This window comes from Anolis sagrei, chromosome 2, assembly GCF_037176765.1.
Source record: "Anolis sagrei isolate rAnoSag1 chromosome 2, rAnoSag1.mat, whole genome shotgun sequence".
In the NCBI taxonomy this organism is placed as follows: Eukaryota; Metazoa; Chordata; class Lepidosauria; order Squamata; family Dactyloidae; genus Anolis; species Anolis sagrei.
Window position 1 is genome coordinate 161,029,164 of NC_090022.1, and position 62,718 is coordinate 161,091,881.

General features: G+C 42.7%; 2 protein-coding genes across 4 annotated transcripts; one reads left to right on the forward strand and one right to left on the reverse strand.

Moving 5' to 3' along the window:
- The first annotated feature begins 18,386 nt into the window (after positions 1-18,386).
- On the forward strand, positions 18,387-30,753 carry SPC24 (SPC24 component of NDC80 kinetochore complex). 3 transcript variants are annotated; one of them, XM_060763620.2, is made up of 6 exons: positions 18,387-18,488; positions 23,665-23,847; positions 24,867-25,011; positions 27,957-28,049; positions 30,333-30,409; positions 30,498-30,753. In XM_060763620.2, the coding sequence occupies exons 2-6, from the start codon at positions 23,676-23,678 to the stop codon at positions 30,611-30,613; spliced, it is 603 nt and encodes a 200-aa protein (XP_060619603.1). In that variant the 5' UTR covers positions 18,387-18,488; positions 23,665-23,675; the 3' UTR covers positions 30,614-30,753. The 3 variants fall into 3 exon arrangements, with proteins under 3 accessions (XP_060619603.1, XP_067320108.1, XP_067320109.1); XM_067464007.1 differs by lacking the exon at positions 18,387-18,488 and adding an exon at positions 18,495-18,583; XM_067464008.1 differs by lacking the exon at positions 18,387-18,488 and adding an exon at positions 18,590-18,612.
- Positions 30,749-60,201, reverse strand: KEAP1 (kelch like ECH associated protein 1). Its single transcript, XM_067464006.1, has 6 exons — positions 60,047-60,201; positions 43,271-43,941; positions 40,227-40,912; positions 37,637-37,842; positions 35,594-35,770; positions 30,749-31,675 (listed from the first exon to the last, which is right to left on the reverse strand). The coding sequence occupies exons 2-6, from the start codon at positions 43,811-43,813 to the stop codon at positions 31,509-31,511; spliced, it is 1,779 nt and encodes a 592-aa protein (XP_067320107.1). The 5' UTR covers positions 43,814-43,941; positions 60,047-60,201; the 3' UTR covers positions 30,749-31,508.
- Positions 60,202-62,718: the final 2,517 nt, after the last annotated feature.

Consider the following 62,718-nt stretch of genomic DNA (forward strand, 5'->3'; position numbering starts at 1 on the left):
TTTCACATTGAGATGACTGCCTCAAGTCACAAATGTTGAAGATTGGGGAGTTGGCAGAGCTATGTGTGCCAAGCAATTTTGTGCCAATGCACTTGAGCCAGCCCTCAAGTGCATTGGAGGATGTTATCTTGTTTTCAATGCTGAAATAAGACTCACCTACCCATTTGGTTAACTTTTGTGTTTGGAAGGGAAGGAGGGAGAATAGGTGCCATCTTGTTTTCCTTTTCAGACAGGGGGAAAGGAGAGGGGGAGATCTTGGCTTCCCAATCTTTTTCTCCGCGTTATTGTCCATGTTGATCAATATGATTTCTTCGTTAATCCCAACGGCTTTGGTTTCTAAGTATTTGTTTCGTTTTCTTCTCCCGCATATGTCCCTAGTTTGTATTTAGTATCAGGTTTTTCATAAATTCTTCGAACTTCTGCCAATCAGTTTTTCTTATAGGTATTCCTGTGTAGTCTTTCAGATAGAAAGTCAATTTATCCATATCTTTTATTTCCCATATTTTATTTAGCCATTCCTCTTCAGTCGCCACATCTTTTAATTTCCATTTCCTGGCATACGTTATTCTGGCCACAGTCGTCAAATATGTAAACAAAATATCTTCGTTTTCTGCAAGCTTCAAATCTTCATCAAAGCTTCAAATCTTCAGGGAGAAAAGAAGTACCCAATAGAGTTTTCCCTGATTTTCCAATAAAAAGTCTCACCAAGTTGAAGAAAATGCCACCGAGTTGCCTTTATTTCATCCCAGCTGGTATGGATATCAATCTGCAATCCTTTGCCAAAAAGTTATATTTTTGCAAGGCAGAAAGTACATTTTTATAGATAAAACAGTACTGTAAGGTTCAAACCTCCCGCCCCCACCCCCTCTTGCTGGCTTCACACTGATTGGTGGGTGTAATCAGCTGGAGGGGAGGGGCGGCTGGCTTTGCTGCATCTCGGCCAATCAAGGAACCAGCACCGCTTTTACCTTTCGGTCAATGAAGTATGAAGAGGCGGTCCAGGCGGGAAACAAAGAACCGGGATGAAAGAGATGAGTGGATTTAAATGGCTTAATGGTTGTCCAATTGCTGGCGATAACTCCAAGAGTCCTCAAGCTAGCCTTTTGTATTGTTCCAAGTTTATGAAATAAACATCTTGGTCTGGTGTGGATGCCAGACCCCGACAATCCTTAGTCCTGGATATGGAATCAATTGATGATATCTTGTCTCTAGTTTCAGCCAAGGGGATGAAGACAATGGGTGAGGCAGTTGGGGCCCCCAAATCGTAAGGCAGGATGTCCCCTTTGTGAAGAATGATTATATCACCATGGGGCACATCCTTCAAGTGGCCATGCTCCGAAGCCTGAAGGTGTGTGCCTATTTTATTGTCCATGCAAGAGGTTTCTGTTGAGTCCTTTCAGATCATTATCTATCCCAGGAAATGAGAAGATTTTCATGAGATCTTTGGTGTGCTGGGGTGACGAAGAGGTGGCATTTCATATTTAATACAGACACATATATGGGGTTCATAAGGCATACATTCATAAAGAGGGGGAAAGAAATCATATCAACCCTCCCCACCCCCACCCAGAGTCCATCTCATAAAGTATGGAGAGCATAATGTTTTTCTTGGCTAACCTTTAGCCTGGCTATGTAAATGTTTCTCAGCTCAAAAGGGAGTCTCTTTTGTTTGTGAGTAGTTGACTAAGATGGGAAACCAATTGGAGAGCCATTAATTCTCTAGCCCAGTTGTGTCTCAGATGGAAAAAGTCAAATAACTTTTGTGGCATGGTTTTCAGTAATAAATGTGTTACCTTCTGCTATATATGAAATATAGGGCAAAAACCTTGATTAAATATACACACTATCTGACATGGGAAGGGTCCCTGTTGTTGTTGTTAGTGTCTTTGCAAATTGGCCAAGACTTGATCCCTATTATCCAGCCTGATGTCCTTGTCCTTAGCAAAACTATAAGTTTCTATCTCGGGGGGGGGGGGGTCATGTTCGACTTCAGTGTCAAACTGCATTAATTCTATAGTGTAGATGTACCATATCCTGTGTGTGAGAGAAAAGCAAATCCCTCTTTTAATTGAAGCAATAGAGATACATATGCTCCAAAAGGAAACTATGCTTTCTTTCAGTAAAACGATTGCTTCCACCTGTGGAAGTTTAACTGATTAATCAATTCATTCTTCATGCAAAAGTCCTAATTAAAAATGTTTGTTGAATGTTCCTAATCTAGTGACAACTTTGGTAAAAATTTCTTTCAGGTGTAATATTAGAAATTGCAGAAAAGTATTGTAATTTCCAGTGGGATCTGGAGCTTAATTTCCCTTGGCAACCTGACTTCCCACTGTGCCCTTGCAGCCAAGGAAACAAAGGTTTGTGATCACAGGCCATTAGGGATCAAAGACTGAGAGCCACATAAACAGGCCACAGACTGGGCCTCTGGCAAAGGGTACAGTGAGGGCCGGCAGCATCTACTCTCTTTCAAAAGCCAGAGCCAGGAGATAGCCAAGATCAATATATTGAATGGGAATTACAAGGGTGAGAAGAGCAAGCCTAATGCAGGGTATTTAAGAAAATCAATTGGTATTGATGGGTCCAAGAAGCACAGCCAGCTCTGGCTCAGCTGCCATAAGCAATTCCCCAGCAATACAGGCTCAGCATGGACACAGGGGATAAGCCAAACCTTTGTGGCAGTGTATTGTAACAAGGTTAGCATGCCCCTGAGGCTGTGTGTACTTTCTGTCCCTCCGCTGTGCTGGAGATTATTCTGTACATGAGTGACACATTAATACTTATATAGAGAGCTTGACAAAGTTACTTCTCCCAGAACCCCAATGTACTAGTGGAATTGTGTGAGTTATAATCTAAAAATTAATTTTCTTAGGTTTTATCAAAATGATCATCCTTTGTGCAAATATGTCTGCCTGGAGGGACAGGCCATCTAGTATATTATGCATATCATAATAGAACAGTGTTTTTGTTGTGTGCCTTCAGGTCAATCTAGGCCAACCATAAAGGGAACATATTACTTGGTTTTCTTGGGAAATTGTTGTTCGGAAGTTTGCCATTGCCTTCATCTGAAGCTAAGAGGGTGTGACTTGTCGCAGGTGGTAGCCAGTCTTTTTTTCTTGGCCAGCATGTTATAATCTTGAGGACCTAAGCACCTTAATGGCACTAGATCCTGAAAGTTAAGCAAGGTCAGCCCTGGTTAGTACTTGAATGGTAGACCACCAATGAATGTTGGAAGCTATGTTGCTACATCGAAGAAATGAGAAAAAACACTTCTGTTACTTGTCTAAGGTGGGATCTACACTGGCCTAAATCCCAGGATTTGATCCCAGATTATCTGTTTTGAACTGGATTATATGAGTCTACACTGCCATATAATCTGGGCTAAGGAGATAATTCTTTATTATGTTTATTTAGGCTAACCCCTACTTTACTTTATTCATAAGTGATATTATTTGATTTCAAGTTTTGCTTTGATTGTTGTTTATGTGTTTATTGGCATTGAAAACAGGTGAAAACTTGGCTCTGGAAACTGGCATTTGAAGAATGAGTCAAGTCCTGTGATATGGGTGGATGTCGACGAATTATGACTTTATGATGACGACTGACCATTGTAATTATATGATTGTATTTGTTTTTAATGTTTTAGTGTAATCTGGAATACTATGTTTTTAATGATTGTTGTAATATTGTTGTTGGAAACCGGCCTGAGTCCCTCGATGGAGGTGGGAAGACCGGAATACAAAACTGCTAAATAAAAAATAAATATAAATAAATAAATAATGTTTGCTATTGTTATTTCTGTAATGTCCTGTGTCCCTTTGGGGAGAAAGGGTGGGTTATAAATACATTATTATTGTTGTTATTATTATTATTCTGACACAAAAACACAGTATGTCACAGCAAATGAGATATATATGCTGGGTTTCGTATCACAAAATCACAAGTCGAACACTTCCCAAGCGTCTAGGACAATATGATGTATTTTCGAATGATGAGCGCAGATCCTTTTGCTGTTAACAGATTGTGATTTTGTCAATGTTTATTGTTTCCAAATGCCGGCTGAGATCTTTTGGCAGGCCACCCAGTGTGCTGATGACCACTGGGACCACCTAGACTGGTTTATGCCAGAGCCTTTGCAGTTCAATTTTGAGTCTTGATAACGGCTGAGTTTTTCCTGTTGTTTTTCCTCAATGCGGCTGTCACCTGTTATGGCAACATCAATAATCCAAACTTGTTTTTTTCCCCACAATCGTGATGTGTGATGTATTGTGTTCCAAAGCTTTGTCAGTCTGGATTCGAAAGTCCCACAGTATTTTTGCATGTTCATTTTCCACTACCTTTGCAGGTTTCTGATCCCACCAGTTCTTTACTACTGGCAGGTGGTACTTGTCATTATTATTATTATTATTATTATTATTATTATTATTATTATTTGAAACACAACAAGATAAGTCTACATCAGACAAGATCACTCTGCTGGCGGTTGTATTGGATCACATATTGGACACTGGGTGCAGTGCCTAAAGACTTTGGCCTGTACTTAAACACAATCGGCGCTGACAAAATTACCATCTGCCAGCTGCAGAAGGCAACCTTACTGGGATCTGCATGCATTATTCGCCGATACATCACACAGTCCTAGACACATGGGAAGTGTCTGACGTGTGATCCAATTCAACAGCCAGCAGAGTGTCTGCTGTGGACTCATCTTGTTGTATTTCAAATTATTATTATTATTATTATTATTAGGGATTGGATCCTGGGATATAGGGCAGCGTATATCCAGCCTAAGAAAGCCCTGTGAAATTAATAGAATTGTCACACATCAAAAAGTGACTTCAAGGCACATACATTCACACATTCACACGTTATAATCCAAACTGTTGTGAGGCAGTAGCATGTGACCATCTGACAGATTTACTGAGGCCTCTTTTACACTGCTCTATAACCCAGGATCTGATCCCAAATTATCTGATTTAAATTAGATTATATGAGGACCCCTCCAGACAGGCCCTATATTCCAGGATCTGATCCCAGGTTTTCTGCTTTAAAATGGATTATACGATTCCACATTGCCAGATAACCTGAGATAAGAAGATAATCTGGGATCAGATCCTGGGGTATAGGGGCAGTGTGGAAGGGGCCTTACACTGCTATATATAATTCAGATTATCTGTTTCGAACTGGATTATATGGAAGTGTAAACTCCTATAATCCAGTTCAAAGCAGATAATGTGGATAATGTTGATAATCAGGATTATATGGCAGTGTAGAAGGGGCCTGAGTATATACAGCCAGCCTCTATACAGCTACCAAAAGCAGGGTATAAATCCAATATTGGATTTACACCCTGCTTTTGGTTGCTGTATAAAAAGTAGCTGTATATAAGTTGCATTCTGATCTTGATCTCCCAGTTCTAACCAGGACATTCTGGCCACCATCTTCTGGCCCTGTTGAAGTTTGAAGACAAGAGGATCAAAACATTTATAGCAGGGATATCAAACTCATTTTCATGGAGGGCCACATTAGCCTTGGGGTTGCCTTCAAAGGGCTACTGAATCCATGGATGGATAATCTGTGGACACAGAGGGCCAACTATACAGTAGATATGTACTTTACATGGTGGTCAGTGCTCTTAACTTTTTATTCAGATGTTACTAAACAGGAGCCCCTGGTGGCGCAGTGGGTTAAACTCCTGTGCCGGCAGGACTGAAGACCGACAGGTCGCAGGTTCGTATCTGGGGAGAGGCGGATGAGCTCCTTCTATCAGCTCCAGCTCTTCATGCAGGGACATGAGAGAAGCATCCCACAAGGATGATAAAAACATCCAATCATCTGGGCGTCCCCTGGGCAACGTCCTTGCAGACGGCCAATTCTCTCACACCAGAAGTGACTTGCAGTTTCTCAAGTCGCTCCTGACACGACAACCCCCCCCCCCCCCACTAAACAACAACTCATCGCTTTTGATTATCCGCCATATGGACTGGGGATAATAGGAATTGCAACCCAACAGCACTTGTGACTCTGAGGTTGAGTAAAGCTTAAAGGATGTTTTAAAGTCAGGCATCATATCCACAAGCCTTGTATCTAAATCCAAACCCCACTATCCTGTTAAACAGATAACACTGCAGCCTTCTAGAAGTTACTGTACTATGAATCCCATCAGCTCTAGTCATGATGTATAATGATGAGGAATACAGAAGTTGTAGTCCAGCATCTGGAGGACTACATAAAATGACATGGCAGGCCAGATTCAACAGGCAGCCCTTGAGTTTGTCACATGAGATTTATAGGAACAGGAATGCGCATCTATGCATCCCCACAAAGACAGTTGCATAAATCGTTATGTCCCAAAGCATTTTGTGGAAGACAGCTTTGTGATCAATAGATTTCCTCCATTGCCTTTTGGAAGAGTGCTCGCAGCTCTTTGTCTTTTAAAAAACCCTGACAAATTGTGTTCAAGGCCAGGTCCACACGGAATACAATGCAATGCTTGCCAACCTGAAGCTGTTTAAAGACTGCAGAAATCAGGCTAGGTTTGATTTCTCCAGTGAGGCTCTATGTGCACGCAGGTTGCTTGTTGATTTATGGCAACCCCATGGATTTTATATGGGTTTTTTTTTTCAGGCAAGGAGTACTCAGGCCCCTTCTCTGCTGTCTTTATATCCCAGGATCTGATCCCAGGTTTACTGATTTGCAGTGGATTATTATTATTATTATTATTATTATTATTATTATTATTATCAGGGCCTCAAAATTGAACTGCAAAGGCTCTGGCATAAACCAGTACAGGTGATCCCAGTGGTCATTGGCACACTGGGTGCTGTTCCAAAAGATTTTAGCCGGCATTTGGAAACAATAAACATCAACAAAATCACAATCTGTCAACTGCAAAAGGCCACCTAACTTGTATCTGCGCACATCATTCGGAAATACATCACACAGTCCTAGACGCTTGGGAAGTGTTCGACTTGTGATTTTGTGATACGAAATCCAGCATATAGATCTCATTTGCTGTGACATACTGTGTTTTTGTGTCAGAATAATAATAATAATAATAATAGAAAATGGCTATACAGCCCGAAAAACCTACAACAACCCAATAATAATACTTTATTTATATTCCGCCCTATCTTCCCAAGGGGACTCAGGGCAGATTCCAAGCAAATAAAAAAGCAAACATTAAATGCCTCAGTAGTACGGTACCAGATAAAACATAATACTCCAAAGCAATCCCACTTATAAAAAACAAGTTATAATACAAGTTATAATACTTACTGGACTGACCTTGAAGGAGCTGGGGGTGGTGACAGCCGACAGGGAACTCTGGCGTGGGCTGGTCCATGAGGTCACGAAGAGTTGGAGACGACTGAACGAATGAACAACAACATAATACTTACAGATTAAATCAAGCATAACCTTGATTTAGATAGGGGACCAGGGTATAGTTCCATCTTGTCTCCTGTGCTATTCTAAATCTATAATATAATGTAATATAATATAATATAATATAATATAATATAATATATTGTATATACATATAATATTTATAATATTATAATGTAATGCAATATAATACTACTACTAATATGTCATTGTAATTATATATTTATATTATATGTAATATTACTAATAATATCACAATATAATGGTATAGTACAATATATGTAATATTTAATTCTGATATTGTACTATGCTGATAATATAATATATTGTATGTAGGTATATATCTTGTAAGCCGCTCTGAGTCCCCTTCGGGGTGAGAAGGGCGGCATATAAATGTCCTAAATAAATAAATAAATAAATACAGATTAAATCAAGCATAACCTAACAAAAATTATCTCCAAATAAGAAACCTAAACATAAAACATTCACATTCAATTACACCCCCCCCCAAACAAAAATTACATTTTTATTTATATAGATCTCTATATTTACTGGAAGGAAAAAGGCCTTTAATTTAATGGAAGGAAAAAGGAAGAGAGGCCGACCAAGGGCAAGGTGGATGGATGGCATACTTGAAGTGACTGGATTTACCTTGAAGGAGCTGTGGGTGGTGATGGCCTGGGCTGGTACATGAGGTCTGGCATGGGAGCTCTGGCATGGGCTGGTACATGAGGTCACGAAGAGTCGGAAATGACTGAATGAATGAACAACAACAAAACAACAACAACAATATTTACTGAGCGTGCATTCACTTTTTAAAAATGAGTCCCACTTATACCCTTAATGAACACAGTTCATAGTAGACTGAAGAGTCTTCATCTCAGTGCCGCTTATGAAAGGGCCCCAGATGATAGATTTTGTTTGACGCAGTTCTGTTCAATCTGACTGGGCAGACCAATGCCAGTTTGATTTGCTTCAGAGCACTGCAGATGCAAACCCACAGGGCCTGTAATCCCAGGAGGACATCCTCGTATGGAAATGCGGAGAGAGGAGAGAAGGAGCAAAATCAGACCCAGCTCTGGCCTAACCTTAGTCGCTGTCCATGGTGGAGACTTTGTTCACCCCAAGGAGTTTTCTCCAGTGAGATGGAACAATTTGTTTGCATGGCGTTGCTTGTGTTTGCTGCGTTTCTCTTGTCTCTACATGAAGACATGTTGAGCGGGTGGGAAGGGATCCTTGCTGGGAATCTACAGGAAGTCTGATGTTAGCTGCCTGATTCAGGGAGAGCTAGAGAAGTGTTGTAAGGTGGAAGACTCGGGGTACAGAGCAGAGATTCCTTTGATTTCTTCTGTGGTTGCATTTATGCTTCTTATTAGTATTCGCAGTTGTACAAATGCCTAGCAGTTCCACACAGGCAGGAAGCAACAGATGCTGGGATTTTTTGCTAAACTGCCACTCCACTTTGAAAGCACGGTTTGAAATGTAATAAGCAGGTTTCAGGATACACTTTAGAATTAATGCATTTCAACACCACTTAGAATCCTAGAGTTGGAAGAGACCTCCTGGGCCATCCAGTCCAACCACTGCCAAGAAGCAGGAAAATTGCATTCAAAGCATCCCTGACAGATGGCCATCCAATGTCTGTTTAAAAGCTTCCGAAGAAGGAGCCTCCATCACACTCTGGGGCAGAGAGTTCCACTGCTGAATGGCTCTCACAGTCAAGAAGTTCTTCCTCATGTTCAGATGGAATCTCCTTTCTTGTAGTTTGAAGCCATTGTTCCGCGTCCTAGTCTCCAGGGCAGCAGAAAACAAGCTTGCTCCCTCCTCCCTGTGACTTAATAATAATAATAATAATAATAATAATAATAATAAACCTTTATTTGTACCCCACTCCCATCTCCCGAAGGACTCGGTGCGGCTTACAAGAGGCCGAGCCCAAATATAATAGTAAAAACAACAGCAACAACAAACAGCAAAATAACTAAAAAAACAAAGCAATAACATTGACAACACACAATAACACAATTGTCATTGGCTCTTTAAGCCGCTCTTCATAGGGCTTGCTCTCCAGACCCTTGATCATTTTAGTCGCCCTCCTCTGGACACATTCCAGCTTGTCAATATCTCTCTTCAATTGTGGTGCCCAGAATTGGACACAATATTCCAGGTGTGGTCTAACCAAGGCAGAATAGAGGGGTAGCATGACTTCCCTGGATCTCAACACTATGCTCCTATTGATGCAGGCCAAAATCCCATTGGCTTTTTTGCCGCCACATGACATTGTTGTCTCATGTTTAACTTTCTGTCCACAAGGACTCCAAGATCTTTTTCACATGTACTGCTCTCGAGCCAGACTCATTGGTCAATGCTATGGAATCATGGGAATTGTAGCTTTAAAAGGTATTTAACCCTCTATCAGAGAATGCTGGTGCCATGACATTCAAAGGAGTGTCAAACTGTGTTAGCTCTACAGTGCAGATGCTCAGTCACACACAAATATGCTCTACCTGGTTCAGTTTTCTAATGAATAGGATATAGAGGGTTTGGATTTGTGTTGTCCAGGCTTTCATGGCTGGAATCACTAGGTTGCTGTGAGGTTTCCGGGCTGTAATGCTATATTCCGGAAGCATTCTCTCCTGATGTTTTGTCCACATCTATGGCAAGCATCCTCAGAGGTTGTGAGGTCTGGTGGAAACTACGCAAGTGGGGTATATATATCTGTGGAATGTTTGGGATGGGAGAAAGAACTCTTGTCAGATTGAGGCAAGTGTGAATGTTGCAATTGACTACCTTGATTAGCACTGAATGGCATTGCAGCTTCAAAGCCTGTCTGCTTCCTGCCTGGAAGACTCCTTTGTCCATAAATTACAACTTGTCCAACGGTCAGCAGCCAGATGGGGAAACTTACAGGGAGTGGTAAACCCCCCCCCCCCCCCCCGTTTAAGGAGCTCCATTGGCTGCTGTTCATTTTCTAGTCCCAATTCAAGGTGCAGGTTCTGACCTATAAAGCCCTAAACCAGTGTTTCTCAACCTGGGGGTCGGGACCCCTGAAGGGGTCACAAGGGGGTATCAGAGGGGTCACCAAAGACCAGCAGAAAACACAGTATTGTCTATTGATCATGTGAGGTTCTGTGTGGGAAGTTTGGTCCAATTCTATCATTGGTGGGGTTCAGAATGTTCTTTGATTGTGAGTGAACTATAAATCCCAGCAACAACAACTCCCAAATGTCAAGGTCTATTTTCCCCAAACTTCACCAGGGTTCACATTTGGGCATACTGAGCATTCATTCCAAGTTTGGTCCATCATTGTTTGAGTCCACAGTGCTCTCTGGATGTAGGTGAACTACAACTCCAAAACTCAAGATCAGTGCCCACCAAACACTTCCAGTGTTTTCTGTGTGCCAAGTTTGGTTCAATTCCATTGTTGGTGGAGTTCGGAATGCTCTTTGATTGTAGGTGAACTATAAACCCCAACAACTGCAACTCTCAAATGACAAAATCAATCCCCCTTCAACCCCATCAGTACTCAAATTTGAGCGTATTTGTGCCAAATTTGGTCCAGTCAATGAAAATATATCCTGCATATCAAGTATTTAAATTACGATTCATAATAGTAGTAGTTGTGAAGTAGCAACAAAAATAATAATAGCTTGGGGGTCAACACAATATGAGGAACTGTATTAAGGGATCGAGGCATTAGGAGCAGGCATGTAGCCGGGGGGGGGGGGGCTCGGGGGGCTTCAGCCCCCCCCCCCCGAAATTTTCATGGTGGTTCGCGAAAAGGCCTTATTGGTGCATTATTTAAACTGTTATGTTTATTCATATCATGATCTGATCACCATACTCAATATATCCCATATGCATGGGGGTATTGGGGTAATGATACAAAAGGTTTGCTAGGCTAGACCCTCTTTCACTCAGACTCAGCCCCCCCCCCCCCCCGAAACGAAATCCTGGCTACGGGCCTGATTAGGAGGGTTGAGAACCACTGCCCTAAACGGTTTGGGACCCGTCTACCTTCGTAATCGTATCTCTCTCCATGAACCAGCCCGAACTCTTCGATCTTCGGTGAGGCCCTCCTTTCGCCCTTGCCAGTTTCTCAGACTCGCTTTGTGGGTATAAGGGAGAGAGCTTTCTCCTCTGTCCCCCCCCCCCCCCCCCCGACTCTGGAACTCATTGCCCGGAGAGATTAGGAAAGCCCCTACCTTAGAAACCTTTACAAAGAATCTCAAGACCTGGCTCTGCCGTTGCGCTTTTGGAGAGTAGTTACCTATTCTTAATCAATTGCTCCCCTCAATGTCTTTGTCCTAGAAATACACACACACACACACGCCTTGTACGAAGGTCAGTCTATTACCCTGTCTCTCTACAAGTTCTCACTCACAAATAATTCTGCCCCTTTATCTCACCCTGAGTTTTTAAATCATTTTATGTACATGCGGCCCGCTCACTGTCATTATGCTTGGTTTACTGCTTTTTTTTTTATTGTAGTCATATGTTCTGTATTTTTCTGCGATGTTGTTTATTTTATTGTAACTTGTTTCTTATTTTATTATAATTTGTTGTATGGGCTTGGCCTCATGCAAGCCGCCCCAAGTCCCAGTTGGGGAGATGGTGGCGGGGTATAAATAAAGTTTATTATTATTATATTATTTGCTGGGAGGTGTCTGCTGGCCCTGATTGTTTGGATTTCTCATTTGGCAAGACACAGAGAGAGAGCTTCCTTCTCCCCACTAGAATACCATTCGGTCCATCTCTTAGGTTGGATTTACACAGCATATAATCCACTTCCAGAATACAGATTAACGGTATTGAACTGGATTATCTGGTGTAGTGAATCTTACTTAGTAGGCCTGGATAACAGTATGGCAAACCTCCATTTTGTGAGTGGATGCCAGGGAGGCAGCCATCTTGAGTGAGGATAGTTAGAAGAGGGGAGGAGTTTGGAAGTCTCCTAGGATTAGCCAGAGCAGTTGGGAGGAGCCAAGTCTTGGGAAGGAAAAGATTTCAGCTTCAGTGTGAGTTGAGAACTGGGAGCTGGTGTGTGAAGAAGTGTTTTTGAAACTGGGTTTTCAGCGAGAGAGTGTCTGTGTTAGACAGTGCTGTGTGCTGGCAGGAAAAAGGTCAGACAGCAACCTGATTTCTTGTGAGGGTTAGCACAAGAGATTATCTCTCTAGGCTGGGTTAATTAGCAGGAAGAACTCTAGGGAAGAGTTTGTTAATAACCCGGGGACAACCTAGGATAGGTTAGTCAGAACTCATTACTATTTCTCTGAAGTAGAGTGAGGGTTTTTTGGTACTAACAGTCAGAATCTGTTTGGTTAGATCTGTCTGTAATTAAGTGAAGAGAACTATTTCAAGCAACCATCAAGCTGAAGTACTTTTGTAACAAGTCACGCTTTTTGTACCTCTCAGAAGTAGTTTGTTGTCTGTTTTTATAAATAAATCTTGTTCTATTTAACTTTCAAAAGATCTCTGCTGTGCATCATTCAATCATCAAACCCTTGTGATAGTTCCAGCAGTTTTAACATCCTGATACTACAGAAAAGTCTCTTAACAAACAGTTATTTTTGGAATCCAAGGGGAAAAACAGAGTTGGCAGGAGGGGGAAAAGTTTACCTCAAATAGTCATTTTAAAAATCCTAAAACTACTTAGGTTGGTGGCAGCTTTAATCCGCAAGAGAGTTTAAAGACAAGCAGTGTTCACTCTACCATAACACTTATCCATCATCGTCTCGCTACTATATTGGTGACATTAATGTGGGATATATTATATATTCCTTTATAGTGGTGTCCAGTGGCGTGATATTTGGTGATATATTATATGTGATCATTTATATCTGGCAGTGTCGTCTCGTGTAATTCAGTTGAATGCAGTTAACCTGCTTCCCGAAACTGGATTATATGGCCTGAATAAGGAAATTATTTATCATTATCTTCTTAGGTCACTTTCTGCCATTCTTTCTGCATTTGTATTCCATGTAGTACCTCAAGCCTATTTGTTAAATGTGAAGTTCACCCAATCTTCTCCTTTTGGGCTCCTTCTTCAACTTTTAAAAAACCTAGGCTAAATCATTCATCTCATGTTTATATTGCTAGTCATATTCTTGAACTGCCTCTTGTTTCTGCTTATCCAGAACACAGCTTTCACCGTAATCTTCATAATTTCACATCTTTATTTTAATTTACACATCTGCCTCTTCTTTTTCTTTCTCTTTTGTGTCTCCCTTTCTTTACACTCCTTCTGCTGATTTTTGTTTGTTATTTGCAATTCATTTCAGTCCTTGGCTTAAGATGTGAGCTGATTTGGGTTCCATATGTTAGAAAAGTAGATTATTAAGCAAACAGACAAGTGGTTTGCACCAAGTTCTCCCTTGATATTTTCTTGATACTGTTTTTTACTTCTTTTGTCTCAGCTCCCCATACAATAACTTTGACCATCTTGCTCCAATGCTTTTGCATAAACAGCACATTCCAGTCAGAGCTGATGCTTTTGTTACTGATGTCACTGTGCTTGGTGGCTGAATCACATATGCACAATGTGCTGATGTAATCCAAATAAGAATGTTAGTGGTGCGTGAATCACAATTACCAGGATATCTCCATCCAGGAGGGACAGCTGTCTGTCAGCTGGTGAAAAGTGCTTCAGGACAACCAGAGCTTCTTAAACTTTTCCTGCTTTCCACTCAATAAATTGTTGTACAACCCCAGTATAGGCATTCCCCAAGTTACAAACATCTGACTCACAAATGACTCATTGTTACAAACAGGGTGAGACAACAGATAGTGAGAGAAATCTACCCCTAGGAAGAGAAATTAACTCCTGGAAGAGTTATCATGGGAAAAAGGTATCTCTACTGAAGGTTTATCACCAATCCTTGTTTCCACAACAAACCAATTTATCTCATAATCCAATGATCACAGGGAGAGAAAGTGAGGGGGAATTTTCTCACTAGGAGCACAGACAGCAAAACAAACACCACAGGGTTTAATAATATGTATATCTGGCTGGAGTTACACTTAAAAATGTACCTGTTCTGACTTACATACAAATTCAACTTAAGAACAACCCTACAGAACCTATCTTGTTCATAACTTGAGGACTGCCTCTATATAGATATATAAAAAAGGTATAAAGAGCAAATATTTACTGACAAGGAAACTTTCATAAAATCATAGTTTGAAGAGACCTTGTGGACCATCTAGTCCAACTCCCTGCCAAGAAGAAGGCTGGAGGCGGGCTACAGAATAATTAAAAAACATAAACATTTAAAAAATACCACAAATACACATATTAAAATGTATTTCCAAAAATATACATATTAAAATGTATTTCTATATGTACACGTTCATATAAGGAATGCTCAAGTAGTATATAGCCCTTTAACTTAAGTACTTTAATATATGCCACTTTGTTTAGAACTAATGTTGTTTTATGCAAATTTATCTTTGATTTCTTACTGACGAATATGCAATACAATACTGGACAGAAGAGAGAGACAGACAGTCACTGATGAAAAATAACACAATTTTTGTTCCTGGGTTATAAATGTAACACAATTTTTGTTCCTGGATTATAAATGTCATTTCCTAACTACAACTACCATATGGAAGTCCCATTGTCCATGGTCCATCCTCCTCCAAACTGCACCAGGATGTAGGGAGGGTCATGGGGGCTCTGTGTGACACATTGGTGTGGGCCACATTGGTCTCAGGAAGTGAATCAAGGCACTGCAAGTTCCATCATCCATGGTCCATCATTCCACAAACCACACCAGGATGTAAAGTGTTTCAGAGGAGCTCTATATGCCAAGTTCGATCTTGATCAGTCATTGGTGTGGGTCGCAATGGTCTCTAGAAGTGAATGAAGACACTGCAATTCCCATCATCCATGGTCCAAAGTCTTCCAAACCACACCAGAATGTAGAGTGGGCCACAGGGGCTCTGTGTGCCAAGTTCAATCTTGATCTTTCATTGTTGAGGGTCATAGTGGTCTCAGGAAGTGAGTGAAGATACTGTAAGTCCTATCATCCGTGGTCCATCATCCTCCAAACTGCACCAGGATGTAGAGTAGGTCATGGAGGTCATGTGTGTCAAGTTTGGTCCAGGTCCGTCATTCATGCTAGTCCCAGTGGTCTCACAAAGTGAGTGAAGATACTGCAAGTCCCATCATCCATGGTCCACCCTCCTCTAAATTCTACCAGGATGTAGAGTGGGCCATGAGGGTTCTGTGTGCAAAGTTTGGTCTTGATCAGTCATTGGATGAGGGTTGCAGTGGTCTCAAGAAGTGAGTGAAGGTACTGCAAGTCCCATCATCCGTGGTCCATCCTCCCCCAAACATCATCAGGGCGTGAAGTGGGTCATGGAGGTTATGTGTGTCAAGTTTGGTCCAGGTCCGTCATTCATGCAGGTCCCAGTGGTCTCACAAAGTGAGTGAAGATACTGCATGTCCCATCATCCATGGTCCATCCTCCTCCAAACCACACCAGGATGTAGAGTGGGCCATGGGGGATCTGTGTGCCAAGTTTGGTCTTGATCAGTCATTGGATGAGGATTGCAGTGGTCTCAGGAAGTGAGTGAAGGTACTGCAAGTCCCATCTATGGGAGCCGAAGTGAATGAAAGTACTGCATATCCCATCATCCGTGGTCCATCCTTCCTCAGACCACACCAGGACGTAAAGTGGGTTATAGGGGTTATGTGTGCCAAGTTTAGTCCAGGTCCATCCCTCGTGCGGGTCACAGTGGCCCGTGGAAGCGAAAGCCAATCAGATATAGATTGGGCAAAAGAGAGAAATGAGCCCCATTATTTGGACACTTAGGGATGCTCTGGTGCTGCGAAATTGCGCCCTCTGGCGTACATTCGCAGTCAGAGCAGCCACTCTTTTAAAAAGGAGAGTGAAATTTCCTCTCCTCAAAGCGTCCCAAAGGGTCAGCGCATGCGCAGAACCACAAAACTGGGACTGGGAAATAGGCAGATGGGCTGGCTCTCTAGTTGAAAACAATCGGTAACGGTCGGCGCATGCGTAGTAAGGGACCACGCCTGTGGCTATTTGTGAAAGAGCTCATAGATATATGAAATAGTAGAGTGAAACGGAAGGTAAAAGAACAATTGAAAGCCTCCTTTAGTGACAATTCTGCCCAGGCGGCGTGGGGCAATGATTTAGACCAGGGGTCCCCAAACTTTTTAAACAGAGGGCCAGGTCATAGTCCCTCAATCAGGGCCTTGCAGCTTCAAAGCCTGGCTGCTTCCTGCCTGGGAGACTCCTTTGTAAGGAGGTGTCAGCTGGCCCTGATTGTTTGGATTTCTCATTTGACAATGACACATACAGAGAGCTTCTTTCTCTTTCTGTGGGCGAGTAGATGGCGACCAGAATTTACTTGAAGTTCCCAATTTTAGGACCTTTCATCTGATGTCTACTTGGTCGTAGAGCATTTACGGTGGTGGCTCCTTACCTGTGGAATGCCTTGCCTGTGGGGACACGAGCTCTCCGAGATTTACTATCCTTTCATAGAGCTTGTAAAACTTATTTATTTAGGCTGGCATTTGAACCTTGCTGATCGAATTTTTCCTTGATTTTAATGTTATGTATTACATGTGTATCTTGTGAACCGCTCCAAGCCTTCGAGGAGTGGCGGTATATAAAATTGATAAATAAATAAATATGTTCTGAATCAGAAACTAGAGCTGATGTAGTCTATCCAATGCAATTTTCTGAATCAGCACCCCAAATTGCCAAACCAAATCTAAAGTTGATCAAAAACTGATCCGTAACCCTTTTGGTATTAATGTTGGAGCATAGTTACTGGTCAATATATAACCACAGATCTAGAAGAATCCTCCACCTTGTGCAATTGTGGAGCAGAACAAAAAACTCAGTGTCTGTATGCTTGTCCATAATGCCTTGCCTCATGTACAGAAGAAGAACTGTTTAAAGCCACAGACAATGCGGTCTGGAGAACAAGCCCTGTGAGGAGCGGCTTAAACAGCTGGGCATGTTTATTTATTTATTACTGTATTTGTATACTGCCTTTCTCAGCCCGTAGGCGACTCAAGGCGGTTAAGAGGGTAAAATTCAATGCTTACAATATCATAAATATAATTAAAAACATAAAATATAATAAAAAGTAAACAAATCAATAAAATATAAATTCATAGTGTCTCCTTGTTAGTGTCTCCTTGTCCAGTCTCATTGTCGTCATTCCATTTTTCTATGTCAGTTAGTTGGCATTTGGAAATGTTTGTTCAAAAAGCCATGCCTTGAATTTTTTCTGGAGGTGGCCTATCTAATATCTATAGGGAGGGCGTTCTGAGGGGCCACCACCGAGAAGGCTCTGTCTCTCATCTCAGCCAAACATACTTGTGACAAAGGCGGTAACGAGAGCAGGGCCTCCCCAGATGATCTTAAGGCCCTAGATGTTTAGCCTGAACAAGAGAAAGGTGAGAGGAGATATGACAGCCATGTATAAATATGTGAGAGGAAGTCCTAGGGAGGAGGGAGCAAGCTTTTTTTTCTGCTTCCCTGGAGACTAGGATGCAGAACAATGGCTTCAAACTACAAGGAAGGAGGTTCCATCTGAACATGAGGAAGAACTTCCTGAGTGTGAGAGCCGTTCAGCAGTGGAACTCTCTGCCCCGGAGTGTGGTGGAGGCTCCTTCTTTGGAAGCTTTTAAGCAGAGGTTGGATGGCCATCTGTCGGGAGTGCTTTAATTGCAATTCTCCTGCTTCTTGGCAGGAAAATTGTACTGGATGGCCCATGAGGTCTCTTCCAACTCTATGATTCTATGTTGCCCGTTTTTGGTCTACAATTATTTAGCTGCTTGTGCAACTTTAATTCTATGTGTTTACTTATTTATTTGTGCAATGCGTTTGACACGAAATAAATAAAAGTACTGGGGTGTGACTCTATCCCTTTTCATAGTCTACGGTTGGCAACAGGGGGCGAAGAGTCGGCGCGCGCCGTTCAGCCGGCCACCGCGTGACTATGGCCAACCAATCAGCGTCTAGGAAGACTCGAATCGCCCAATGAGGCGACGGGTTTAAGTGGCGCCTCGTTGGAATTCTTATTGTTGGGGGAAAGTGGCGCTTGGCCTAGGGTCGCAGGTAAGGCTGCTCGGAAGGGAGGAGTGAGGGAGAGAGAGAGCGAGATTTCAGCTTCGGTACTCTCTCCCTGGTAGACTAAGGCTCAGCTCTTGAAGGTACAAGAGTGCTCTAGAACATGTGCAGAGTGCGTGCAGTCCACCCCCCTGTATTTGGGGTGGTGGTTTGTTGTTATATTTATTTGTTTACTAGCTGTACCCGCCACGCGTTGCTGTGGCCAACCTTCCCTCCCTCTTTCTCTCCTTTCCCTCCCTCTTTCCTTCCTTACATTTTCTTCTTTACTTCTCTCCTTCCTCCCTTTTTCTTTTCCTTCCCCTTTTCTCCTTTCTTCCTTTGCTACCTCTTTCCTTCCTTCGCTTTCTCCTTCCATCCTTCCTTCTGTCTTTCCTTCTTTCCTTCCTTCTTTCCCTCTTTCTCATTCTTCCTTCTCTACCTCTTTCCTTCCTTCACTTTCTCCCTCCATCCTTCTTTCTGTCTTTCCTTCTTTCTTCCCTCCCTCTTTCACTCCTTTCTTCCTTCTCCATCTCTTTCCCTTCTTCCTTTCTCCCCCTTCCCTTCCTTTTTTCTTTCCTTCCTTCCTTCTCTACCCCTTTCTTTCCTCCCCTTTTATTTTCCTCTTTCCTTCCTTTCTTTACTCTTTGCTTCCTTCTTTCTTTCCTTCCTTTCATCTTTCTCCCCTTCCTTCCCTCCCTCTTCCTTCCCCTTTTTTCTGTATTGTCATTTAGCTTTTTATTTATTTATTTACTTTATTTATATACAGCTTTTCTCAGCCCTCAGGCGACTCAAAGCGGTTAACAACATCAATACAAAACATCACAAGACAAGTATATAGCAGTTAAAAACAATTGTAACATAAACAATTAAACATCAGTATAACAATCATTAGCGCCTCAACAGATATACACTATGATGGTAGTTTCTCCTTAGTTGGTTTTGCAGTTCTACTATTAATTTAGTTTCCTAATGCAATTATAAGAATTTACCCAGACCTATGTATGACTGCAGCCCCTTTGAATGATTTGAAAACAATGGCCCGTCTCAATTTGGCGTAATGGCACACAGTATTATAACAGTTTCTCAGTTATGTGGATTTACAAGATCTTATGATTGCACCCCTTCAGAATAATTTGAAATCGGAATTTCTGCACTTTCTGAAAGTTACAATAATAGACTGGCCGCCGTCTTCAGCAGAACAACTCAGTAGAAAACTTTGATTGCTTCTGCAACCATTTTCTCATCCACGGGTGGTTTTCTTGGACTACCAGGCTGAAGAAATTTCTTAATGTTAGGAATGTTGCTCATTCTTGTTTTAAAAGCCTTTTGGGGGGTTTAAGTCCTTTGGTTTTTTTTGGGGGGGGGGGTTATGAGTGATGGTCACTCGTTGGTGTAGTGTCCAAATTTTGGGTCAATTTGTCCAGTGGTTTTGAGTCATGTCAATCCCACAAACAAACATTACATTTTTTATTTATATAGATACTAGCCATCCCCTGCCACATGTTGCTGTGACCCAGTCTGTGTATATGTGTTTGTGTGTGTGTGTGTATATTTGCATATATGTGTGTTTGTGTATATGTGTGGTTTTGCTTGTGTGTTGTAATGTTGGTTTATTTTGTTTTTGGCTTTTTAAGTCCCTTCTGCGTTTTCCAGTGTTTTTATGAGTGATGGTCACAGATTGGCCTGATAGTTGTATTGTGTCCAAATTTGGTGTCAATTCGTCCAGTGGTTTTTGAGTTACGTTAATCCCACAAACGAACATTATATTTTTATTTATATAGATATCCCACTCCAATTTCTTAAGAGAGTCAAAGTAGCTTGACGTTTGGGAAATGTTGTTATACGGGGTGAGCATCCCTTATCCCAGCGTTTCTCAACCTGGGGGTCGGGACCCAATTTGTATAAATAGGATATTTCCTCCTTTTGTGCAAAGCACCAGCACTCCATCTGTGCCCATTGGTACAGGTTTCTTTCCATGAAATTCTGAATGGTATAAATTACAAAATTTTGGATTAAGTTACAACACTGTGCATATCTGATAGATTATGGAAGCACTACCCATCTCCACACTGAGTATCTGCTGGGGTTTTGGTTCCAGGATCCCCTGTGGCATGCTCTGTGAATGCTCAATTTCCATTATATAAAATGATGTCATAAAATTATGCCTTTTGTACAAAATGGAAAAATCAGTTTCCTTTTTGGATTAAAAAAACATAATTTCAAATTTTGGAAAAACATTTGGTTGGGCTTGAGCACTAGAAAAAAATGTCTAGGGAACCTAGAGGAACTGGCACGAGGATTGGTAAATTTATGGTGTAGACTACATGTAGTCTTCCCAGTTCTCCTCTGAACTGGCTTACATTTATTATCCAAATTATTTCCATAGCACTCTCTCCAGCTTTCTTCATTTATCTCTATGAGTCAATTGAGGAGTAGTGCAAAGGCTGGGAGGTAAGGTTTCAGCTTCTTCTGTTTCCCGGGAGAAACAGAGATAAACATGTGTTCCTATTGGTTATATTGAGGCCGTTTTGAGTTATTAATTACAGTATATGCCAGAAGCTGAAACTGCGGTGGAAATATAACCCTAACTCGAACCATTCATTTTTTTTTTGTTTTTTAAAAATATATATTTAATATATTTTATTGATTTTCTCCCCCCCCCTTTTTTTATATATATATAGTTTTTATTAAGCAGTTTAAACATCAACACAGGGAAAGAGGGGAACATTACCAAAGAAGACAGAAAAGTAGGAAACCCAATCACCATTAAGAAAGGAAGAAAAAAGAAAAAGCCAAAAAAGTCCAGAAAAATAAAAAAAACCCCAAAAAACCACACACAAAAAATTCTAAAATGACTTAGAATACATTAATACTCTTATATTCCATCCTCAATTGATTATCATAGAATCATAGAATCAAAGATTACATCAAATAGAAGTGTTTATATATCTTGTATACTTGTTTTTTCACCTCTGTTCCCCCCCCCCCCCTCCGAGTCACTTCAGTTTACATTCTCTTTCCAAACTATCATTTCTTCTTGTGGAGGCAATTTCCCATCTACTTCTTTTAAACCGTTCTCAATATATTTTCCCCAAACTTCATCAAAGTCGTTTTCCTTCCATACCCCTTTCCTAACTCTTAACCTACATGTCAATTTATCATTTATTGCTATTTATTGCTATTTTCCATAGTTCTTTATGTTTGTTTGTTCAGTCGTCTTCGACTCTTCGTGACCTCATAGACCAGCCCACGCCAGAGCTCCCTGTCGGCCGTCACCACCCCCAGCTCCTTCAAGGTCAGTCCAGTCACTTCAAGGATGCCGTCCATCCATTTTGCCCTTGGTCGGCCCCTCTTCCTTTTGCCTTCCACTTTCCCCAGCATAATTGTCTTCTCTAGGCTTTTCTGTCTCCTCATGATGTGGCCAAAGTACTTCAACTTTGTCTCTAGTATCCTTCCCTCCAATGAGCAGTCGGGCTTTGTTTCCTGGAGGATGGACTGGTTGGATCTTCTCGCAGTCCAAGGCACTCTCAGAACTTTCCTCCAACACCACAGCTCAAAAGCATCGATCTTCCTTCGCTCAGCCTTCCCTAAGGTCCAGCTCTCACATCCGTAGGTTACTACAGGGAATACCATGGCTTTGACTAGGCGGATCTTTGTTGCCAGTGTGATGTCTCTACTCTTTACTATTTTATCGAGATTGGACATTGCTCTCCTCCCAAGAAGTAAACGTCTTCTGATTTCCTGGCTACAGTCTGTATCTGCAGTAATCTTTTCACCTAGCAATACAAAGTCTGTCACGGCCTCCACATTTTCTCCCTCTATTTTCCAGTTGTCAATCATTCTTGTTGCCATAATCTTGGTTTTTTTGATGTTTAGCTGCAACCCGGCTTTTGCGCTTTCTTCTTTCACCTTGATTAGAAGGCTCCTCAGCTCCTCCTCGCTTACGGCCATCAGAGTGGTGTCATCTGCATATCTGAGGTTGTTAATGTTTCTTCCAGCAATTTTCACCCCAGCTTTGCATTCATCAAGCTCCGCACATCGCATGATGCATTCTGCATACAAGTTGAATAGGTTGGGTGAGAGTATGCAGCCTTGCCATACGCCTTTCCCAATCTTGAAACAGTCTGTTGTTCCGTGGTCAGTTCTTACTGTTGCTACTTGGTCCTTGTACAGATTCCTCAGGAAACAGACAAGGTGGCTTGGTATGCCCATCCCACCAAGAACTTGCCACAATTTATTATGATTCACACAGTCAAAGGCTTTAGAATAGTCAATGAAGCAGAAATAGATGTTTTTCTGAAACTCCCTGCTAAACTAAATAGTTCTTCAATTGATATATTTATTTTACCTTTCCAATTCTTCGCTATCAGTAATCTTGCTGCAGTTAACATGTTATCTATTGCATCTGTATCTGTTTTTTTCAATTTCTTAATGTTATATAGTGACAACAGTGCAATGCTTGCACTTTTCCCTATCTCCTTTTCCACCTGCAGGCTCCTTTAAATCGGGAGTGGGGAAATTGTGGGATGTTTGCAACTCTCCCCTCTTCTTTGCACCCCTAAAGTCTCCAAGGCCCTATTTTAAAAAAGAAATAGGTATATATGAAATTCCTAGGTGTCTCTAGGGCAGTGATTCTCAATCTGTGGGTGCCCAGGTGTTTTGGCCTACAACTCCTGGAAATCCCAGCCAGTTTACCAGCTGTTAGGATTTCTTGGAGTTGAAGACCAAAATATCTGGGGACCCACAGGTTGAGAACCATTGCTCCTAGATACACTTTCCGCAGAGAAACCCAGCATGGGAGGGAAGCTGATGGCGGCTACAGGTTGGCATATGTTCTGTATCAGAACCTAGAGCTGATGTGGTCTATCCATTGCAATTTTCTGAATCAGCACCCCAAATAACCAAACCAAATCTAAAGTTGATCAAAAACTAATTTTCTAACCCTTTTGGTAGTGATGTTGGGAGAGTGTTTATTGGTAAAAAAAAAAAAAAAGGGGGGGGGGGACCACTGATCTAGATTCAGTGGGCTGCAGGTCTATAAACTGCCTTCTCGGGGAATGCCCTGAATATTGCTGGACTGAGGCTGGAGCCTGGGCAACACTTCACCCACCCCTGGTAACTGATGGAGACTGTATAACAAAGAAGCCCCAAAATGGTTCAAATTCTTCTCCTTTAACTTTGGCAGATCAACCTGCAATGGCTGGCTTTAGTGAGCGAATACAAGACATAGATCAGATGAGCAAGGAGCTGGTGAAACTGATAGCAGAAGGCAAGTCAGTGGAGATGCTGAAGGAGAACTTCTCCATACGGGAGAAGATGGTTGACAAACTACTGGATACTCAGAAGAACACAAAACAGCTTATCAAAGGTACAGCTCACACTGTACTTCCTTAGAAAACAGCAATATACAGGGCCTTTGGGCAGACTTGTCTCCTAAATAATAATAATAATAATAACACTTTATTTATACCCCACTACCATCTCCCCAAGGGACTCGGTGCGGCTTACATGAGGCCGAGCCCAAATACAACAGTACAAGCAATAATAACAACAACAACAACAGTACAAGCAATTAAATAAAAACATAGACAATAAAATATATAACATTAGCAATAAGACAACACACAATTAAAAACAGTGGGAAGGCCAAATGTAAAGTTAAAATGGGGAATAGTGCTGAGGCATGGACGAAAAGGTGATAGTGGCGTTTGTGGAAGGGCATACGAGCAGACCTAAAAATATAAAGTGTCTGATATCTTTAGGTAGAGAGTTCCAGAGTCGAGGGGCCACCATCGAAAAGGCCCTCTCTCTTGTTCCCACCAATCGTGCCTGCGAGGCTGGTGGGATCGAGGGCAGGGCCTCTCTGGATGATCGAAGGGATCATGTGGGTTCGTATACAGAGATGCGATCACACAGGTAGGCGGGTCCCAAACTGTTCAGGGCTTTAAAATAATACAATAAATAAAATGAAGAACAATTTTAACAAATATAAACTATCTCTGATCAGATAGGATTGTTGTGTGCTTTCAAGTAATTTCAGACTTAGGTTGACCCTGAGCAAGGGCCAGGTAAATGACCTTGGAGAGCCGCATCCGGCCCCCGGGCCTTACTTTGAGGACCCCTGCTCTAAATAGATGCATCCAATGCTCATAAACCATTGAACAACCTAGTTAGTGTCATTGATAAGGCAGGAATTAGGGGTATTTGGTATTGCTAGGAGTGGGAGGGCACCCATGTTGGTGTCTTGGTCAGCAATTTGAGTGAAGCCCCCATGGGTGATGGGATTGGCTGACTTGTCCCAATGGATGAAATGAAAAAAACAAACCAACTCATAAACAATACATCATTGTACCATCTTGATAAAACACATTTAGTTGTTCCCTGCAGATCTCATAGCTGCTGAGGAAAAGGCAGTCCAGAAACTTCATGAAAGGGAGCAAGAACTGAATGCAAGTCTCCAAAAGCTGCAGAAAATTGAAGATGAATTGTGTCAGAAAAACGAGAAGGATGCCATACTGAGAACCAGCACCCAATATCCTTCCATGTGTCCGATACCAAATCGAATATTTTCCTGGTGAGAGTTCAGCCTCTGTTTATCCCATCATGGTATTGGGGCTCTTTGGTAACTGGGAGGGCAAAGTTTCCATTCCCAAATGCCATGTTGGTATGGTAGGGATGCTACTACCTGCATCTAGCTGTACTAGGCGAATTAGCCTGGAGGCTTTAATGGTTGGTTCATTCAATAGGATTCACTTTGCCATCCCAAGATTTTCCCCTTTAAATAAGGACATCCAAGGCGTCTTTCATTTCTATGGTTATTCCAGTAGTTATTAGTCTTTTCAGAACAAGGAAGCAAAACAATTTTGATTGTTTTCACAGGTGCTTGGGCTTCTCTTACTATCCTCCTTTAATAGAAAGGGCTGGATTTCCATGTGAAGTTGATACTTATTTATTTATTTATAACTTTTGAATCCCGTTGTTTTCTACCTCTGTGGAGGGACTCAGAGCAGCTAACAGCAAAATTCAATGCTATACAATAAATAGTATCATAAAACAACATACAATAAATAAATTGGGAATTCCCAGTGTCAAGACCTTGTGTCTAACAGCAACCAGATGCAGAGCCTTTACAGCAGTGGCACCATCACTCTGGAATACTCTGCCACCTGAAGTCCATTCCTTGCGGGACTTATCAGCTTTTCACAGGGCATGTAAGACATATCTGTTTCGACGGGCCTTTGATCTCTGATATTGCTGTTTTTAAATTGTTTTAAATTGTTTTTAAATTGTGTTTGATTTTAGCCTGTCCTTGTAAGCCGCTCCGAGCCCCAGGGGAGTGGCGGCATATAAGTTCGAACAATAAATAAATAAATGAGTTCTGAAATACATACAAAACAATTCATCACATTAAAACAACATTCAACTCAGTGCAAAATGTTGTGGCCAAATAACTCGTACTCTGTATCGAATCATCCGTCAATCTGCAAATGCCTGACTCCAAAACCAGGATTTTAGTTGCTTCCTGAATGACAGGAGAGAGGGCCAGACATAATCTCACCGGGGAGAGAGTTCCATAACCGGGGGGCCAGCACAGAGAAGGCCCTGTCTCTCATCCCCACCAAACGCCTGCGAAGATGGTGGGACCGAGAGCAAGGCCTCTCCAGAAGATCTTAAAGTCCTCGGTGATTTATAGGGGAAGATATGTACTTTGAGCACATAAGGTCCCATGGGATCTTGGAGAGCTTGGCTGGGAAATGCTTCCTTAGACAATACTGGCCATAGAATCATAGAATCAAAGTTGGAAGAGACCTCTTGGAGCAATTCTTTATACAGATTTTCTTTTTATATAGCAGCTCAAAATATATAAGTATCACTGGCAGTTGGTGACCTTTATGTCAGAGCTAGAGTGAATTTGTTCTGGCTTTTATTCAAAGGAACACTCCTTGGTGATCACTCTGATGTTCTACCATCACTTGTGTGTGTATGTTCCTTCAATTTCATAGGATTGTTTTAGGCAAATAAAACGCAGGTGGTTTTGCTAGAGTTTATCTCTGAAATATCACCATGGTGGACCTTCATCGAATGTCAGATGGCATCTGGCACCTTAAGGCATTTAGGCCAACATATCATCACTTACCCTGAGATAGAACAAAGTCAAGCAGTTTCTTGAACTTCCATGACTGATTGAGGAGTGGTCACCTGTGGCCCTTCCAATCTTGCTAGGCTTTAATTCCCATTAGCTCCTAGTGATGATGATGGAACTTATAGTCCTACATCAGCTTAGTTGGTCTCAGTTGCCCATCTCTGAATTAATTCTTTGAAGAATAATTATTTAAACCAGCACTGACAGTCCCATGTAGAACTTGGTTATGTGGGCTTTTTCTAGTTTGTTGTAGGTTTTTTCGGGCTATATGGCCATGTTCTAGTGGCATTCTCTCCTGACGTTTTGCCTGCATCTATGGCAAGCATCCTCAGAGGTTGTGAGATCTGACCTCACTACCTCTGAGGATGCTTGCCATAGATGCAGGCAAAACGTCAGGAGAGAATGCCTCTAGAACATGGCCATATAGCCCGAAAAAACCTACAACAACCCAGTGATTCCGGCCATGAAAGCCTTTGACAATACATTCCTATATATGGTTATTGTGGTTTTCTGTGGGCAAGCAGATGGTGACTGGTAGATGGAGAGGTCCTCACTACCTCAGAGGATGCTTGCCATAGATGCAGGTGAAACGTCGGGAGAGAATGCCTGTAGAACATGGCCATATAGCCCCAAAAGAAACCTACAACAGCCCAGTGATTCCGGCCATGAAAGCTTTCGACAATACATTCGTATATGTGGTTATTGTGGTTTTCTGTGGGTGAGCAGATGGTGACTGGTAGATGGAGAGGTCCTCACTACCTCTGAGGATGCTTGCCATAGATGCAGGCGAAACGTCAGGAGAGAATGCCTCTAGAATATGGCCATATAACCCAATGAAACCTACAACCCAGCGATTCCAACCATGAAAGCCTTCAACAATACATTTTTTCTAGTTCATTTCCTCAGTGTGTACGATCAGAGTTTGGAAGAGACCCCAAGGGCCATCATGGTAAGCCTGTCCTGCCATACAGGAACACACAATCAAAGCACTCCTGGTAGATGGTCATCCAGGCTCTGCTTCAAATCCTCTTGGGAAGGAGACTTCACTACATTCTGAGGCAGAATTTTCCACCGCTGAAAAACTCTTTAAGAGTTCCTATCTTGTATTTGGTTTAGGTTTCTAATATTCTGGGTTGGAAAGGGGTAGGAAGTACATCAGAAGATGTTTCAGGAGACAGAGACTACTATTAGTTGTTTCTGTACGATCTTGCCTGGGCCTGTCGAAGGGCACAGGATCATGATTGTCCAAAATGCTCTGTCAATTTATTGAAAAACAATACTTTCTGCTGGTTTGCTGGAATCAGCAGCAAAGGTCCTTAACTCACAAGATATACAGAGTTAAGGAAAGAGCTGGAGGCACTGAAAGAAGAAATCAGGCAGCAGGAAAGAGGTGCTGCTGAAAATTTTGAAGCAGCCACAGCAGCCAAGTAAGTAGAGGCTTTCCCTTGCTCTCTCCCCCCTGACCAACTGGTAGGATGTCGGCAAAGGAAAGTTGGCTCTTGCATGATGTACTCTTTCTCATTTGCATTGAACTTCCTGACTTATTTGCATAGGAGATCATGTTCATGTGGGTCCAGAAGTCACTTTTGGTTCATTTATACTTGCATAAGATGCTAGCTGCTTAACACATAAGGCAGGAGAGAGAAGGGCACATCTGGGTGAGGATTTTTACAGTGTTTGAGAAAGTTATATTTTTGGACTACCGTTGTTAGAGCATGGAAGATTCTAAAGTTAACCCAAAAATTGAACTTTTATAAATGTTTTACTTTTGCTTTCTTTTTAATAGTATCAACTGGCAGCATGGCTAAAAAATGAAGTAATTAATTAAAAGTTTACACTTCTCTACTATGAGCTTATCTACATGTTCCATCTAATCTAAATTCATATCTGCAATGAGGTGGAAATAGTATCCACTTGCTTTATATTTCAAGGCTTACCCTGTACACAATTTTTTTTGGCTGTATAAGAAGGAAGGACCCCCTGGTGGCGCAGTGGGTTAAACCGCTGAAATGGCTGACCAAAAGCTTGGTTGTTCAAATCCAGGAAGCGGGGTGAGCTCCCGCTGTTAGCTCCAGCTTCTGCCAACCAACAGTTTGAAAATATGCAAATGTGAGATCAATAGGTACCGTTTCTGCAGGAAGGTAACGGTGCTCCATGCAGTCAGGCCAGCCACATGACCTTGGAGGGGTCTACAGACGCCGCCAGCTATTATGCTATTATACATTTTTATCCACCTTGTTGAGCCAATTACTCTTTAATCAGCCCGTATTTTGGCCTTCTCCCCTTTAGTTCTTTTGTTGCTTGATGCTTGTCTATTATTGTTATGTTTGTTTTATGCTTTTAAATTGCATTTTGTTATTGCTCTGCTTTTAATTGTGTTTCCTGGGCTTGGCCCCATGTAAGCCACCCCGAGTCCCTTTGGGGAGATGGAGGTGGGGTAGAAAAATAAAATAATTCTTCTTCTCTTTCTCCACTTCCTTCTTCTCCTTCTTCTCCTTCTTCAGCTCTTTGACTGTCGACATGGAGATAAGCACCCCCCCCCCCCAAAAGAGTCAAACATGAATAGACTGTCAGGGGAAACCTTTGTCTTTACCTATGTAAGAAGGAAAGCCAACCAGTCCTCTTTGTCCTGGGAAGGTCATACTATAAGAAAAATGGAGAGTACAGGAGAGATACAATAGTATTTGAGAGGAAATGTTCTTTGTATTTACTTCCTGATCTTTATTTTCTAAAAGCTATGTAGCTGGCATAGCCACTGGGATGTAGTGGTTTGAACATTGTACTATGACTGGCGGACATGGTTCCAGTCCCTGGCAATCCAGAGTAATCTTGGGAATATCCCACTCTCTCAGCCCGAGAGGACAAAGGCATAGGCAAAGCCTCTGAACAAATTTAGCCAAGAAAACCTCATGATAGGATCACTTTAGGGTCGCTGTAAGTCATAAATGACTTGAAGGCACAAAACAAGGTAAGCTTTTAGGTTAATTTAGAAAAATGTTCCCTCACCTCCTACAACTTCAACATTTCTGGAAATGCTAGGTCTCTGGGGAAGACAGTAGGAAAAGTTTTTTTTTTTCAAGCTCTAGCTCCGGGGTCCTCAAACTAAGGCCCGGGGACCAGATACGGCCCTCCAAGGTCATTCACCTGGCCCTCGCTCAGGGTCAACCTAAGTCTGAAACAACTTGAAAGCACACAACAACAACAACAATCCTATCTCAGCAGTCAAAATCAGACCCACACGTCCCATTGAAATATTAATACGTTTATATTTGTTAAAATTGTTCTTCATTTTAATTGTTTTGTTTTAAAATGTTTTTTGCACTACAATGACTGGTAATGAAATGCGGAGGACTTATGGTTTTTATTGTGTCTACTGATGTTAATTGTAATGAATTTTTACCTGTGTTAAATGTTTTTAATGTTTAAATTTAATGTTTAAATTATTTTTGTACTGTTGTGGGCATCGAATTGTGCCGTTTTGTAAACAACCATGAGTCGCCCTCGGGCTGAGAATGGCGGTATAGAAGGATAGTAAATAAATACAAATAAGATATATGCAGTGTGCATAGAAATCCATTCATATTTTTTTTTCAAACTATAATCCAGCCCTCCAACAGTTTGAGGGACTGTGACCTGGCCCTCTGTTTAAAAAGTTTGAGGAGCCCTGCTCTAGCTTAAGGTGGCCTCATATACTCAATTATGTTTTGCAGGTACCTTGTACAACTTTATTACCAGATTTGCCACATTGACTGGGACTGTTCCTGTGAGCCACACGAGATGAAAGGAAGTATCCTTCCACTATAAGCAAATTGGTATTTCCTGGGAGGGGCATAACATACTATTTTTAATTACCTTAACTGTTCTTTTTCTCTTAGTCCATTTTGGACCTGACATTGCCCAGCATATCAACCTTAACAGCCTCATACACTCCCGCTCCTTTATCAGTAATTTTTTGTGGAGTATGGTGAATACGTCCTGGTCAGAGAAGTAGCCCCTGGGCAACAGAAGCAAATACATGGTGGATGTCCCTATCAACAGTGATATGTTTTGAGCAGCATCTCTCTCCCCCCAACATGTGATTTCTGTACTCTCAAAATGTGTATTTAAATAAATAGACTGAAGATAATTTTAGTACTAACCACAAAAAGTGTTTTATTCATATGAGAAGTAATTCCAAAAAACAGTTCTCTGCTGGAAGGCTGCGCCGCCGATGGGTAAGAAATAGAAATCCAATGCAAGGTGAGCCATTTCCTGTGGCTTAATACAAAAGCAGCTTAGTCCAGGACCCAATAGAGCCCTTGACTCTGTGTTGGTCTGTGTTGACTTACCTGCAGGTCATGAGTCCCAGAAGACCAAACCACAACAGTTCCTGCACCTCCCAGCTTTCTCTGTTATTTTTTCCCCACCTTGACAAATTTCCCAGTGGGGACAGAGTGCAGAAAAAAAATCGGGCACATCCAAATGGGATTGTTTGTCAAAACAACTTGAAAGGAGCAAGGAATGGTCTATGTAGAAGATACTCCCACCCATCCATGCAAAGAATATTTCTTAAATTATTCCTCACCCACAGGGATTGGAAGAGATGTGTGCAAATGAAGGCTAAATCCTCTTCTGCAGCCCTCATAAGACATGTTTCTTCATGGTTGTTGCCTCATTGCGTAAGTTCAAAACTTGGCTAGGCCAAGTTGGAGAGGCAGTAAAAAATTAGCAATACCTAAAGCATGGAATAGTTGTTCTTTCCCACAGTTAACTCAAAGACAGTTCAGTTCGTTGTCACCTGTGTCCTTGGCACATTTCCTTAATTGCGGCAGAACAGGCCTTGGCCTGTCATAATACTGAATCCTCTCCAATATCTTAAGGGAAACTCAGCTCAACTCTTGCTGCCCTCAGCAATGGCACTTCTGCTCATTGGTCTGCTTGCAACAGGGCTCCATGGTGATGGCCACACCCACGCCACTGCGGCCGGACGTCATGCGGGTTACCTCGGTCCAAGTATCGGTGGCAGGGTCATAGCATTCAACGCTGTCTAGGAAGGTCTGGCCATCATAGCCACCTGCAGGGAGAGAAAAACTACAGCTAACACAATGTGGGATTGAAGCCATGCCGTTTCAGCTGGGGCGGAACTGAATCGCAGGTTCTCATGAGTGGGACAGGGCTGGCCCGGTGCTTCTCAAGCTACATATTCATAATCCCTGCATAGCATTGTGAAAGTCCCCCAAAGCCCACTTAGCATTAAGCAGCCACTAGGATTGACAGGCTGCCTGATGTCAACACCTCCATTTCTGTGTTAGTAATCTCTAGCACGAGGGGGATTTGTGACATGAGTTGTTCTAGCTCTCATGCTGAAGATCACTCACAGGAGGAGATAATAACAGAGAGCCATACCTTGATGGATAGGAGAACAGACCTTTGTCTATTCCAGCAGCTACTTACCCGTAAGTAGGGTTTCAGAGACAAAATCCAGTATATAGCACCACGATTATGGTACTACAAAATACATAATGGTCATACAGCAGTGGTTCTCAACCTGTGGGTCCCCAGATGTTTTGGCCTTCAACTCCCAGAAATCCTAACAGCTGGGATGGTAAACTGGCTGGGATTTCTGGGAGTTGTAGGCCAAAACACCTGGGGATCCATAGGTTGAGAACCTCTGTCATACAGGATTCTACCATCACCCAAATGTACCAGCGATAGTCGCCTGTTTGTGCCCAGTGACTACAATGTTTCTTTCCTGGAATCATGGTTGGGACCACTACTTTGAGCAGCACTGGGCTAGATCACACTATAATGTCTCATCATCCTCTGGGTGTAGTTGGTCCATGAATTTATTTTTTTACAAACTAGCCTGAGGAGTTTGTAAACACGTCTTGTGACATGCAGGGCTTGACAAATCCAAAGCTGGAGATAAAATTTCTGGTAAAAAATTAACAACCTTAGATATGCAGATGATAACACTTTGATGGCTGAAAGTGAAGAGGAGCTGAGGAGCCTTATAACCAAGGGGAAAGAAGAGAGTGCAAAAGATAGATTGCAGTTAAACAAACAAAAAAAAAAAAACTAAGATGATGGCAACCAGACTGATTGATAACTGGCAAATAGAGGGAGAAAACGTGGAGGCAGTGATAGACTGTAGTTCTAGGTGCAAAGATTATTGCAGATATGGACTGCACCAGGGAATCAGAATACGTTTACTTCTTGGGAGGAGGGCAATGACCAATCTTGATAAAATAGTGAAGAGTAGAGACATCACACTGGCAACGAAGATCCACATAGTTAAAGAAGAGGTATTCCCCATAAGTAACCTATGGATGCGAGAGCTGGACCATAAGGTTGGCTGAGCAAAGGAAGATAGACACTTTTGAACTGTGGTGCTAGAAGAAAATTCTGAGAGTGCCTTGGATCAGAAGAAGATCCAACCAGTCCATACTCCAGGAAATAAAGCCCGGCTGCTCATTGGAGGGAAGGATATTAGAGGCAAAGATGAAGTACTTTGGCCACATATAAGACAGGAAAGCTTGGAAAAGACAATGATGCTGGGGAAAAAGGAAGAGGGGCTGACCAAGGGCAAGATGGATGGATGGTATCCTTGAAGTGACTGGTTTGACCTTGAAGGAGCTGGGATGATAATGGCTGACAGGGAGCTCTGGCATGGGCTGGTCCATGAAGTCAAAAAGGCTTGGAAGAAATTGAACAAATAAACAACAAGCCAGAGGAGAAAATAAAAATAATGTTGAATTGGATCAAACCAAATACCCATGTAGTAGTCTAATGTACTGATAAAGTGGCCAGCCAGATATTTCAGGGAAACTCACCAGGATACAAAAGCAGCAGCACCAGCTACCTCCTGCAGATGCTCCTGTCACTGCCTCTGGTATAAGTGGTAAGTGATCATGGCTAAGTTTAGATACAATTAATACGTTTAGATTCCTTGAAGACATACAGCCTGGCATCCTATCGGTGACTTACCTGTATAGTTAGTATACTAAAATCTGCTTAAGCCCGGGTTGCAGAATGCTATTCACTTCCTCTATAGCTGGGGTGGGGGTGGAACAGGGGTGATTCAGACAATGAAAATTAATCTCTGAGCTCTTTGGGAGGTACAAATTTGGTGCATGCTATTTGAGAGCACACACTTGATTCTTCCCCACATGACCAAGTTGAGACCAGCTGCTTCTCCATCGACTGACCGCCACTGGACATGACAGTATCAAGAACAGCTTTCAGAGTTTGATGTCTTCCAAGCCTGAGGGAGGATTGAACTGAATGTGGAGCTGTGAGCTGATGCAGGATGTCAGCCACAGATACTACTTTCACCTTAGATCACTCAAATAGGAAGCATCTGGCTATCGTTAAACCATTCCATCTGGATTCAGGATTACTTGTACCAGAGAGAAGCAACTGTGGCCCTCTTAACTCACATCAATCCTTGCTGGCAAAGATGATCCTATATTGCTCTTTGTAATGCCATTCTATGACCGTTGCAGATCAATACACCTGGAGGACACTAGATTTGGGAAGGCTGTTTTATTCCTCAGCTAGGCGTGTAGGTCATCTGGTCTGGGTTTTTTTTTTCCTGTGTCAGGAGCAACTTGAGAAACTGCAAGTCTCTTCACGTGTGTGAGAATTGGTCATCTGTAAGGACGTTGCCCAGGGGACAGCCAGATGTTTTACCAACCTGTGGGAGGCTTCTCTCAAGAGAAGCTGGAGCTGACAGATGGGAGCTCATCCCACTCCCAGGATTCAAACCTCCGACCTTTCGTTCAGCAGTACTGCCAGCACAAGGGTTTAAACTATTGCGCCACCGGAGGCTCCTATCTGGTCTGGTACCCCAGGAGGCAACTGACTCCTAACAAGTTATGTGCCCCCCCCCCCCCCACAAGCTCTTTCCCCTACTTGACAAACAGCTTGATCCACCTATGATTATTTGCCAAGGATTAACTCACACCTGAGGTTGCGGCTCAGACAGATGAATCATGATAACACTTTGACTCATTGCACTTCTTTTGTGCAATGAGAGCAAAGATTAGGTTTTCAGATGGAAACAACAGATGCCATCTGTCACATGTTCAGTGAGCACCTAAGATGTAAACAACTCCGATCACTGGTCTTAGATGAAAGCGTTGCTACATGGTCCTTTCTTGGGCAATTAATTTTTCAGAAAAATTGGATGCATTGTGCTAGTTTCATTGCATTTTTTCCCATTTAGCTCCTATATAGTATCAACATCTACACATTAACAGTGTTGGTGCCACTGATCTCAGTCAACACTACGAAGTTTTTCTGCCAATTGTGACACAAAGTTATCACTCCATATTGCATCAGTGTTCAGAAATAACTTTGTATTTTGTGTCTGGGACTTGCTAATAAACATTTTGTAAAATGTTTGGCAGAGCAAGTGAACTGGATGGTGAATTTAAGAAAGAATTGTTCATGGAGAGTTTGCCCCAATGACACATCTGTTTGCTTTAACCAAATCGCTTCCTGCACATCTATCTATATAAATAAAAATGTAATGTTAGTTTGTGGGATTAACATAACTCAAAAACCACTGGACGAATTGACACCAAATTTGGACACAAGACAACTATCAGGCCAATGAGTGACCATCACTCAGAAAAACACTGAAAAACACAGTAGAAGAGATTAAAAATAAAAAATACATTACAATGCATGCACAAATCCATACACATACATACACACAAAACACATATACACAGACTGGGCCATAGCAACGTGTGGCAAGGGATGGCTAGTATACAAATAACAGGAGTAGAGACAGGCAGGGGAACAGGTTTCTTGAAATAAAGCTTGGTTGTCACATTTTCCTCTTAAAATCAAAGTTTTGAATGAAACATACAATCTTTTGGAGCATTACATGGGAACTTTTTAGATGACAACTCTCAGCATCCCTCAATCAGCATGATCACCATTCCTCTTTGAAGCATCTGCTATTGACTTTGACCAAGCTTACCCAGCACGTAAATCTTGCCCTGGTGCACAGTGACCCCAAGGGCGCTCCGACGATGCTTCATGGGTGCAGCGAAGGACCAGGTTCTTGTCTCCACGTCGTAACGCTCCATGCTGTTGAGTTGGTCTGTACCATCATAGCCCCCCATGGCATAGATGGAGTTATTCAGGGCACAAACCCCTGCATTGGAACAGAGCAGCATTGAAGCAGACAAAACAGACGGTGATCCTCCCACCTCTCCCTTTAGCATACCAAGTTTGGATACTCCACAATCATTTCTGTGACACATTTCAAGCCTTAACTTGAGAAGCAAGAACCCTGTTGGCCTCCACATGTTACTGGGCTTCTTTATCATTTCCGACCACTGGCTCTACTGGCTGGGGCCAATGGTAACTGGAGTTGCAACCTCATAAAGAAGTTGACACTTTCCTCATCCCTGTCTTTCATGTATTTCCTGAGTATAATCTAAACTACCAGCCAGCATGGTCAATAGTAAGACGACTTTAGGAGTTATTGTCTAAAAAGCTCAAAAGTTCCAAGCTCTTAATTATTCTCCCAGGCAACATATGCAGGAACTGACCACCCAGATGAAACTTCTGCCCCCTATACACAAACACACATAAACACACTATACATCCCTATATGAGAGGCTAGGGGACAGCTCCACCTTGTCTCCTGTGCTATGCTAATAATATAATATAATATATTGTATGTACATATAATATTTATAATATAATAAAATAATATTATAATTATATATTTATATTACATGTAATATAACTAATAACATTACAATAGAATTGTGTAGTACAATATAGTAACTTTAATACTGATATTGTAATATGCTAACAATATATTGTATGTATATATATTGTAAGCCGCTCTGAGCCGCTCTCACCTTCAGGGTGAGAAGGGCGGTATATGTCATAAATAAATAAATAAATAAATATGCATTGCAAATGACAGGTCTGAGATCCCTGTATTCCACCAGTGAGGACAATTCAGTTTGGAAAGACGTAAAGGGTCTTTTCAGTTGTACCCAATTATGGAAGGGTAGTTTCTTTTTGGCACAAAGCAAAAAGGTGACTTTTTATAAAGCTTTTTTTTGGAGGGGGGGGGGGGGTAGAGTCCTGTTTATTGAATTTTCAATATATATGCCCTTTGGTGGAACTTGCTGACTGAAAAGTTGGCGGTTCAAATCCAGGGAGCAGGGTGAGCTCTTGTTGTTAAGCCCAGTACAATAAAGATGGAGGCTGTGAGGGGACAAGACACACACACACACCCTCACACACAAGGCAGGATAATGGGAAACTACCACTGTATATTACATTTTTCTTTACTGCCACCAAATATTTATTAAGGTTTCTTTTGCTGCCACATTTTTCATCTATTCATAGGCCACTTCCTTCCCTAGAATGTTTAAGAGGCCACACAAACTCTTCAGGTGAAGTAAAACAAGAATATAGTTTATTTTATTCTTGATCAGTAAAGAATCAAAGAGTTGGAAGAGACCTCATGGGCCATCCAGTCCAACCCCCTGCCAAGAAGCAGGAAAACCGCATTCAAAGCACCCCTGACAGATGGCCATCCAGTCTGTTTAAAAGCTTCTAAAGAAGGAACCTCTGCCACACTCCGGAGCAGAGAGTTCCACTGCTGAACAGCTCTCACAGTCAGGAAGTTCTTCCTCATGTTCAGATGGAATCTCCTTTCTTGTAGTTTGAAGCCATTGTTCCACATCCTAGTCTCCAGGGCAGCAGAAATCAAGCTTGCTCCCTCCTCCCTATGACTTCCTCTCACATATTTATACATGGCCCTCATCATGTCTCCTCTCAGCCTTCTCTTCTTCAGGCTAAACATGCCCAGCTCTTTAAGCCGCTCCTCTCATGACAAAGGGAGGGTTTATAAACCTGACACAGGGATGGAGAATACAGACACTCCAGACAGGTGAAGTGCTCTCTATGTTCCCTTTGCAACCAGAAGAGACAGTAACCACAACAAAGCTTCTTGAATGCAATCACAAGCCCCTTCTTGCCGCCCTGCACAAACCTGCTCCACTCCGGATGGTGTTCATCGGGGCAATCATCTCCCATTCATCCCGTTCAGGGTAATAGCACTCCACTGAGTTGTGACGGGAAGTGCCATCATAGCCACCCACTGCGTACAAGAGGCGGTTCAGCACTGCCACCCCAACACCAATCCGTCGTGTGAGCATGGGTGCCACTAAGATCCATTCATCCTGCTCTGGTTCGTACCTGGAAGAAGAGAAGGGCAATCACTTCAGTGCCACTTGATACCCCCCTCCCCACCCTCCCAAACACATATCATGAAAAGTCAGGCTACTGGAGGCATACACAACTGGGAGGATGTCAGTGGTAATATAGAACCAGGTCTGTCACTAGAAATTCAAGATTTGACAAATATGGATTTATTATGATGTGTGGGAATGAATGGAAGACTGGAAGGATGTGTGGTTGGAGTTAATAATTTTGGAAACACCAGTATCATATTAAGGCCTGCAATGACTAACTACCTGCTTGCTGGAACTGTGATCAAAACCTGCTAATGAGAATTGGTAAGAACTGTGACAATGGTTCTTTCAAGTTAAGGAAATGTTTGCAACATTCCTTATGTTAAGAAGGAAATCAACATAAGATCAACACCAATCAAGAAAATAAACATCTGGCCAGGAAACTGAGATGGAGCCAGGATGGAAGACGTCTATAATTAATTTACAACTTTGGGACTACATCAACAGAATATTCCTATAAAAGACTTAGTCTAATAATGCTCAAAGTGTGACCGACCTGAGGAGTCTGATTCACCCACTATGCTCTGCTCCATGGGAAGGAGAGAGCTAGTGTACTATGGAGTGACAGATCTGCAAGGGAGCAGTCTGGCCACTGAAAGAGGAGCCTGGGAGAATGGCAGAATTTACAGTAACTCACTTTAAGTGCCCTCTCAACCAGAAGAGTAGCCATTTTAATTACTTCTAAATACCAAGAAAGAAGTTACTCTGGCAAAACTGCAGCTAGGGATGTGAAATTGTAACCATTTCTTCTCTAAAGCTTTCCAAACTTCCAGAGAAGGACATCATAGAATCATAGAGTTGGAAGAGACCTTGTGGGCCATCCAGTCCAACCCCCTGCCAAGAAGCAGGAAAATCGCATTCAAAACACCCCCAACAGATGGCCATCCAGCCTCCAAAGAAGGAGCCTCCACCACACTTCAAGGCAGAGAGTTCCACTGCTGAACAGCCCTCACAATTAGGAAGTTCTTCCTAATGTTCAGGTGGAATCTCCTTTTCTGTAATTTGAAGCCATTGTTCCGCGTCCTTGTCTCCAGGGCAGCAGAAAACAAGCTTGCTCCCTCCCTCATGACTGTTCTATTATTTTTATCAGTATCAATTTTCTTCCATTTTTTATCAGCAGCTCCCAAACCACTCCCATCCCTACTTGGCTTCCATTACTCAGCACTACTAGTGTTCCTAACTTTATAAAGTATAATAACAACTTCTAGCTTTTTAAGAGAGCATTGTCTATGCTGCATTCACAATAAGGCCATCATTTTTTACTGTCTATGCCAATGACACAAATTGATGCAGTCCTGAAAATAAATCTGCCTTCTGTCCTGGGAATACCTTCAGGGATAGCTCCTAATTTCACACATAATCACACTTGTGGCTACTGTAGCCATAAAGGTTTGCATACCCAAGCCCAAACTATGCATATTTTAACTGAATCACTGTAAAGCCTGAGACAAAACCTTGTACAACTTAACCTTTACAGCTTCTTGCAAAAGAAGAGGAAGTATCTTAAGGAAGCAGTCTTGTAAGTGTAAGAGTCACAAATTAACAAGGCCTTTTGGGGCTGGATGTTTCTTATTAACTCAGCATAATTCTCATTTCTATATGGATGCCAAACCTGCTAGGATTTTAACACAATTGTTCACCAACACTCATGGACCATAACAGGACAGAATATATCAATGGAAGTCAGAAAGCATCGCCTCCTTCCCAAGTTTAATACCATATCTGACTATATAAAACCCTATACGGCTCCGGTCCAGCGTACCTGTACGAACGTATCTCCTTCTACGTCCCACCTCGAAGCTTAAGATCCTCTGGGGAGGCCCTGCTCTCGGCCCCGCCGTTGTCTCAAACATGTTTGGCGGGGACGAGGGACAGGGCCTTCTCAGTGGTAGCCCCCTGCCTGTGGAATATGCTTCCTGGGGAAATTAGATCATTGTCATCCCTCCTCACCTTCAGAAAGAAGGTAAAATCGCGGTTGCCTTCGGGCAATCAGGTTAAAGGACAATAGATAATATTTGACTATGGTTTGGAAGTGGATTTGGATAAGTGAAGCGGAGTAATCATTAGTATATGGCTAGATAAATAGCCACCAGACTGGCAATAGCTTAATGGATCGTAAGTATACTGTTTAATTTTTTTTATTTTAATGTTCATGGTTTTAATTGTTATTTTGCTATTTGTATTTTATGAAGTGGCATTGAATTGTTGCCAATGGTAAGCCGCCCTGCGTCCCCCTTGAGGTTGAGAAGGGCGGGGTGAAATGTTCGAAATAAATAAAATAAACAAAAAAAATATATCGCCCTCTTTCCCGGTTCCTTCCCCATTCACCTTTCCACGCTGTTGTGATGATTGCTCCCAAAAGAGCCGCCCACTGCGTAGATCATGCCATCGATCACCCCCACACCAATACGGTTCCGGGGGACGCTCATCGAGGTACAAGGAGACCACCTGTTGGTCATGGGGTTATAGCAGTCAATAGCATTGGAGTCCATGTTGCCGTCGGGAGAGTTGTTCCTCCCGCCCACTGCGTAGAAGAGCCCGCTTACCACGCAGCCGGCCAGGCCACTGCGGGGCACCTGTAGATCAGCCAGCCGGATCCAGGAACCATCGCAAGGGTTGTAGGCCTCCAGGTAGCTGAGAGACTGGCGGTAGTAGCCGCCGGCTGTGTAGATGAGCTGGCCCACTTTAGGTGCCCGGCAAGGCATGTCGTTGGTGGGCTTGTGCAAGGTGAGGTCCTGGAAAATCTTGGACAGGTAGTCCTTGCAGCGTGAGTCCGACTTGAGGATTTCACACTTCTGAAGCTGCATTTGGAGGAAGTGTGGGGTCAGTGAATGGCAGCGCACGGCTTTGAGCAGGGCCTGGATGTAGAGTCGGCGGTTCTCACAGTCATACTTCACCCAGTTGATGCAGGCGTGGAACACCTCCGACTCACAGCGCACGTTCAACTCATCCCGGCTGATCAGGGTCACCAGCTGGCAATGTGAGAGGTTGAAGAACTCGTCCTGCTTAGACACCTGCAAAGGGGGCAATGGAGGGTAGCATGATGAGTGGCCCAGCTTACTTGTCCAAACGCATTCACCCCTACGTCCCACCTCGTAATGTAAGATCATCCGGAGAGGCCCTGCTCTCGCTCCCATCAACAGCACAAATGAAGGGACGAGAGACAGGGCCTTCTCGGCTGTGCCCCCCCCCCCCCCCCCCCCCGCCTATGGAACACACTCCCAAATGAGGTAAGATCCGCTCCCTCCCTCCTGGCTTTTAGAAAAAAATTTAAAACATGGTTCTGGGACCAGGCCTTCGGACAGTAGATGTATGTAGCATTTTAGAGGAAGACTGACTGGAATGGTGATTCGACTGACAGGACTGTTTTTTGTTTTAATGCTTGTTGATGCATTGTTTTAATTGCGATTTATGTTTAATTGTGGTTTTACTTTTGTAATTGTTTGTATTGGCATCGTATCGGTGCCCAACATAAGGCATTGAATCTTGCCATTATTTATGTGTAAACCGCTTTGAGTCCCCCCAGGGATGAGAAAGGTGGTATATAAATACTGTAAATAAATAGATAGATGATAGATAGATAGATAGATAGATAGATAGATAGATAGATAGATAGGCTCGAGCTGTTGTGGGGGATGACAGAGAGGAAAAGTTCTCAAAGAACCACTTGAAGAATGTCCCAGGCATCCAGACGCTATCTCGTCTGTTTACCTGGAGAACCTCTTGATAAGGGGCAGGGAGGGAGAAGTGGGTTGTAGTGTTTTGAGACTAAGTTGAGAAAGTATGTTTGACTTGCATGACAAGAGATTTCTGTAGATTTCTAGCTGGCAGGGATTTGACAGCATACCAGAGTGTGTTGGCTATTCACTTTGGCATGTACCTGTGCTTTGCTCACCATACCTGTGGGAATCATGATCCTCCAGATCTTGTTGGATCACAACTCCTAGCTATGCTAGCCATCCTAGCAATAGTGAGGCATTTCTAGCCTCCATGCCAGCCAAATGCATTCCAAACTGGCTGCATATGTGGTGATTTATTTCCACCACCAATTAAGGGCTTTCCAATACCCCACTAAAAGTTATCTAAATGGTGGCCAGAATTTATGTGACATCACTGATGACAAACTGAAGCGCGGCAACAGTCTGCTGGGGAGAGAAATGGCCCTCACCCTCTCTGCATTTTGCCACACCTACTTCAAAACACAAGAATCACGTTCCTTGCTTCTAACTTGAATCATGCCCCTGGAAAGGTGATGGGTTAGCCGCCCTGAATCCCCCTTCGGGGGTTGAGAAGGGCAGGGTACAAATGTTTGAAAAAAATTAATAAATAAATAGTGGTTTTTTAACAATCAACATAGGCAGGTGAAGGGGAGGTTCTCATGCTACACTATCCAATATTCGGCTGCTTTAGTATTAGCATTAATTGGGGGTGGGGGGTCACTCCTGGGATGTCACTTCATGGAATCAGAAAGGCAGTGCAATCCCTCCCACCTTTGGGTATTGATTTATTAATGTATTTATGAAAATATGAATCATTCTTTATTAGCAGTTGTTAGGACAGGGTACAACAAAACTAACTGTCTTCAAACAATATAAAATATTAATTCAAACACTTTAAAACAAATTAAAATGGTGATGGAGGTGGTGGTGGAAGAGGAGATGGTGGAGGAGGTGGTGGTGGAAGAGGTTGTGGAGGAGGAGGTGGTGGTGGAGGAGGTGGTGATGGAGGAGGAGGTGTGGTGGAGGTGATGCTGATGGAGATGGTGGTGGTGGAAGTGATGGTGGTGGAGATGTGGTGGTGGAGGTGGAGGTGTGGTGGAGGAGGTGGTGATGGAGGAGGAGGTGTGGTGGAGGTGATGCTGATGGAGATGGTGGTGGTGGAAGTGATGGTGGTGGAGGTGGTGGTGATGGAGGAGGAGGTGTGGTGGAGGTGATGCTGATGGAGATGGTGGTGGTGGAAGTGATGGTGGTGGAGGTGGAGGTGTGGTAGCGGAGGTGGTGATGGAGGAGGTGTGGTGGAGGTGATGCTGATGGAGATAGTGGTGGTGGAAGTGATGGTGGTGGAGGTGGAGGTGTGGTGGCAGAAGTGTGGTGGTGGAGGAAAAAAAAACAAATTAAAAATGATTTGTTATATTTTAAAACTTAAAACTTAACAACATACATTCAGTAATAGACTGAATACTACACCAAGCTCCAAATGCTTGGGTAAACATGGCACTAGAATATGGATGGAATTGGCAACACTCAGGCTTTCAAGGGGAGGATGTTCCAGGACTAGAGACAAGTTCTGCCCTGGGCTTTCACCCACATCTGGGGCAGTCATCTTTGATACTCAATGCCCTCCCAACCCTGACTTGTCAAGTTGAGACTCACCTCCCCAAAATGCATGTAGATGTACTCTCGCGCCCGCTGGTGCAGTTCTGTGCAGCCAATTTGCTCAGCAAAGTTGGCAATGCCAATGGCATTGCTGGGGTCCAGTTGCTGCACCAGGAAGTCACAACAGGCTTTGACCACACTGTCAATCTGGTACATGACAGCCCCATTCATGACATGGATCACGCAGTGCTCGCCCACAGAGATGGAGGCGGTGTAGGCAAACTCAATGAGGCGCTCCATGACTTTGGGGTGGATGCCCTCAATGGAAACTACCTCCATGCCCTGCTCCCGGAGACCATTTGTGAACATGGCCTTGAAGACAGGGCTGGAGGAGGCCAACACCACCTTGTGGGCCTGGAAGTCAGCCGGGGGAGTGTCCTTGTACTTGACCCGCAAGGTGACATCGCAAAGCTGCTGGCTCAGGCGCAGTTGGTTCATGATGCCAAAGGCCTGCTTGGTGTGGTCCTCTAGCGTGTAGCTGAAGGTGCGGTTGCCATCGTGTGAGGGAGTCACCTCCGCCTTGCACTCTGGGGCGTACATCACAAAAGAGGCCCCGCACTCATTGCACAAAGGAAGAGAGGGGATGAAAAGCAAGCAAGGAGCTGGAAGAACCAAGCTAGGCTGGAGGGCTGACTGCACAGCTCTGACGCACGACAAAAACTCCACACCTACAGATGAGACAGAGAAGCAAGAAATCTCGTTAGGACAATTCTGTGGGGGGGGGGGGGGGGGGACGGGGACATTTCACTTTCCAGCCATGGTGCTGCTGTTGGCAATCGTGTCTTGAGTGGCTAGCCCCTACTTCCCATCCATTGGATTTATAACGCTATGTAACAAAGTTTGAAAAAAAAATCTGTTCCTGGTTTGAAAGTGTTATTTCCTGTTTAACTGTGTGGCTCTTACTATGAAAGTAATTGTTATACTCCAGAATCTTCATTTAAGGAGGTATATATGTTATTATCATTTCTGGACTGTATTGTAGGGCTTGGCCTCATGTAAGCCGCCCCGAGTCCCCCCCCCCCCCCCCCTTGAGGAGATGGTTGCGGGGTATAAATTATATGAAACACAACAAGATGAGTCCACAGCAGACAAGATCACTCTACTGGCTGTTGTATTGGATCACACGTCGGACACTTCCCAAGTGTCTAGGACTGTGTGATGTATCGGCAAATAATGCGTGCAGATCCCAGTAAGGTGGCCTTTTGCAGCTGGAAGATGGTAATTTTATCAGCGCCAATTGTGTTTAAGTGCAGACCAAGGTCTTTAGGCACTGCACCCAGTGTGCCGATCACCACTGGGACCACCTTTACTGGCTTGTGCCAGAGTCTTTGCATTTTAATATTTAAATCCTATATTGTGTAAGCTTTTCCAGTTGCTTCTTGTCAATTCTGCTATCGCCTGGTACTCGCAGATTCAACCATGGATGTCTTGAAAATATTTTTTGAATTCCAAACTGCAAACTTTGATTTTGCCATTTTTATGCAACACACTATTTTATGCTGCCATTGTATATAGTGGGACTTGAGAATCCATGAATTCTGGTATGCAGAGAAGGACCTGGAACCAAACTTGAGCAGATACCAAGGGCCCACTGTAATTGCTACATGTTTTTTTTCTCGGGTTAGCAAATAGTCCAGGTCTGTCCTTGGTGCCTCCTGGAAAGACCTGTGCTACTGAGGGTCACTCTGGTCATTCAAGGATGTCTTATATGTATTCACTGTGACTCAGCAAGTCAAGCAAACAATTGTATGCCAGGAAACACTTTTAAGAGCAGCCTTTTGTTTCGCCCAGGTCTGCCCAGTCATCCCAGGCCCCCTGAGCATTGTTTTTGCTATCAGTACCACTGCCATCAATACTGCATTGTGGTTAATATTTAAATACACATTTCACACAGCTCTGATTGTGTGAACCTGCTATTCAGACTTAGCAAGCCAGTCGACCTGTGTTATAAAAATACGGGTTTGCCAGCATGCCAGGGGCTGTAGAGCACCCAGCCAAAAAGATCTGACTCTTCTTCTGTTTGTAATAGGTTAATGTTAATTGGTCTTAATGATCTGGGTAATTTAATTGCATTTTAATTTGTTCTGTATGCTTTTATGTATGACTTTGTATGTATTTGACATTTATAAATTGCCTGATTCCCAGTTCTGTGGGAAAAGCTAGGTATAATAGATAAGTAAGCGCTCTGATCTACTTTGCCCAGGAATAATGAGTCCCTCTGCGGAGGTTGAGATAGGACGGGATATAAAAGCCCTAAATAAATAAATAAATAAATATTATTAATAATAATTAAGAATAATCATAATATGTTATGATATTTTGATTTTCTTATATATAATTATAATATTTATATTTTATATTATCCTATTCTACTGTATTATACTGTTACTATCATTATGTTTATGTATATTATGTTCTTTACTAATAATATAATATATTGTGATCTGGAAAATAAAGTAGTGAGAAAGTATTGGTTTCTAATATATGTGATTTCTTTCTGCTTGTGGGTAAACAGTATTTCTTGCTCTTTCTTTCTTTCTTTCTTTCTTTCTTTATTACTGCGCTTGTATACCGCCGTTTCTCAGCCTAAATTGGCGACTCAGCGCGGTTTACAACTCTACAACAATCAACAATATTCAGTTTAAAAAGCATAAAAACAACATACAATACACAATATTGGGCCACCAATACAATCCAATGCATCTCTTAACTAGAATCGCAATCCAATTTCATCGTCCATGATTACCAATCCTTAATCATCAAACTCATTGCACCAGATTAACCAAATGCTTGTTCGAACATCCATGTCTTCAATCTTTTTTGAAACACCATCAGCGAGGGGGCTGATCTTACCTCTATGGGGAGGGCGTTCCAAAGCCGAGGGGCCACCACAGAAAAGGCCCTGTCTCTCGTTCCCGCAAGCCGCGCCTGTGAAGCAGGCGGGATAGAGAGCAGAGCCTCCCCAGAAGATCTTAGGGTCCTGGTGGGCTGATAGGCTGAGATACGTTCGGATAGGTAAGTTGGGCCAGAACCGTTTAGGGCTTTAAAGGCCAACGCCAGCACTTTCTTTGTCAGTGTTGATGTTCATGTTGATGTTGGTTCAATTCTATCATTGGTGGAGTTCAGAATGCTCTTGGATTGTAGGTGAACTATAAATCCCAGCAACTACAACTCCCAAATGACAAAATCAAAAAAATTTTGAGTGAAGGACATACATAGGGTTGTTAGGTATATGCTGTCCAAATTTGGTGTCAATTGGCCCACTGGTTTTTGAGTTCTGTTAATCCCACAAACGAATATTACATTTTTATTTATATAGATTTATATTATTATAATAAAATACAATACTAATAATAATACAATATTATAATTATATATTTTATATTACATGTAATATTACTAATAATATTACAATATAATGATGTAGTACAATATAGCAATATATAATATTGATATTGTACTATGCTAATAATATAATATATTGTATGTATATATATTTTGTAAGCCGCTCTGAGTCCCTTTCGGGATGAGAAGGGCGGCATATAAATGTCGTAAATAAATAAATAAATAAAAATTCCTCCTCATGGATCAAAGTGAGGAACATGAACACATTAAAACACAACCTATACAATCACTTAAAACGTCAGATTAAAAGAACATATATATTCATTACATATTAAAACCCTCAGTGCATAATTTAATATTCAACATTTAAAAATAATCTGGATAGACCTGCTGAAAGAGCCAGACCTTTATTGCTGTTTTAAATTGAGATATGAATTGTTCATTATGAAAAGGCAATGAACGGATAATCAGCCTCTATTGTATTTTTGTGGCCAAGAAGACAAAGTGGTTTGCCTCATGGAATTTTCTGCCTCCAAATGCCTAAGTAACTTGGTTATCCTTGTATCATTATGTACCACAGTTTAGGAGAAGGGGCACAAAAATGTCTTATTGTATGGTAGGGAAGCTTGCATGTGATATAATCCCCCAGGTACACTTTTATACAAATATATAATTTCTAATTGCAGAATCTTGAAGAGAAAAAGGCATTGTCACAGGGTAAGCATCTATGTTAATATACAGTGAGAGCCCCGTATCCACGGGACGAGTGCCTGCAGTTTTGTGTATCCACGTTTGACATAATAATAATAATAATAATAATAATAATAATAATCTTTATTTATACCCCGCCATCATCTCCCCAAATGGGGACTCGGGACGGCTTACATGAGGCCAAGCCCAGACAACAAATTACAATAAAATAAAATACAAGTTACAATAAAATAAACAACATCGCAAGAAAGTACAAAACATATGAATACAATAAACAATATACAAAAAATATTTTAAAAACCAAACATAATAACAGTGAGCGGGTCGCATGTACATAAAATTATTATTTAAAAACTCAGGGTGAGATAAAGGAGCAGAATTATTATTATCATTTGATACACAACCAGATTGGTACACAGCAAACAAAATCACTATGCTGGCTTTTGTATTTGATCACACATTGGACACTTCCCAAGTGTCTAGAGATAGACTGTGTGATGTATTGGCAAACAATGTGTGCAGATCCGAGTAGGGTGGCCTTTTGCAGCTGACAGGTGGTAATTTTGTCAGTGCAGATTGTTTTTAAGTGTAGGCCAAGGTCTTTAGTCACTGCACCCAGTGTGCCGAGCACCACTGGCACCACCTTTACTGGCTTTGCCATAGTCTTTGCATTTCAATATTTAAATCCTCATATTCTGTAAGCTTTTCCAGTTGCTTCTTTTCAATTCTGCTGTAGACTGGTATCATCATCATCATCAACATCATCATGGACCCACCCCGGGGATACTACTCTTGAAGGACAATCATCCTCCAAGAGTAGTATCTTGGAGGATGATGGTCCTCCAAGATACAACTTGGAGGGATCGCCTAAGTAAGTAAAGTAAGAAAGTAATCATCATCATCATCATTATTACTTCTTTTCCTATGGATAATCCATTGAAAATATGCATTCAAAAGAACATTTTCTAGGTCCTCCGGCACGATTCTATGATATCCTTGAATCAATAATCTTTTATTTCAACAGGGTTCGCTATTTTTTGCATTTTCACGTTACTTCCCACATCAAGTCCGGATGTTTTACAACTTATGAAGATATGAGGTATATTATATGGAATTGACACATCTGCCCAGAAGCTGGTTTCTGTGACACCAGTTTATGTACTGACAAAGTAGTACAATCTTCTGAAGGTTCAGTGGTCAGGGGAGGGAGATAGCTTAGTTTCTGCTGCTCTAGAAACTAGGGCACTGAGCAATGGATTCAAACTGGAGAAAAGAGGAGTTCACCTAAATCTACTAATGGTAAGAGCTGTTCGGCAATGGAGTATGCTGTTGCCTGGGAGTGTAGTGGGGTCTCCTTCTCTGGAGGTTTATAAACAGACTGGATGGTCATCTGTCTGGAGTGCTTTGATGGTGCAGAATGAGAAGATGTTTTGCTACAGCAAGGAAGGGTAAGCTCGAATCACACTCACCATGGCTGTCACCATCATAGCCAGTACAGGCAGTCCCCAAGTTACAAACTTACAGACAACTCACAGTTAAGAACAGGGGTGAGACAACAGGAAGTGAGAGAAATCTACTCCACAGAAGAAAAATTCACTCCTGGAACAGTTCTCACATGGAAAAGGTGTCTCAGCGCTGAAGCTTTCTCACCAATCTTTGTTTCCACAAGCAAAATTGTATTGTCGAAGGCTTTCACGGCTGGAATCACTAGGTTCTTGTGGGTTTTTTCGGGCTATAGGGCCATGTCTGAGGATGCTTGCCATAGATGCAGGCGAAACGTCAGGAGAAATGCCTCTAGAACATGGCCCTATAGCCTGAAAAAAACCCACAAGAAGAAGCAAAATTGTTTAAATCCAATTATCACAGAAATTGATAGGACCAGGGGCACAGTCCGGAAAACAAACACCACAGGGGTGTTAGCTATTCCCTATGCTGTCCAAAACTTTAAAAAATTGTCTGGAGTTACCCAAAAGATTGTGCCTGTTCCGACTTATATACAAATTCAATTTTAGAAAAAAATTACAGAACATAGCTTAGGGACTGCCTGCACTTAAACTGCACTTGGCACTTTGAGCACATTGCCCTGTGGCAATGGGCAGGGGACAGGACCAGCGTTACCTGTCCTGGAGCACAGGTAAATACAGACTACCCTTCCTTCAGGGGCACCTCTCATTCCTCACTCCTCTCAAACAGGTGCATTTTGACTCTTCCGCTGTCCCAGTTTTCCCCAATACTGGGCTGAGTCTTTGGCAGTGTTCATTTCCTGAATCTCCTTCGCTCTGGGCTGTCTCACGCCATCGAGGCGCACCCTGACCCATCTCCTGCACTGGGAAAAAAGCAAGTGCATGCCCTTCGTCCACCACGGCTGAGAGGCTCAGTAGAACTCTGTGTCCCAGTTCAAAAAGTAAATAAAGCCTTGCTCTTTGGAGCCGAGAAGGGAGAGTACGTAACAAGGGGTAACGTTGTGGGTTTGCTTATTTGTTTGTCACCTGTCAAGTGGCTGAAGTGTTGCGTACCATTCTGTGAAGTCCAAAAAGATTGTGGATTTGCCACATCCTAATTCAGCCATCAAATACTCCTCTGAACAAATACACTTATTTTGTGCCTTTCAAGGCTGACAGAAGAATGGAATCCTTTTTGCCTCTGAAAGTGAAAATACCTGAGAGGCTTGTGGCATGTTGCTTGTCCGCAGGTTGCGCACAAAAACCATGCACGTTTCTAAAGGATTGACATATGAAACATTTGTACAAGTGTGCTTTAGCCAAAACACACACTCAGATACAAAGATGCATATACTAAATAATCATCATCATCATCATCACATCCTCACATCCTCAGCTGCTGCAAGAAGATCGCACAGACAGACTACAAGCAGAGGCACAACACTGTTGCTCAGATGATTCATTGGAACTTCTGCCACAAATACCATCTGCCTGCAACAAAGAACTAGTGGGATCACAAGCCGGAAAAAGTTACAGGAAATGAACACGCCAAGCTCCTCTGGGACTTCCGAATTCAGACAGAAAGAGTTTTGGGGCATAATACTCCTCACCTCATAATCGTGTTAAAAAACAAAGTATGGATCGTCAATGTCGCAAACCCAGGTGATAGCAGGATTGCAGAGAAACAACTGGAAAAGCTGACACGATATAAGGATTTAAAAATCGAACTGCAAAGACTCTGGCACAAACCATCAAAGGTGGTCCCAGTGGTGATCGGCACACTGGGTGCAGTGCCTAAAGACCTTGGCCTGCACTTAAACACAATAGGCAATGTCAAAATTACCATCTGCCAACTGCAAAAAGCGACCTAACTGGGATCTGCACGCATTATTTGCCGATACATCACACAGTCCTAGACACTTGGGAAGTGTCTGACGTATGATCCAATTCAACAGCCAGCAGAGTGTCTGCTCTGGACTCATCTTGTGTTTCAAATAATAATAATAATAATAATAATAATAATAATAATAATAACTAGCTGTCCCTGCCACGCGTTGCTGTGGCCCAGTCTGTTGATCTGGAAAATAAAGTAATGAGAAAGTGTTTGTTTTTAATATATGTGATTCCTTTATGCTTGTGTAAACAGTATTTCTTGCTGTTTCTTTGTCAGTGTTGATGTGGAGAGTGTCTGGTTTGCCCACCCTGGAACATGCAAGATATCATTGTCCTTCTTTAAGGGCCCCTTTCAAATCTATGATACTATACCTGTGTGTGTGTGTGCATCATATCTATCTGTCTGTCTGTCTGTCTGTCTGTCTGTCTGTCTGTCTATCTATCTATCTATCTATCTATCTATCTAATCTATGGCTGAATGGCTCTTTGTCAGGAGAACTTTGATTATGTTTCTTGCCCTGATGAAAGGAATTGGACTGGATGGCCTTAAGTATTTTCTGTTGGTCATGGGGGTTCTGTGTGGGAAGTTTGCCCCGATTCTGTCATTCGTGGGGTTCAGAATACTCTTTGATTGTAGGTGAACTGTGAATCCCAGTGACTACAACTCCCAAATGTCAAGGTCTATTTCCCCCAAACTCCATATTTGGGCATATTGAGTGCTTGTGCCAAGTTTGGTCCAGATCCATCATTGTTTGAGTCCACAGTGCTCTCTGGATGTAGGTGAACTGCAACTCCCAAAACTCAAGGTCAATGCCCACCAAACCCTTCCAGTATTTTCTGTTGGTGGGAAGTTTGGCCCAATTCCATCGTTAGTGGGGTTCATAATGCTCTTTGATTGTAGGTGAACTATAAATCCCAGCAACTACAACTCCCAAATGACAAACTCAATCCCCTTCCCAACCCCATGAGTATTCAAATTTGGGCGTATCAGGTATTTGTGCCAAATTTGGTCCAGTGAATGAAAATACATCCTGCATATCAGATATTTACATATCCATAACAGGAGCAAAATGACAGTTATGAAGTAGCAATGAAACTAATTTTATGGTTGGGGGCCACCATAACATGAGGAAGCATATTAAGGGGTCTTGGCATTAGGAAGGTATAACCCAAAATATCAAGGCAGATAACCCACAATATCTGCTTTGAACCAGGTTATCTGAGTCCACACTGCCATATAATCCAGTTCAATGCGGATATTATGCAGCTATGTGGAAGAGACCGGAGAGATCTGGATACACGGGGCCCAGTTCCTCATCTCTTTGCAAGCGTGGCTATTTTGCATATTCAGGTTGGACCGGGAAAGCCCCAAAAGGTGGAGGAGTCTGCTTTCCTCCCTTGTTTCTATCTGCATGCGTTGAGATTGCAACACACAACAGCAGCAGCAGCAACCACTTGTTAGAGAGAGGTGGCATTTGGCAAGGTTTCCTGGCATGTTTTTAAACATTTCTTGGCCTCTTGCTGCTGAATTTGCACAAAACAAGCTGGCCAAGTTCAGGCAGGGAGGATTTGCTTTCAATAGACACGTTGACTCTGCAACCTGTGCACCCACAATCTTTTCCACAGAAGTGGCAGAAGAATGGGATCTATCTATCTATCTATCTATCTATCTTTTTTTCCTTCCTTCCGTCCTTCCTTCCTTGTTCATGACCAGGAGCCAAAGCTCAGCACTCAAACCAAGGCTCCCCACTTCTTAGCTTTTGTGGGGGGCAAGGGACTAAAAAAGCATGTATTGTCGAAGGCTTTCATGGCTGGAATCACTGGATTGTTGTAGGTTTTTAGGGCTTTATGGCCATGTTCTAGAAGCATTCTCTCCTGACGTTTCGCCTCCATCTATGGCAGGCAACCTCTGAGGTTGTGAGGTCTGTTGGAAATAATAATAATAATAATAATAATAATAATAATAATAATAATAACATGAATAAAAATGAACATGCAAAAAAACTGGGACTTTCGAATCCACAGTCACCTATGTATCCACCACCAAGACACTACACTTGGAAGGCCATCATACTTGGACAACAAGGGATTGCCTAAGTAAGTACTCTGAATCAACAATGTGCTGCCACCTATTTTTATATCTATCTATATATAAATGCTCTGTGCATAATGAGTACCTTAAAAACAAAAGAACCAATGTACGAAATCACACCAAATTTGGCAACAAAACGTCTCACAACACAAGGAGTGACCATCACTCAAAAAATTATGATTTTGTCATTTGGGAATTGTAGTTGCTGGGATTTATAGTTCACCAATAATCAAAGAGCATTCTGAACTCCATCAACGATGGAATTGGGCCAAACTTCCCACACAGTACTCCTATGACCAACATAAAATACTGGAAGGGTTTGGTGGGCATTGACCTTGAGTTTTGGGAGTTGCAGTTCACCTACATCCAGAGAGCACTGTGGACTCAAACAATTATGGATATGGACCAAACTTGGCACAAATTCTCAATATGCCCAAATGTAAACACTGGTGGAGTTTGGGGAAAATAGACCTTGACATTTGAGAGTTGTAGTTGCTGTATGGATCGTCGACGTCGCAATCCCAGGTGACAGCAGGATTGCAGAGAAACAACTGGAAAAGCTGACATGATATGAGGATTTAAAAATCGAACTGCACAAGCCAGTCAAGGTGGTCGCAGCGGTGATCGGCACGCTGGGTGAAGTGCCTAAAGACCTTGGCCTGCAGTTAAACACAATTGGCGCTGACAAAATTACCATCTGTCAGCTGCAGAAGACAACCTTGCTGGGATCTGCATGCATCATTGGCCGATACATCACACAGTCCTAGACACTTGGGAAGCGTCCGATGTGTGATCCAATTCAACAGCCAGCAGAGTGTCTGCTGTGGACTCATCTTGTTGTGTTTCAAATAATAAGAATAATAACTTTGGGTTGTTGTAGGTTTTTTCGGGCTACATGGCCATGTTCTAGAGGCATTCTCTCCTGACATTTCATCTGCATTTATGGCAAGCATCCTCAGAGGTAGTGAAGCAAGCATCCTCACAACCTCTGAGGATGCTTGCCATAGATGCAGGCGAAACGTCAGGAGAGAATGTCTCTAGAACATGGCCATACAGCCCGAAAAAACCTACAACAACCCAGTGATTCCAGCCATGAAAGCATTCGACAATACAGGGTTAGTCAAAATGCATAGGCCAATAAGCCATTCAATTGAATGGCTTATTGGCCTATGCATTTTGACTAACCCTGTATAATAATAACTTTATTTTTATACCCTGCCACTCATCTCCCCTAAGGGACTTGGGACAGCTTACAAAGGACAAACCTGAAAATTACAAAAAAAACCACAACCAATTATTATTATTATCCCAGTTCTTGTGGGTTTTTTTCAGGCTATATGGCCATGTTCTAGAGGCATTTCTCCTGACGTTTCGCCTGCATCTATGGCAAGCATCCTCAGAGGTGAGGTCTGCTGGAACTGGGAAAAAAGGGGTTTATATATCTGTGGAATGACCAGGGTGAGACAAAGGGCTTTTGTAAGTTGGGCTAGGTGTGAACTTACAAAAGCCCTTTGTCTCACCCTGGTCATTCCACAGATATATAAACCCCCTTTTTTCCCAGTTCCAGCAGACCTCACCTCTGAGGATGCTTGCCAATAGATGCAGGCGAAACGTCAGGAGAAATGCCTCTAGAACATGGCCATATAGCCCGAAAAAAACCCACAAGAACTGAGTGATTCCGGCCATGAAAGCCTTCGACAATACATATTATTATTATTATTATTAATAATAATAATAATAACTTTATTTGTACCCCGCTAGCATCTCCCGAAGGACTCGATGCAGCTTACACAGGCCAAGGCCTCAATAAAACAACAGCATAACAAAAACACATTAACTTAAAGCAAATCAAACAATAAAACAATAGCAGTAAACAATAAAAACAATAGCAGTAAACAATTAAAAACATCAGATAAGATATTAAAAACAATCACAATTGTAAACAACATCAAGTTGGGATTTAAACCTTAATCTCCAAAATCACAATCCACACAATCTAGTTCCTATGTTCCCCAACATTTCACAGGCCCCTTCTGTGCTGCCATATAAAATCCAGATTATCTGCTTTAAACTGGATTATGTAGCAGTGTAGACTCATATAATCCAGTTCAAAGCAGATAATTTGGGACTTTCTGCCTTGATATTCTGAGTTATATGGCTGTTATGAAAGGAACCTAAGAAAGGGTGCAGCAGTTTGCTTTTGCTTGAGCTGACTGGGATGGGAAAGTTCCTACTCATTCTTCTCTCTCCCATACCAAACACAAATGACTCAGTATGGCACTTTAAATTCAGTTTACGAGAAGATAAATAAACCAAGGGCAAAGAAGGAAAATAGGGAGAAACTAGAGGAAATGGCACATATTTAAAAGCCGCTGAAAAAATGGGGAGACAGTGCCAAACCAGGTACGCCTTTCTCGTTCTCATTTTAGCAAGGTAAACAAAAGGCTAGCAAAGAACAAACTGATATCTTTATTTAATCAGCCCATTTGGGGCCAACTTTGAAAACAGGAAAAGTTTGAATTATAAACGATCCTTATTTTTAAAAGCTCTGTCACGGTGCTATAAAGAGGAACGAAAATGAAAGCGGGACAGAATGCTCTTTGCTCCCATCCCAGAGTGGCAGCTCGTGTCACTTACTTTTATGAAGAAGCACTTCCGTCACCATCCCACACAAAGGAAGTAATATGAAGGCTTCAGTTAGAGACAGCAGGACAACAGAGATTACGACAACAGAGGTCCCTTCCAGGATCTGATCCCAGGTTTTCTGCTTTAAACTGGATTATAGGAGTCCACACTGCCAGATAATCTGGGATAAACATAAAACCTGAAATCAGATCCTGGGATATGGGGCCTGTTTGGAAGGGCCATTAGATCCAACCTCCTCCAACTGAATTAAACTTCAATATAACCATAACCAGTTAGGCAAGGGTCAAGACCAGGGGTCCCCAAACTAAGGCCCGCGGGCCGGATACGGCCCTCCAAGGTCATTTACCCGGCCCTTGCTCAGAATCAACCTACATCTGAGATGACTTGAAAGTACATAATAACAACGACAACAATCCTATCTCATCATCCAAAAGCAGGCCCACATTTCCCACTGACATGCTAATAAGTTTATATTTGTTAAAATTGTTCTTTTAAATTATTGTATTGTTTAAGTGTTTGTTTTGTTTTGTTTTGGTTTTTTTGTACTACAAATATGTGCAGTGTGCATAGGAATTCATTCATGTTTTTTTCAAATTATAATCCGTCCCTCCAACACAGTGGTTCTCAACCTTCCTAATGCCACGACCCCTTAATACAGTTCCTCATGTTGTGGTGACCTCCAACCATAACATTATTTTCATTGCTACTTCATAACTGTAATTTTGCTACTGTTATGAATCGTTATGGAAATATCTGATATGTAGGATGTATTCTCATTCACTGGACCAAATTCGGCACAAATACCCAATATGCCCAAATTTGAATACTGGTGGGGTTGGGATGGGAGGATTGATTTTGTCATTTGGGAGTTGTAGTTGCTGGGATTTATAATTCACTTACATTCAAAGAGCATTCTGAACTCTATCAACGATGGAATTGGACCAAACTTGGCACACAGATCTCCCATGACCAACAGAAAATACTGGAAGAGTTTGGTGGACATTGACCTTGAGTTTGGAAGTTGTAGTTCACCTACATCCAGAGAGCATTCTGAACTCCACCAATGAGGGAATTGAACCAAACCTGGCACTCCAATGACAAACAGAGAATATTTGAAGGTTTTGATGGGCATTGACCTAGAGTTTGGGAGTTGTAGTTCACCTACATCCAGAGAGCACTGTGGACTCAATGATGGATCTGAACCAAACTTGGCACAAATACCCCATATGTCCCAATATGAACACAGATGGAGTTTGGAGGAAATAGACCTTGACATTTGGAAGTTGCAGTTACTGGGATTTATAGTTCACCTACAACCAAAGAGCATTCTGCAGCCCACCAACAACAGAATTGGGGCAGACTTCCCACAAAGAACTCCCATGACCAACAGAAAATACTGTCTGTGATGGTCTTTGGCGACCCCTCTGACACCCCCTCGCGACCCCTCTAGGGATCCCGACCCCCAGGTTGAGAACCACTGCTCCAATAGTTTGAGGGACTATGACCTGGCCCTCTGTTTAAAAAGTTTGAGGACCCCTGGTCAAGACTCTGGATTAAACCGAGCTAATTGGAAGCTCATCAATAATTGTACCTTTGTTGTATTGATTACAAGCTTTGCCTGAGGATTTCACTGTGGCTCCCAAGCCTGCCTTTTTAAAAAGCAGCACACACATGCTGAACATAATAGTTTAAACCCTCATAGTTCAAAAGGCGGGTGTCCAATCAACTAAAACATATTGTACATGGCTGATAGCGAAAGCAAACATGGGCTTTTCTTTCAAGACTCAGCTGAGCAGCTGTAGAAGCAATCCGTGTAGCAAGGAAAATAATTTTGGGACTATAGGGAACACCTACTGTGGCAGTGCAGATCCAGCCTCAGCCAGATCCCTTTGGCGGGGAGGGAATCCTTGAAACCACAAGCCCCAGCATTCCACTGGCCGTTGCCATGGCAGTTAGCTTGGAATCAGGCTGCCATAAGTGTGAAGTGTGGCAGCTTTCCAGCAGGGTTGTTTCTTCCAGAGGCATTGGAGGGTGTAACCTCAGTTGGCCACGCACTTCCTGCTACCTCTTGGGCGCATAAATATTGTCACCACTCCATGCATTTGGAGGGAGAGGAGAAATTGGGGGGGGGGGGGGGGGTGGGTTGCAGATCTCTAATTGCCAGAACCCAGGATTCTGTAGGAATTAAAGCGGGATCATAACGCAATATGTATGGAATGTGAAAGGCCCCCAATGAATCAATAAAATGCACGATTCAATTCAAAACAAAGGCAAAGATACTGTGTATTGTTGAAGGCTTTTATGGCCGGAATCCCTGGGTTGTTGTAGGTTTTTCTGGACTAGAAGCATTCTCTCCTGACGTTTCGCCTGCATCTATGGCAAGCATCCTCAGAGGTAGTGAGGTATGTTGGAACCTCACAATTCGATTCAAAACAAATGCAAAATGACTGTGTATTGTCGAAGGTTTTCATGGCTGGAATCACTGGGTTGTTGTAGGTTTTTCTGGACTAGAAGCATTCTCTTCTGACGTTTCGCCTGCATCTATGGCAAGCATCCTCAGAGGTAGTGAGGTATGTTGGAACCTCACAATTCGATTCAAAACAAATGCAAAATGACTGTGTATTGTCGAAGGTTTTCATGGCTGGAATCACTGGGTTGTTGTAGGTTTTTCTGGACTAGAAGCATTCTCTCCTGACGTTTCGCCTGCATCTATGGCAAGCATCCTCAGAGGTAGTGAGGTATGTTGGAACCTCACAATTCGATTCAAAACAAATGCAAAATGACTGTGTATTGTCGAAGGTTTTCATGGCTGGAATCACTGGGTTGTTGTAGGTTTTTCTGGACTAGAAGCACTCTTCTGACGTTTCGCCTGCATCTATGGCAAGCATCCTCAGAGGTAGTGAGGTATGTTGGAACCTCACAATTCGATTCAAAACAAATGCAAAATGACTGTGTATTGTCGAAGGTTTTCATGGCTGGAATCACTGGGTTGTTGTAGGTTTTTCTGGACTAGAAGCATTCTCTCCTGACGTTTCGCCTGCATCTATGGCAAGCATCCTCAGAGGTAGTGAGGTATGTTGGAACCTCGCAATTCGATTCAAAACAAATGCAAAATGACTGTGTATTGTCGAAGGTTTTCATGGCTGGAATCACTGGGTTGTTGTAGGTTTTTCTGGACTAGAAGCATTCTCTCCTGACGTTTCGCCTGCATCTATGGCAAGCATCCTCAGAGGTAGTGAGGTATGTTGGAACCTCACAATTCGATTCAAAACAAATGCAAAATGACTGTGTATTGTCGAAGGTTTTCATGGCTGGAATCACTGGGTTGTTGTAGGTTTTTCTGGACTAGAAGCATTCTCTCCTGACGTTTCGCCTGCATCTATGGCAAGCATCCTCAGAGGTAGTGAGGTATGTTGGAACCTCACAATTCGATTCAAAACAAATGCAAAATGACTGTGTATTGTCGAAGGTTTTCATGGCCGGAATCCCTGGGTTGTTGTAGGTTTTTCTGGACTAGAAGCATTCTCTCCTGATGTTTCGCCTGCATCTATGGCAAGCATCCTCAGAGGTAGTGAGGTATGTTGGAACCTCACAATTCGATTCAAAACAAATGCAAAAAGACTGTGTATTGTCGAAGGTTTTCATGGCCGGAATCACTGGGTTGTTGTAGGTTTTTCTGGACTAGAAGCATTCTCTCCTGATGTTTCGCCTGCATCTATGGCAAGCATCCTCAGAGGTAGTGAGGTATGTTGGAACCTCGCAATTCGATTCAAAACAAATGCAAAATGACTGTGTATTGTCGAAGGTTTTCATGGCTGGAATCACTGGGTTGTTGTAGGTTTTTCTGGACTAGAAGCATTCTCTCCTGACGTTTCGCCTGCATCTATGGCAAGCATCCTCAGAGGTAGTGAGGTATGTTGGAACCTCACAATTCGATTCAAAACAAATGCAAAATGACTGTGTATTGTCGAAGGTTTTCATGGCTGGAATCACTGGGTTGTTGTAGGTTTTTCTGGACTAGAAGCATTCTCTCCTGACGTTTTGCCTGCATCTATGGCAAACATCCTCAGAGGTAGTGAGGTATGTTGGAACCTCACAATTCGATTCAAAACAAATGCAAAATGACTGTGTATTGTCAAAGGTTTTCATGGCCGGAATCACCGTCTTGTTGTTGGTTTTTCTGGACTAGAAGCATTCTCTCCTGACGTTTCGCCTGCATCTATGGCAAGCAACATCAGAGGTAGTGAGGTCTGCTGGAACCTCACGATTCAATTAAAAACAAATGCAAAATGGACTGTGTTGTTTGCTCTGAGGATGCTTGCCACAGATGCAGGCGAAACGTCAGGAGAGAATGCTTCTCGTCCAGAAAAACCTACAACAACCCAGTGATTCCAGCCATGAAAGCCTTCGAGAATACATTAGACTGTGTTGTTGTTGTTGTTTTCCCCACCATGGCCCATCCACGCTGCCTGCAAGCAAACAAAGGGCCAAGTCCCACAGCAAAGCCACCTGTGCTCTCTCTCCTCCTTTGGCCCAGGAATGGGAAGAATGCACACGCCTCGCCTGCACCCCGATCCCGCCCGGGGAAGCCTCTGAGCATGCACAGAGTGCAGAAGGCGGGAGGGCCCTCCCTGCCTCACTCACCCTAGCTGGGCTGCCTTGTGGCTCTCTCGCCCTCCGTCCCGAGAAGCTCTTCTCCTTCTCCGCCGCCGCCTTGGCTTCGGTGCCTCCTCCATAGTGCGACCAGGCAGCCGCCACTGCTCCTGGGAGGGAGGCGGGGAAAGGAGGAGGAGGAGAAAGAGAGGCTGGGAGTAAGTCACCATGACTAAGCAAGAGAGAGGAAAAACCCGCCGCCCCGCTTTCACAATAAGAGTCCCAGGCAGGAAAAGAGGGAGGGAGGAGCAGCTAAGAGGATCATCATCATCAGGCGCATTTGGGGGAGATAGGCATGAGTTGCAGTCTGTCTCCCCTCTCCTGTCAATCATTTCCTTGCAGGCTTAATCAAATCTGTGCAGGTTTGATTAAAATGCTCTCTCTCTCTCTTTCCAACCACATGTTGGAAAGCTAAGCAGGATCAGCCCTGGTTGGTTTCTGGATGGGAGACCGCCAAGGCATGCCAGGGACTGGAGGTGCTCTGTTAGCGCCTCTGAGGGCCCTTTCCACACAGCCATATAACCTGGTGCCCTTCCACACAGTCCTATATCCCAGAATATCAAGGCAGACAATCCCACAATATCTACTTTGAACTGGGTTTTCTGAGTCCACGCTGCCAAATAACCTGGTTGTTGTTGTTAATTCGTTCAGTTGTTTCCGACTCTTCGTGACCTCATGGACCAGCCCACGCCAGAGCTCCCTGTCGGCCGTCACCACCCCCAGCTCCTTCCGAGTCAAGCCAGCCACTTCAAAGATACCATCCATCCATCTTGCCCTTGGTCGGCCCCTCTTCCTTTTTCCTTCCATTTTCCCCAGCATCATTGTCTTCTCTATGCTTTCTTCTCATGATGTAGCCAATGAACTTCATCTTGGCCTCTACTATCCTTCCCTCCAATGAGCAGTCGGGCTTTCTTTCCTGAAGTATGGACTGGTTGGATCTTCTCGCAGTCCAAGGCACTCTCAGCACTTTCCTCCAGCACCACAGTTCAAAAGCATCTATCTTCCTTCACTCAGTCTTCCCAATGGTCAGGGGCGGCTCAACCATTACGCAAAGTAAGCATTTGCAGTATAGTTCATTTTGCCCAGGGATGCTCTTGAGGCGCTCTTGGGGGAAAATAGACCTTGACATATGCGAGTTGTAGTTGCTGAGATGTATAGTTCACCTACAAGAAGTAAGCGTCTTCTGATTTCCTGGCTGCAGTCTGCGTCTGCAGTCATCTTTGCACCTAGAAATACAAAGTCTGTCACGGCCTCCATGTTTTCTCCCTCTATTTCCCAGTTGTCAGTCATTCTTGTTGCCATAATCTTAGTTGCTTTGATGTTTAACTGCAACCCAGCTTTTTTGCGCTTTCTTCTTTCACCTTAATTAGAAGGCTCCTCAGCTCCTCCTCACTTTCGGCTATCAAAGTGGTATCATTTGAATATCTAAGGTTGTTCATCTACCTTCCAGCAATTTTAACTCCAGCCTTGGATTTGTCAAGCCCCACACTTCACATGATGTGTTCTGCATACAAGTTGAATAAGTTGGGTGAGAGTACACAACCCTGCCACACGCCTTTCCTGATCTTGAACCAGTCTGTTGTTCCGTGGTCAGTTCTTACTGTTGCTACTTGGTCCTTGTACAGATTCCTCAGGAGAGAGATAAGGTGATTTGGTATGCCCATACTACCAAGAACTTGCCACAATTTATTATGATCCACACAGTCAAAGGCTTTAGAATAGTCAATAAAACAGAGATAGATGTTTTTCTGAAATTCCCTCCCTTTCTCCATTATCCAGCGGATATTGGCAATTTGGTCTCTCGTTCCTCTGCCTTTTCTAAACCCGGTTTGTACCTCTGGCAACTCTCTCTCCATATATTGCTGGAGTCTTCCTTGCAGGATCTTGAGCATTACCTTAGTGGCATGAGAAATAAGGGCCACTGTACGGAAGTTTGAGTAGTCTTTAATATTTCCCTTTTTTGGTATGGGGATATAAGTTGATTTTTTCCAGTGATGGCCATTCTTGTGTTTTCCATATTTGCTGGCATATGGCATGCATCACCTTGACACCATCCTCTTTCAAGAGGGATCCTGTTGTCTCCTGCTGCCTTGTTGTTAGCAATGCTTCTTAAGGCCCATTCAACCTCACTCCTCAGGATGTCTGGTTCTAATTCATTCACCACACCGTCAAAACTATCCTCGATATTATTATCCTTCCTATACAGATCTTCTGTATAATCTCGCCACCTTCTCTTGATCTCTTCAGCTTCTGTTAGGTCCCTGCCATCTTTGTTTCTTATTATGCCAAATTTTGCCTGAAATTTACCTCCAATGTTTCTGATTTTCTGGAAGAGGTCTCTTGTCCTTCCTATTCTGTTATCTTCTTCAACTTCCATGCATTGCTTATTTAAAAATAGTTCCTTATCTCTTCTGGCTAACCTCTGGAATTGCGCATTTAACTGGGCATATCTCCCCTTGTCACTGTTTCCTTTTGCTTTCCTCCTTTCTTGGGCTACTTCCAGTGTCTCAGCAGACAACCATTTTGCCTTCTTGGTTTTCTTTTTCTTTGGGACGTACTTTGTTGCCGTCTCCTGAACAATGTCGCGGACTTCTGTCCATAGTTCTTCTGGGACTCTGTTTACTAAATCTAGTGCTTTAAATCTATTCTTCACTTCCACTGCA

Excerpts from the sequence above, each read along its gene's own strand:
- KEAP1 (XM_067464006.1), bottom strand. The coding sequence starts at position 43,813 with ATGTACGCCCCAGAGTGCAAGGCGGAGGTGACTCCCTCACACGATGGC. Across the intron at positions 35,771-37,636 it reads CACCATCCGGAGTGGAGCAG|GGGTTTGTGCCCTGAATAAC; the intron begins GTTTGTGCAGGG and ends GTTCCAATGCAG. Across the intron at positions 31,676-35,593 it reads GGGCAAGATTTACGTGCTGG|GTGGCTATGATGGCCAGACC; the intron begins GTAAGCTTGGTC and ends CTCTCCCTGCAG.
- SPC24 (XM_060763620.2), top strand. The coding sequence starts at position 23,676 with ATGGCTGGCTTTAGTGAGCGAATACAAGACATAGATCAGATGAGCAAG. Across the intron at positions 25,012-27,956 it reads ATACTGAGAACCAGCACCCA|AGAGTTAAGGAAAGAGCTGG; the intron begins ATATCCTTCCAT and ends CACAAGATATAC. Across the intron at positions 28,050-30,332 it reads GAAGCAGCCACAGCAGCCAA|GTACCTTGTACAACTTTATT; the intron begins GTAAGTAGAGGC and ends TATGTTTTGCAG.